Consider the following 72,089-nt stretch of genomic DNA (forward strand, 5'->3'; position numbering starts at 1 on the left):
AATGAGTGTGAGGGAGGCAGGGTGACGCTGATGGAATTAGTGTGATGTGGTGGGGTTGACGTTGATGGAGTGAGTGTGAGGGTGTCATGGTGACGTTGATGGAGTGAGTGTGAGGGTGTCACGCTGACGTTGATGGAGTGAGTGTGAGGGGGTCAGGGTGACCATGATGGAATGAGTGTGAGGTCAGGGTGACAGTGATGGAGTGAGTGTAAGGGTGTCAGGGTGACGGAGATGGATTGAGTGTAATCGGTTGAGGGTGAGTGTGATGGAGTGAATGTGAGGGGGTCAGGGTGACGCTGATGCTTTGAGTGTGAGGGGGTCATTGTGTCAGTGATGGATTGAGTGTGAGGTGGTCATGGTGACAGTGATAAAGTGAGTGTGAGAAGGTCAGGGTGACGGAGATGGAGTTTGTGTGTGGGGGACAGGGTGATGGTGATGGAGAGAGTTTGTGGGGATCAGGGTGAAGGAGATGGAGTGAGTGTGAGTGGATCAGTGTGATGGCGACGCAGTGAGTGCGAAGGGCTCAGGGTGACGGTGATGGATTGAGTCTGAGGGGGTCAGTGTGACGGTGATGGAGTGAGTGTAAGGGGTTCAGGGTGACGGTGATGGAATGAGTGAAAGGGGGTCAGTGTGACGGTGATGGAGTGAATATGAGGGAGTCAGGGTGACGCTGATGGAGTGAGTGTGAGGGGGTCAGTGTTACGCTGATGGAGTGAGTGTGAGGTGGTCAGTGTTAAGGTAATGGAGTGAATATGAGGGGATCAGTGTGACCGTGATGGAGTGAGTGTGAGTTTGTCAGGGTGATGGTGACGGAGTGAGTGTGAGGAGCTCAGTGTGACTGAGATGGAGTGAGTAGGAGGGGGTCAGGGTGAGGATGATGGAGTGAGTGTGAGTGGTTCAGGGTGACGATGATTGAATGAGTGTGACGGGGTCAGTGTGACGGTGATGGAGTGAGTATGAAGGGCTCAGGGCGGCAGTGATGGAGTGAATGTGAGGGAGTCAGGGTGACGGTGATGAAGTGAATGTGAGGGAGTCAGGGTGACGGTGATGGAGTGAATGTGAGGGAGTCAGGATGACGGTGATGGAATGAATGTGAGGTAGTTAGGGTGGCAGTGATGGAGTGAGTGTGAGGGGGTCAGGATGATGGAGATGGAGTGATTGTGAGTGGGTCACTGTGATGGTGATGTAGTGAGTGTGGGGGGTCAGGGTGATGGTGATGGAGTGAATGTGAGGGGGTCAGGATGATGGTGATGTAGTAAGTGTGAGGGGGTCAGGGTGACGGTGATGGAGTGAGTGGGAGGGGATCCGGGTGACAGTGATGTATTGAATGTGAGGGGGTCAGGATGATGGAGATGGAGTGAGTGTGAGGGGTTCACCGTGACCATGATGGTATGAGTGTGAGTGGGTCAGGGTGATAGTGATAGAGTGAGTGTGAAGGTTTCAGGGTGACGCTGATGGAGTTAGTGTAAGGAGATCATTTTGACGTTGATGGAGTGAGTGTTAGGGTGTCACGGTGACGTTGATGGAGTGAGTGTGAGGGGATCAGGGTGGCCATGATGGAGTGAGTGTGAGAAGGTCCGGGTGACAGAGATGGAGAGAGTGTGTGGGGTCAGGATGACGGTGATGGAGAGAGTTTGTGGGGATGAGGGTGATGGTGATGGAGAGAGTTTGTGGGGGTCAGGGTGAACGTAATGGAGTGAGTGTGAGTGGATCAGTGTAATGGCGATGCAGTGAGTGCGAGGGTTTCAGGGTGAAGGTGGTGGAATAAGTGTGAGTGGGTCAGGATGCCTTAAATGGAGTGAGTGTAAGGGGGTCAGGGTGAATGTGAAGGTGTGTGTGTGGGGGTCAGGGAGACGCCGATGGATTGAGTGTGAGGCGGTCAGTGTGACAGTGATGGAGTGAGTATGAGGGCATCACTGTGACCGTGATGGAGTGAGTGTGAGATGGTCAGGGTCACAGTTACGGCGTGAGTGTGAGGCGGTCAGTGTGACTGAGATAGAGTAAGTATGAGGGGGTCAGGGTGAGGATGATGGAGTGAGTGTGAGTAGCTAAGGGTGACGGTGATTGAATGAGTGTGATGGGGTCAGTGTGACGGTGATGGAGTTAGTATGAAGGACTCAGGGTGGCAGTGATGGAGTGAATGTGAGGGAAACAGGGTGATGGTGATGGAGTGAATGTGAGGGAATCAGGGTGACGGTGATGGAGTGAATGTGAGGGAGTTAGAGTGACGGTGATGGAGTGAGTGTGGGGGGTCAGTGTGACGGTGATGGAGTGAGTATGAAGGACTCAGGGTGGCAGTGATGGAGTGAATGTGAGGGAAACAGGGTGACAGTGATGGAGTGAATGTGAGAGAATCAGGGTGACGGTGATGGAATGAGTGTGAGTGTGTTAGGTTGATGGAGATGGAGTGAGTGTGATGGGGTCAGTGTGACAGTGCTGCAGTGAGTGTAAGGGGGTCAGGTGATGGTGATGGAGTGAGTGTGAGGGTGTCAGTGTGACGGTGAAGAAGTGAGTGTGAGAGGATCAGGGTGACCGTGATGAAGTGTGTGTGAGGGGGTCAGGGAGAGGTGATGGATTGTGAGTGAGGGGGTCAGGTTGACGATGTTGGAGTGAGAGTGAGGGGGTCAGGTTGACCATGATGGTATGAGTGTGAGTGGGTCAGGGTGACAGTGATGGAGTGAGTGTGAAGGGTGTAAGGTGACGCTGATGGAGTTAGTGTGAGGGGGTCGGTTTGACGTTGATTGAGTGAGTGTTAGGGTGTCAGGGCGACTTTGATGGAGTGAGGGAGAGGAGGTCGGGGTGACAGTGATGGAGTGAGTGTGAGTGAGTCAGGGTGACGGAGATGGAGTGAGTGTGATCGGTTGAGGGTGAGTGTGATGGAGTGAATGTGAGGGTGTCAGGGTGATGCTGATTCTGTGAGTTTGAGGGGGTCAGTGTTACTCTGATGGAGTGAGTGTGAGGGGGTCATTGTGACAGTGATGAATTGAGTGTGAGGTGGTCATGGTGACAGTGATAGAGTGAGTGTGAGAAGGTCAGGGTGACGGAGATGGAGTGATTGTGAGGGGGTCAGGGTGACGGAGATGGAGTGAATGTGAGAGAGTCAGGGTGACGCTGATGGAGTTACTGTGTGTGGGTTAGTTTGACGTTGATGAAGTGAGTGTTAGTGTGTCACAGTGATGTTGATGGAGTCAGTGTGTGGGGGTCAGGGTGACCATGATTGAGTGAGTGTGAGGAGGTCGGGGTGACAGTGATAGAGTGAGTGTGAGAAGGTCCAGGTGACGGAGATGGAGTGAGTGTGTGGGGGTCAGGGTGACGGTGATAGAGTGAGTGTGAGGGGGTCAGTCTGACGGAGATGGAGTGAGTGGGAGGGGCTCAGTGTGATGATGACAGAGATAGAGAGACGGTTAAAGGGTGACGGTGATGGAGTGAGAGTAAGTGGGTCAGGGCGATGGTGATGGAGTGAGAGTGAGGGGTTCAAGGTGATGGTGATGGACTGCATTGAGGGTGTCAGGGTGAAAGTGGTGGTTTGAGTGTGGTGGTGTCAGGGCGACTGTGATTGAGTGAGTGTTATGGTGTCACGGTGACGTAGTTGTAGTGAGTGCGAGGGGATCAGGGTGAGCATGATGGAGTGAGTGTGAAGTGGTCATGGTGACAGTGATAGAGTGAGTGTGAGAAGGTCAGGGTGACAGTGATGGAGTGAGTGTGAGTGGTTCAGGGTGACGGGGGCGGAGTGAGTGTGAGGGGGACAGCTTGAATGTGATGGGCTGAGTGTGAGGGGGTCAGCTTGAATGCGATGGAGTGAGTGTGAGGGGGTCAGCCTGACGGTGATGCAGTGAGTGTGAGGGGCTCAGTGTGACGGTGATGGAGTGAGTGTGTCGGGTTGAATGTGAGGATGATGGAGTCACTGTGAGGATGTCAAGGTAACAGTGATGGAGTGAGTTGAGGGTGTCAGGGTGACTTTGATGGAGTGAGAGTGAGTGGCTCAGGGTGATGTTGATTGGGTGAGCGTGGGGGGTCAGGTTGACTGTGATGGAGTAAATGTGAGGGAGTCAGGGTGACAGTGATGGAGGGAGTGTGAGGGGGTCATGGTGACAGTGATAGAGTGAGTGTGAGAAGGTCAGGGTGACAGTGATGGAGTGAGTGTGAGTGGTTCAGGGTGACGGGGGCGGAGTGAGTGTGAGGGGGACAGCTTGAATGTGATGGGCTGAGTGTGAGGGGGTCAGCTTGAATGCGATGGAGTGAGTGTGAGGGGGTCAGCCTGACGGTGATGCAGTGAGTGTGAGGGGCTCAGTGTGACGGTGATGGAGTGAGTGTGTCGGGTTGAATGTGAGGATGATGGAGTCACTGTGAGGATGTCAAGGTAACAGTGATGGAGTGAGTTGAGGGTGTCAGGGTGACTTTGATGGAGTGAGAGTGAGTGGCTCAGGGTGATGTTGATTGGGTGAGCGTGAGGGGGTCAGGTTGACTGTGATGGAGTAAATGTGAGGGAGTCAGGGTGACAGTGATGGAGGGAGTGTGAGGGGGTCATGGTGACAGTGATAGAGTGAGTGTGAGAAGGTCAGGGTGACAGTGATGGAGTGAGTGTGAGTGGTTCAGGGTGACGGGGGCGGAGTGAGTGTGAGGGGGACAGCTTGAATGTGATGGGCTGAGTGAGGGGGTCAGCTTGAATGCGATGGAGTGAGTGTGAGGGGGTCAGCCTGACGGTGATGCAGTGAGTGTGAGGGGCTCAGTGTGACGGTGATGGAGTGAGTGTGTCGGGTTGAATGTGAGGATGATGGAGTCACTGTGAGGATGTCAAGGTAACAGTGATGGAGTGAGTTGAGGGTGTCAGGGTGACTTTGATGGAGTGAGAGTGAGTGGCTCAGGGTGATGTTGATTGGGTGAGCATGAGGGGGTCAGGTTGACTGTGATGGAGTAAATGTGAGGGAGTCAGGGTGACAGTGATGGAGGGAGTGTGAGGGGGTCAGTGCGACTGTAATGGAGTGAGTGTGAGGGTGTCAGGGTGACGTAGATGGAGTGAGTGTGAGGGGGTCAGTGCGACGGAGATGTAGTGAGTGTGAGGGTGTCAGGGTGACGTTGACCAGGTGAGTGTGAGGGGATCATTGTGACGGTTATTGAGTGAATGTGAGGGGTTCAGTGTGACGGTGATGGAGTGTGTGTGAGGGCGTTAGTTTGACAGTGATGGAGTGAGTGTGCGGGGATCAGTGAGACGGTGATGGACTGAGTGTGAGAGGATCCAGGTGACGGTGACAGAGTGCATGTGAGGGGATTAGTGTGACGGTGATGGAATGAGTGTGAGGGGCTCAGTGTGAACGCGATGGAGTGAGTGTGAGGGGGACAGCCTGACGTAGATGGAGTGAGAGTGAGGGGATCAGGGTGATGGTGATGGAGTGAGTGTGAGGGTGTCAGGGAAACGGCGATGGAGCGAGACTGAGGGTGTCAGGGTGACGGTGATGGAGTGACTGTGAGGGAATCAGTGCGAAGGTGATAGAGTGAGTGTGAAGGGGTAAGGGCGACGGTGATGGAGTGAGTGTGAGTTTGTCAGGGTGATGGTGACGGAGTGAGTGTGAGGAGCTCAGTGTGACTGAGATGGAGTGAGTAGGAGGGGGTCAGGGTGAGGATGATGGAGTGAGTGTGAGTGGTTCAGGGTGACGGTGATTGAATGAGTGTGACGGGGTCAGTGTGACGGTGATGGAGTGAGTATGAAGGGCTCAGGGCGGCAGTGATGGAGTGAATGTGAGGGAATCAGTGCGAAGGTGATAGAGTGAGTGTGAAGGGGTAAGGGCGACGGTGATGGAGTGAGTGTGAGGGGATCAGTGTGACCACGATGGCGTGAGTGTGAGGGTGTCAGGGTGACGGTGATGGAGTGAGTATGAGGGGGTCAGGGTGTCAGTGATGGATTGTGTGTGAGGGGCTCAGTGTGATGGTGATGTCGATAGAGTGATGGTTAAAGTGTGACGGTGATGGAGTGGGAGCAAGTGGGTCAGGGCGACGGTGATGGAGTGAGATTGAGGGGTTCAAGATGACGGTGATGGAGTGAGTGTGAGGGGGTCTGGGAGATGCTGATGGAGTGAGAGTAAGGTGGTCAGCGTGATGGTGATGGAGTGAGTGTGAAGGGGTCAGGTTGTAGGTGATGGAGTGAATGTGAGGGGTTGAAGATGAGGGTGATGAAGTTAGTGTGAGGATGTCTGGGTGACAGTGATGGAGTGAGTTGAGGGAGTCAGGGTGACTTTGATGGAGTGAGAGTGAGTGGCTCAGGGTGACGTTGATTGGGTGAGCGTGAGGGCGTCAGGTTGACGATGATGGAGTGAATGTGAGGGAGTCAGGGTGACGGTGATGGAGGGAGTGTGAGGGGGTAGGTGCGACGGTGATGGAGTGAGTGGGAGGGTGTCAGGTTGACGGAGGTGTAGTGAGTGTGAGGGGGTCAGTGTGACGGTGACCGGGTGAGTGTGAGGGGATCAGTGTGACGGTTTTTGAGTGAATGTGAGGGGTTCAGTGTGACGGTGATGGAGTGAGTGTGAGGGCGTCAGGGAGACGGTGATGGAGCGAGAGTGAGGGGTTCAGGGTGACGGTGATGGAGTGAGCGTGAAGGGATCAATGTGATGGTGATGGAGTGAATGGAAGAGGGTCATGACGACTGCGATGGAGAGAGTGTGAGGGTGTCAGGATGTCGCTGATGGAGTGAGTTCGAGGCGATCAGGGTGTCGGTGATGGAGTGAGAGTGACGGGGAAGGGTTACAGTGATGGAGTGAGAGAGACCCGTTCAAGGTGATGGGGATAGAGTGAGTGTGAGGGGGTCAGGCTGATGGTGATGGAATGAGATTGAGGGGGTCAGGGTAAAGGTGATGGAGTAAGAATGAGGGGTTCAATGTGACCATGATGGAGTGAGTGTGAGGGGGTCAGCGTGACGGTGATGGAGTGAGTGTGAGGGGGTCAGTGTGACGATGTTGGAGTAAGTGTGACGAGGTCAGGTTGATGGTGATGAAGTGAGTGTGAGGGGGTCATGGTGACTGTGATGTAGTGAGTGTGAGGGGGTCTGGGTGACGGTGAAGGAGTGTGTGTCCGAGAGTCAGTGAGAGGATGATGGAGTGAGAGTGAGGGGGTTAGTTTGACCGTGATGGAGTGAGTGTTAAGGTGTCATGGTGACGTTGATGTAGTGACTGCGAGGGGGTCAGGGTGAGCATTATGGAGTGAATGTGAGGTGGTCATGGTGACAGTGATAGAGTGAGTGTGAGAAGGTCAGGGTGACAGTGATGGAGTGAGTTGAGCGTGTCAGTGTAACTGAGATGGAGTGAGTGTGAGTGGTTCAGGGTGATGGTGATTGAATGAATGTGATGGGGTCAGTTGTGACGGTGATGGAGTGAGTGTAAGGGGGTCAGGGTGACTTTGATGGAGTGAGAGTGAGTGGCTCAGGGTGACGTTGATTGGGTGAGCGTGAGGGGGTCAGGTTGACGGTGATGGAGTGAATGTGAGGGGGTCAGTGTGACGGTGACTGGGTGAGTGTGAGGGGATCAGTGTGACAGTTATTGAGTGAATGTGAGGGGTTCAGTGTGACGGTGATGGACTGTGTGTGAGGGCGTCAGAGAGATGGTGATGGAGCGAGAGTGAGGGGTTCAGGGTGACGGTGATGGAGTGAGTGTGAAGGGATCAATGTGATGGTGATGGAGTGAATGTAAGAGGGTCATGATGACTGCGATGGAGAGAGTGTGAGGGTGTCAGGATGTCGCTTATGGAGTGAGTTCGAGGCGATCAAGGTGTCGGTGATGGAGTGAGAGTGACGGGGAAGGGTTACAGTGATGGAGTGATAGAGAGCCGTTCAAGGTGATGGGGCTGGAGTGAGTGTGGGGGTCAGTGTGACGATGTTGGAATAAGTGTGACGAGGTCAGGGTGACGGTGATGAAGTGAGTGTGAGAGGGTCTGGGTGACGGTGAAGGAGTGTGTATCCGAGAGTCAGTGAGAGGATGATGGAGTGACAGTGAGGGGGTTAGTTTGACCGTGATGGAGTGAGTGTTAGGGTGTCATGGTGACGTTGATGTAGTGACTGCGAGGGGGTCAGGGTGAGCATGATGGAGTGAGTGTGAGGTGGTCATGGTGACAGTGATAGAGTGAGTGTGAGAAGGTCAGGGTGACAGTGATGGAGTGAGTGTGAGGGGCTCAGTGTAACTGAGATGGAGTGAGTGTGAGTGGTTCAGGGTGACGGTAATTGAATGAATGTGATGGGGTCAATTGTGACGGTGATGGAGTGAGTGTAAGGGGGTCAGGGTGACGGTGAAGCAGTGGGAGTGAGGTGTTCAGGGTGACCGTGATGGAGTGTGTGTAAGGGCTTCAGGTAGACGGTGATGGAGTGAGTGTTAGGGTGTCACGGTGACGTACTTGGAGTGAGTGTAAGGGGGTCAGAGTGACCATGATGGTCCAAGTTTGAGTGGGTCATGGTTACAGTGATGGAGTGAGTGTTAGAGGGTCAGGGTGATGCTGATAGAGTGAGTGTGAGGTGGTCATGGTGACAGTGATAGAGTGAGTGTGAGGTGGTCATGGTGACAGTGATAGAGTGAGTGTGAGAAGGTCAGGGTGACGGAGATGGAATGAGTGTGTGGGGGTCAGGGTTACGGTGATGGAGAGAGTTTCTGGGGGTCAGGTTGAAGTTGATGGAGTGAGTGTGAGTGGATCAGTTTGATGGCGACGCAGTGAGTGTGAGGGGTTCAGGGTGACGGTATGGATTGAGTGTGAGGGGGTCAGTGTGACGGTGATGGAGTGAGTGTGAGGGGGTAAGGGTGATTGTGATAGAGTGATTGTGAGGGTGCCAGGGTGACAATGATGGAGTGAGTGTGAGGGGATCGGTGTGACGGAGGTGGAGGGAGAGTGAGGGGATCAGTGTGACGATGATGGCGTGAGAGTGAGTGGGTCAGGATGACGGTGATGGAGTGAATGTGAGGGGATTCAGTGGAACGATGATGGAGTGAGAGTGACGGGGTAAGTGTGATGGTGAAGGAGTGAGTTTGAGGGGGTTCAGTGGGACGATGATGGAATGAGAGTGACGGGGTAAGGGTGATGGTGAAGGAGTGAGAGTGAGGGGGTCAGAGTGTCGGTGATGGAGTGAGAGTGAGGGTTCAAGATGACGATGATGGATGAGGGTGAGGGGGTCAGAGTTGCCATGATAGACTATGTGTGAGTGGGTCAGGTTGGCAGTGATGGATTGAATGTGATGGAGTCAGTGTGATGGTGATGGGGTGAGTGTGAGGGGTTGAAGGAGAGGGTGATGGAGTCAGTGTGAGGAAGTCAGGGTGACAGTGATGGAGTGAGTTGAGGGTGTCAGGGTGACTTTAATGGAGTGAGGGTGAGTGGCACAGGGTGACGGTGATGGGGTGAGTGTGAGGGGGACAGGTTGATGGTGATGGAGTGTGTGTGAGGGCATCAATGAGATGGTGATGTGAGTGTGAGGGTGTCAGGATGACGGTGATGGCGTGAGTGTGTGTGGGTTAGTGTGACGATGAAAGAGTGAGTGTGAGGGGGCAAAGTGACAGAGATGGAGTGAGTGTGAGGGGGTCAGGGTGACTGTGATGGAGTGAGTGTGTGGGGGTCAGGGTGAGGATGATGGAGTGACTGTGATAGGTTCAGGGTGACGGTGGTGGAGTGAGTGTGACAGGGTCACGTTGACGGTGATGGAGTGAGTGTGACAAGGTCACATTGACGGTGATGGAGTGAGTGTGAGGGGTCAGTGTGAAGTTGATGGAGTGAGTGTGAGTGGGTCAAGGCAATGGTGATGGAGTGAGTGTGTGGGGCTCAGTGTGATGGTGTTAGAGATAGAGTGATGGTTAAAGGGTGACGGTGATGGAGTGAGAGCAAGAGGGTCAGGGCAACGGTGATGGAGTGAGAGTGAGGGGTTCAAGATGACGGTGATGGAGTGAGAGTGAGGGGGTCAGGGAGACCGTGATGGAGTGTGAGTGAGGGGGTCAGGGTACCGGTGATAGACTGCATTGAGGGTGTCAGAGTGAAGGTGGTGGTGTGAGTGTGATGGTGTCAGGGCCACTGTGATGGAGTGAGAGTGAGGGGGTCAGGGCAACGGTGATGGAGTGAGTGTGTGGGGTCAGGGAGACGGTGGTGGAGTGAGCGTGAGGGTGTCATGGTAGCAGTGATGAAGTGAATGTGAGGGAGTGAGGAAGACCGTGATGGAGTGAGTGCGAGGGGTTGAAAGTGAGAATGTCAGGGTGACAGTGATGGAGTGAGTTGAGCGTGTCAGGGTGACTGATGGAGAGAGAGTGACTGGCTCAGGGTGACGTTGATTGTGTGAGCGTGAGGGCATCAGGTTAACGGTGATGGAGTGAATGTGAGGGAGTCAGGGTGACGGTGATGGAGGGAGTGTGAGGGTGTCAGGATGTCGCTGTTGGAGTGAGTTCGAGGCGATCAGGGTGTCGGTGATGGAGTGAGAGTGACGGGGAAGGGTTACACTGATGGAGTGATAGAGAGCCGTTCAAGGTGATGGGGATGGAGTGAGTGTGGGGGGTCAGTGTGACGATGTTGGAGTAAGTGTGACGAGGTCAGGGTGACGGTGATGAAGTGAGTGTGAGGGGGTCATGGTGACTGTGATGTAGTGAGTGTGAGAGGGTCTGGGTGACGGTGAAGGAGTGTGTATCCGAGAGTCAGCGAGAGGATGATGGAGTGAGAGTGAGGGGGTTAGTTTGACCGTGATGGAGTGAGTGTTAGTGTGTCATGGTGACGTTGATGTAGTGACTGCGAGGGGGTCAGGGTGAGCATGATGGAGTGAGTGTGAGGTGGTCATGGTGACAGTGATAGAGTGAGTGTGAGAAGGTCAGGGTGACAGTGATGGAGTGAGTGTGAGGGGCTCAGTGTAACTGAGATGGAGTGAGTGTGAGTGGTTCAGGGTGACGGTAATTGAATGAATGTGATGGGGTCAGTTGTGACGGTGATGGAGTGAGTGTAAGGGGGTCAGGGTGACGGTGAAGCAGTGGGAGTGAGGTGTTCAGGGTGACCGTGATGGAGTGTGTGTAAGGGCGTCAGGGAGACGGTGATGGAGTGAGTGTTAGGGTGTCACGGTGACGTACTTGGAGTGAGTGTAAGGGGGTCAGAGTGACCATGATGGTCCAAGTTTGAGTGGGTCATGGTTACAGTGATGGAGTGAGTGTTAGAGGGTCAGGGTGATGCTGATAGAGTGAGTGTGAGGTGGTCATGGTGACAGTGATAGAGTGAGTGTGAGGTGGTCATGGTGACAGTGATAGAGTGAGTGTGAGAAGGTCAGGGTGACGGAGATGGAATGAGTGTGTGGGGGTCAGGGTTACGGTGATGGAGAGAGTTTCTGGGGGTCAGGTTGAAGTTGATGGAGTGAGTGTGAGTGGATCAGTTTGATGGCGACGCAGTGAGTGTGAGGGGTTCAGGGTGACGGTATGGATTGAGTGTGAGGGGGTCAGTGTGACGGTGATGGAGTGAGTGTGAGGGGGTAAGGGTGATTGTGATAGAGTGATTGTGAGGGTGCCAGGGTGACAATGATGGAGTGAGTGTGAGGGGATCGGTGTGACGGAGGTGGAGGGAGAGTGAGGGGATCAGTGTGACGATGATGGCGTGAGAGTGAGTGGGTCAGGATGACGGTGATGGAGTGAATGTGAGGGGATTCAGTGGAACGATGATGGAGTGAGAGTGACGGGGTAAGTGTGATGGTGAAGGAGTGAGTTTGAGGGGGTTCAGTGGGACGATGATGGAATGAGAGTGACGGGGTAAGGGTGATGGTGAAGGAGTGAGAGTGAGGGGGTCAGAGTGTCGGTGATGGAGTGAGAGTGAGGGTTCAAGATGACGGTGATGGAGTGAGAGTGAGGGTTCAAGATGACGATGATGGATGAGGGTGAGGGGGTCAGAGTTGCCATGATAGACTGTGTGTGAGTCGGTCAGGGTGGCAGTGATGGAGTCAGTGTGATGGTGATGGAGTGAGTGTGAGGGGTTGAAGGAGAGGGTGATGGAGTCAGTGTGAGGGAGTCAGGGTGACAGTGATGGAGTGAGTTGAGGGTGTCAGGGTGACTTTAATGGAGTGAGGGTGAGTGGCACAGGGTGACAGTGATGGGGTGAGTGTGAGGGGGACAGGTGGATGGTGATGGAGTGAGTGTGAGGGGATCAATGAGATGGTGATGTGAGTGTGAGGGTGTCAGGATGACGGTGATGGCGTGAGTGTGTGTGGGTTAGTGTGACGATGAAAGAGTGAGTGTGAGGGGGCAAAGTGACAGAGATGGAGTGAGTGTGAGGGGGTCAGGGTGACGGTGATGGAGTGAGTGTGTGGGGGTCAGGGTGAGGATGATGGAGTGACTGTGATAGGTTCAGGGTGACGGTGGTGGAGTGAGTGTGACAGGGTCACGTTGACGGTGATGGAGTGAGTGTGACAAGGTCACATTGACGGTGATGGAGTGAGTGTGAGGGGTCAGTGTGAAGTTGATGGAGTGAGTGTGAGAGGGTCAAGGCAATGGTGATGGAGTGAGTGTGTGGGGCTCAGTGTGATGGTGTTAGAGATAGAGTGATGGTTAAAGGGTGACGGTGATGGAGTGAGAGCAAGAGGGTCAGGGCAACGGTGATGGAGTGAGAGTGAGGGGTTCAAGATGACGGTGATGGAGTGAGAGTGAGGGGGTCAGGGAGACCGTGATGGAGTGTGAGTGAGGGGGTCAGGGTACCGGTGATGGACTGCATTGAGGGTGTCAGAGTGAAGGTGGTGGTGTGAGTGTGATGGTGTCAGGGCCACTGTGATGGAGTGAGAGTGAGGGGGTCAGGGCAACGGTGATGGAGTGAGTGTGTGGGGTCAGGGAGACGGTGGTGGAGTGAGCGTGAGGGTGTCATGGTAGCAGTGATGAAGTGAATGTGAGGGAGTGAGGAAGACCGTGATGGAGTGAGTGCGAGGGGTTGAAAGTGAGAATGTCAGGGTGACAGTGATGGAGTGAGTTGAGCGTGTCAGGGTGACTGATGGAGTGAGAGTGACTGGCTCAGGGTGACGTTGATTGTGTGAGCGTGAGGGCATCAGGTTAACGGTGATGGAGTGAATGTGAGGGAGTCAGGGTGACGGTGATGGAGGGAGTGTGAGGGGGTAGGTGCGACGGTGATGGAGTGAGTGTGAGGGTGTCAGGATGATGGAGATGTAGTGAGTGTGAGGGGGTCAGTGTGACGGTGACTGGGTGAGTGTGAGGGGATCAGTGTGACAGTTATTGAGTGAATGTGAGGGGTTCAGTGTGACGGTGATGGACTGTGTGTGAGGGCGTCAGTGTGATGGTGATGGAGTGAGTGTGAGGGCGTCAGGGAGATGGTGATGGAGCGAGAGTGAGGGGTTCAGGGTGACGGTGATGGAGTGAGTGTGAAGGGATCAATGTGACGGTGATGGAGTGAATGTAAGAGTGTCATGACGACTGCGATGGAGAGAGTGTGAGGGTGTCAGGATGTCGCTGATGGAGTGAGTTCGAGGCGATCAGGGTGTCGGTGATGGAGTGAGAGTGACGGGGAAGGGTTACAGTGATGGAGTGATAGAGAGCCGTTCAAGGTGATGGTGATGGAGTGAGTGTGGGGTGTCAGTGTGACGGTGATGAAGTGAGTGTGAGGGGGTCATGGTGACTGTGATGTAGTGAGTGTGAGAGGGTCTGGGTGACGGTGAAGGAGTGTGTATCCGAGAGTCAGCGAGAGGATGATGGAGTGAGAGTGAGGGGGTTAGTTTGACCGTGATGGAGTGAGTGTTAGGGTGTCATGGTGACGTTCATGTAGTGACTGCGAGGGGTTCAGGGTGAGCATGATGGAGTGAGTGTGAGGTGGTCATGGTGACAGTGATAGAGTGAGTGTGAGAAGGTCAGGGTGACAGTGATGGAGTGAGTGTGAGGGGCTCAGTGTAACTGAGATGGAGTGAGTGTGAGTGGTTCAGGGTGACGGTAATTGAATGAATGTGATGGGGTCAGTTGTGACGGTGATGGAGTGAGTGTAAGGGGGTCAGGGTGACGGTGAAGCAGTGGGAGTGAGGTGTTCAGGTTGACCGTGATGGAGTGTGTGTAAGGGCGTCAGGGAGACGGTGATGGAGTGAGTGTTAGGGTGTCACGGTGACGTACTTGGAGTGAGTGTAAGGGGGTCAGAGTGACCATGATGGTCCAAGTTTGAGTGGGTCATGGTTACAGTGATGGAGTGAGTGTTAGAGGGTCAGGGTGATGCTGATAGAGTGAGTGTGAGGTGGTCATGGTGACAGTGATAGAGTGAGTGTGAGGTGGTCATGGTGACAGTGATAGAGTGAGTGTGAGGTGGTCATGGTGACAGTGATAGAGTGAGTGTGAGAAGGTCAGGGTGACGGAGATGGAATGAGTGTGTGGGGGTCAGGGTTACGGTGATGGAGAGAGTTTCTGGGGGTCAGGTTGAAGTTGATGGAGTGAGTGTGAGTGGATCAGTGTGATGGCGACGCAGTGAGTGTGAGGGGTTCAGGGTGACGGTATGGATTGAGTGTGAGGGGGTCAGTGTGACGGTGATGGAGTGAGTGTGAGGGGGTAAGGGTGATTGTGATAGAGTGATTGTGAGGGTGCCAGGGTGACAATGATGGAGTGAGTGTGAGGGGATCGGTGTGACGGAGGTGGAGGGAGTGTGAGGGGATCAGTGTGACGATGATGGCGTGAGAGTGAGTGGGTCAGGATGACGGTGATGGAGTGAATGTGAGGGGATTCAGTGGAACGATGATGGAGTGAGAGTGACGGGGTAAGTGTGATGGTGAAGGAGTGAGTTTGAGGAGGTTCAGTGGGACGATGATGGAATGAGAGTGACGGGGTAAGGGTGATGGTGAAGGAGTGAGAGTGAGGGGGTCAGAGTGTCGGTGATGGAGTGAGAGTGAGGGTTCAAGATGACGATGATGGATGAGGGTGAGGGGGTCAAAGTTGCCATGATAGACTGTGTGTGAGTTGGTCAGGGTGGCAGTAATGGATTGAATGTGATGGAGTCAGTGTGATGGTGATGGAGTGAGTGTGAGGGGTTGAAGGAGAGGGTGATGGAGTCAGTGTGAGGAAGTCAGGGTGACAGTGATGGAGTGAGTTGAGGGTGTCAGGGTGACTTTAATGGAGTGAGGGTGAGTGGCTAAGGGTGACGGTGATGGAGTGTGTGTGAGGGGGTCAGGGTGACGGTGATGGAGTGTGTGTGAGGGGGTCAGGGTGACGGGGATGGAGTGAGTGTGAGATGGTTAGTTTGACGGTGATGAAGTGATTGTGAAGGGGTCAGCATGAACCTGATGGAGTGAGTGTGTGGGGCTTAGGGTGGAAGTGATGGATTGAGTGTGAGGCTGTCAGGGTGACGGTGATGGAACGAGAGTGAGGGGGCAGTGTGATGGTGATGGAGTGAGTGTGAGGGGATCGGTGTGATGGTGATGGAGTGTGTGTCAGAGGGTCAGGGTGATGGTGATGGAGTGAGTGTGAGGGCGTCTGTGTGAAAGTGATGGAGTGAGTCTGAGGGGGTCAAGGAGACTGCGATGGAGAGAGTGTGAGGGAGTCAGTTTGAACGTGATGGTGTAAGTGCAACGAGGTAAGTGTAACGTTGATGGAGTGAGTGAGTGGGTCAGGTCGACGATGATGGATTAAGAGTGAGGGGGTCAGGGAGACTGCGATGGAGAGAGTATGAGGGTGTCAGGGTGAGGGTGATGGAGTCAGTTTGAGGCGATCAGGGTGTCAGTGATGGAGTGAGAGTGACAGGGCAAGGGTTACGGTGATGGAGTGAGAGAGAGCCGGTCAATATGACAGTGATGGAGTGAGAAAGAGGGGGTCAGTGTGACGGTGATGCAGTGAGAGTGAGGGCGTCAGGGTGAAGGTAATGAGTGAGTTTGAGATAGTCAGGGTGATGGTGATGGAGTGAGTGTGACAGGGTCAGTGTAATGGTGATGGAGTGAGTGTGAGTGGATCAGTGTGACGGTGATTGAATGAGTGTGAGGGGACAGTGTGACGGTGATGGAGTGAGTGTGAGGGGATCAGGTTGACGGTGATGGAGTTAGTGTGAGTGGGTGAAGGCAACGGTGATGGAGTGAGTGTGATACGTTGAGGGTGAGTATGATGGAGTGAGTGTGAGGCGTTCAGTGTGACGGTGATGGAGTGAGTATGAGGGGATCAGTGTGACCGAAATTGTGGGAGTGTGAGGGGTCAGGGTGACGGTGATGGAGTGAATGTGAGGGCGTCAGGGAGACGGTAATGGAGCGAGAGTGAGGGGGTCAGGGCGACGGTGATGGAGTGAGTGTGTGGGGCTCAGTGTGAAGGTGATGGAGATAGAGTGATGGTTATAGGGTGACGGTGATGGAGTGAGAGCAAGTGGGTCAGGGCGACGGTGATGGAGTGAGAGTGAGGGGTTCAAGATGACGGTGATGGAGTGCTATGAGTGGGTCAGGGAGACAATGATGGAGTGTGAGTGAGGGGTTCAAGGTGACGGTGATGGACTGCATTGAGGGTGTCAGTGTGAAGGTGGTGATGTGAGTGTGATGGTGTCAGGGCCACTGTGATGGAGTGAGAGTGAGGGGGTCAGGGCAACAGAGATGGAGTGAGTGTGTGGGGTCAGGGAGACGGTGGTGGAGTGAGTGTGAGGAGGTCTGAGTGATGATGATGGAGTGAGTGTGAGGGGTGTCAGGGTGATGGTGAAAGAGTGAGAGTGATGGGATTATTGTGACGGTGAAGGAGTGAGTGTGAACGGGTCAGGGTGACGGTGAACGAGTGAATGAGAGGGGTTTCAGGGTGACAGTGATGGAGTGAGTGTGAGTGGGTCAGGGTGATGATGATTAAGGGGTGAGTGTGAGGGGGTCAGGGTGACGGTGATGGAGTGAGTGTGAGGGGATCAGTGTGACCGTGATGGAGTGTGTGTGAGGTGGTCAGGATGAGGGTGATAGTGTGAGTGTGAGGGGATCCGGGTGACGGTGATGGAGTGAGTGTTAGGGGGTCAGGTTGATGCTGGTGTAGTGAGTGTGAGGGAATCAGTGTGACGGTGATGGAGTGAGTGTGAGGCGGTCAAGGTGATGTGATAGCGTGAGTGTTAGGGACTCATTGTGAAGGTGAGGAGTGAGCGTGAGTGTGTCAGGCTGGAGGTGATAGTGCGAGTGTGAGGAGATCAGTGTGACGATGATGCAGTGAGTGTGAGGGGGTCAGGGTGACAGTGAGGAGTGAGTGTGAGGGGGTAGAGTGAGGGTGATGGAGTGAGTGTGAGGGGGTCAGTGTGACGGTCATGGAGTGAATGTGAGGGGGTCAGGGTGACGATGATGGAGTGAGAGTGAAGGGATCAGTGTGAGGGTGATGGAGTGAGTGTGAGGGCATTGGTGTGACTGTGATGGTGTGAGTGTGAAGGGGTCAGGTTGACGGTGATGGAGTGAGTGACAGGGGGTTCAGTGTGCATGTGATGGAGTGCGTGTGAGGGGATCAGGGTGACAGTGATGGAGTGAGTGTGAGGAGGTCTGAGAGATGGTGATGGAGTGAGTGTGAAGTGATCAGTGTGACGGTGATGAAGTGAGTGTGAGGGGGTTAGTGTTAAGGTGATGGAGTGAGTGTGAGGGGTTCATTGTGACGGTGAAGGAGTGAGTGTCAGGGTGTCCGGGTGACAGTGAAGGAGTGAATGAGAGGGGTTTAGGTCAATGCACTGCTGTGGTGTGCATACTTTTCCACTCTGGGCAGATTGTGGCTTTTATTGTACAGTACATCAGCGCAGTCTGCACAGTGATTCATGCTAAACAGATATCTCCTCTAGATTTATGGTGTCAGGGCTGGTTCTTTGAGATGGATTGAGAATGTGATATAACCAGTCATTCCAGTCTTTATGACAATTCCTTTATTTTTGTTCTCATTCTTGTTTTGGACCCTCCAAATTCTGAATTTTCTGGCCAGTCCCATTCTTCAGTCTACTTGCATATTTCGGCAAATTGTCCCATCAGTATTTGTTCTGTTATAATGTGAATAACTGTCCTGTCTATTTCCTTTGTCTTGGACTCTGCTCACCTTGGAGCATCGGGATTCAACGCTATAAATCTCAGGAAGGTCATTCCTGAGACTCAACGCTCCAGGGAATATAGCCCCAACCTATTCACACTCTCTGTGTAGGTCAACATCACCCGCTCCCCCACATCAGCAACATATTTGTAAATTTTTACTGCACCCTTTCAAGTTTAACCACATCTTTTCTATTGCAGGAGAACAGAATTCAAGGCAGTATTACAGAATTGGCTGAACCTAGTGTGTCGGCGAAATTGAGTTCTGCAGATGCAAGAGATTAGAGTCCAGAGTGTGGTCTGGAAAAGCACAGCATGTCAGGCAGCATTCGATGAGCAGGAAAGGCAATGTTTCGGGCAAACGTCAGATTCCTGTTGAAGTGTCTTTGCTCAAAACATCGATTTTCCTGCTCTTCGGATGCTGTCTGATCTCGCTTGCTTTTCCAGCACCACATTCTGAACCTAGTGTACATCCCAGATGACCTCCTTCTTCAAGTACCACAACTTTCCCTCCCACATGGTTGACGATGCCCTGCAGCGCATCTTATCCACTTCCCACACCTCTGCCTTCGAATCCTACCCCTCCAAATGCAACAGGAAAATAACATCCCTGTTCCTCACTTTCCACCTCACTAAACCTCCAGATACAATGCATTTTCCTCCCCCGTTTGCGCCATCTACAAATGGACCCCATCAGCCGTGATATATTTCCCTCTCCACCGCTATCGTCATTCACCAAAGACCATTCCCTCCATGATTACCTCATCAGGTCAACACCCCCTACCAAAGCAATCTCCCCTCGCAGCTCCTTCCCCTGCCACCGCAGGAATTGCAAAACTTGTGTCCTCATCTCCGCCCTCATCTCCGCCCAAGTCCCCAAAGGATACTTCCACATCCATCGGAGTTTTACCTGCACTTCCAGACGCACCACCTACAGTATCATTTGCTCCTGATGCTGTCTCCTCCACATTGGGGCACAATTCAGAGAACATCTCCAGGACACCCGCACCAACCAACCCCACTGCCCCATGACCGAACATTTCAGCACACCCTCCCACTCTGCCAAGGTCCTGGGCCTCTTCTACCACCACCCCCAAACAACTGATGCCTGGAGGAAGAAAGCCTTATCTTTCACCTTGGGACCCTGCAACCACACGGGATCAATGTGGATTTCACGAGTTTCCTCATTTTCCTTTCCAACACGTTAAGCTTCCAACTCAGCATAGCCCGCATGACCTGTCCTACCTGCCCATCTTCCTTCCCACCTTTCTGGTCCACACTCCCCTCCGACATATCACCTCCACCCCGAACTTCATCTACCTATCACATTCTCAGCTACTTTCTCCCATTCCCATCCCCTTCCCATTTATCTCTCAGCACCTTTGGGGGACAAGCCTCATTCCTCATGAAGGGCTGACACATGAAATGTGGATTCTTCTCCTCTTCAGATGCTGCCTGAAAGGCTGTGATTTTCCAGCACCACATTCTCGACTCTGACGTCTAGCACCTGAAATCCTCACTTTCTCCCTTGAGTTAGTGCATCCAGAAATTTCCCCACCAGACATTTTATGCAGCTGGTCTGTTATTTTATCCCTGTGTCTTTTTATAAACAGACTGGAACTTATACAGTCTTGCACAGCTCTGTAAATTCTCCCAGCTACAAGGAAATGGTATAAAGAAAGATTGAAAGATTTATAGTCATTCCGTCAGTGACCCTCATCCATTCCATCCAGAATGACTAAATATTCCCTTTTCCTCTGATATGAAATGAGATATAAGGAAGGGTCAACTGAACCTGTTTGTTCAGTGACTGTGATCAATGTCGGTCTCCTTGGATTGTATTTATTCCAGTGGAGGGTTTCCATGTTTACTGATAAATGGGCTCCGTCAACATGTTATTCCACAGTATGCGCGGGAGCATCACAGTCAGCGCTAACAGGCATCAGTGGCTCCAGAGAGACGGGGAAGAGAGATCAGAATCTGATAACTTTAGACTGTAATGTTCCAACAACGGACAGGGCTTTATCTAATTCTGTTTGGTATTTCTGTTTCTGTTGATATTTTGAATCCAATTCAATTCCTGTCTCGCTCCTTGCTTCTGACAGTATTACTCATGGGTCTCGACGTTGACCTATTCAGTTGCAGATGTGAACCATTGTCTCTCTGCCCTTGTTATTTAAATGTTCGGGGCGTGGAGGTCATTGTCATCTATTATGTTTACTAACTCCATTTCCTTCCAGGGATTCCATTCTATCCCTGGCCAATATATTTTATTTTCATTCATTTGTGGGACTTGGGTGTTGCTGGCTGGCCAGCATTGATAGCACCTCTCTATTTGTTCTTGAGAAGGTGAGAGTGAGCTGCCTTCTTGAATCGCTGCAGTCCACTTGCTGTTGGTTGACCCACAATGCCAGTAGGGAGGGAATTCCAGGATTTTGATCCAACGACTGTGAAGGAACAGCAGTATATTTTCAAATCAGGGTGGTGAGTGGCTTGGTACGGGGGCACGGTGGGAGGTGAAACATGCAGGTTGTGTTTGAAACAGACGAATCACAACTTTGATGATCCTCTTGCCCTGACCATTACTAATTTTAGCTATTCACTGCTCCATAATATACTTCACTGTCTTAACCCATCTATTGTTTGAACCTTGAGCTGTGAAATCCAGACTTAATGTTGACAACAATCTGCTGCTGACACTCTCGGGTTGAAACCTGCTGAAACAAATCTGATTCGAAATCATACCTAATTCCCATCCGTCTGACATTCCTGTGCACGCTGATATAGATCGCTGTTGTGTCTAGCAATGCCTGTATTTTAATATTCTTCAGAACTTTTTCGCATCTGGCTATGGAACTTCCCTCAGTCTCTCTGTGTCGATTATCCAAATCCCTGCCAGTTGTTCAGATTTGACCAGTTTTTCTTCAAGTGCATTTTCTCTCAAGCAATGATTTTCACATTCAACCACCCCAAATGCACGCCACCCACACACAAACACACACATACACACACATTATACTGTTCCAATGGAGACAGAAACCTTCCCCTGCTGTGTGTATTTGATACGTGTATCGTTCCCATATGATAGTAAAGGTTAGCAATACTCCTCATGCTGGGTATATAATCGAATTTACTGAGCAATGTACCAGCATGGCCTGCGCAACTCTCCATGTTGGTTTGTCATCTTGTTCCACCTTATGCTGCTTGAAGTGTTCTGTGAAGCCGATTCAGTATTTGATGAAACAACTATTTCAGCTGATCTGAAAATGACTTTATTTAATGTTCTAATTCTTGTAAGTTTGCTCTCTAAGGGTTCAGTCCTACAGTTAGTCCCACTAACCAGTCTTTTTCTATATATTTCCACAACTTTATCTCAGTTAATTAGCTATGTGTTTCCGTCTTTAATGTGAATCTCTCTGTCCCTCTGAATCTTTCCCTGGCCTTGGGTTTTGGCTCCCTAATGTATCAAGTGCTGGCATTGTGAAGCTCAGAGACAATGAAATGGTGTGTGTCAAGCTGCTGTCCACTTCACGGTGTGTCCCATGTGGTGTTCCCTATTCAGGACAGTGTGTGTCGGGCTGTCGTTCACTTCCCAGTGTGATCCATGTGGTGTTCCATGTTCAGGGGGGATGTGTGTCGCGCTGTTGTTCACATCCCGGTGTGTGTCATGTGCTATTCCATGTTGGATCGGGGTTTCAGCAGCTTTGACTCACATCTTTGAATCTTGATCTGCGCCTGTCCACTGAACGTCTGACTTCTGTGTTTGTGCCTTTGAGCTGATCGTGTGATCAGTAACACGAGGAAGCCCCTTGAGTATTATTGCAAAGGACCAGATACCTTACATCTCTGACAATGCTGTCACTTTAAGACAGGTTATTTGTTCTTTTTCTTTAAAGAGAGAACTTAAAGGCCAAACTGCCTACTGCGAAAGTCTGAAGTAAATAACCTAGGATGCGTTTTGGGTTTGTTTATAAATAGTGATAACAATGGCCAGCGCATAGACCAGGCTTTCCATTTTTTCTGAGCTGTTACAATTACCAGGTGTCTGGGGTGGGAGAAGGGTTGGATGCTTCAGCAAATGATCCCTTGCTGCTATTCTCTCTGAAATCTGTCTTGAAGCTGTTTGCCCCAGGATTGGAGAACTACATGCCTGACTGACTGGTCTTGGGTATGTCTTTTTGCCAAGGGATGATCGTACATTGGAACAGTTCCTTAGTGGAAGGTACTATGTCTATTGTTCTGTGAAGCTTCACTTGGAGGTCGCCACTGATGATGTTACCTAGCCAGGTAATGAAACATCTGGATATCAAACCTACAGCTCAGCCAGCAAACCTACACCCTAAAACTCAACCTGAGCTACATAATCTTCACAAACCTTTCTAAGAGTTCTCTGCATGTGGAAGAAGTGAAGTTGGAAATTTTACAAAAGGTGAGCAAGTCAAAGTTTTTAGAATTGGCAGACAAGCTGTAGTTTGGATTGTGTTTGTCTGTGAGAAAAGGAGAGATAATTATAGCTAAGGCTTCGCATTTATATTTTGGTGGAAACACAATCAGAATCTTTGGAAAAGTCTGGAATTCAATTGCAGAAGAGGCAGTTTGAACACAAAAATGAATTGAAACAGTTTAAAATACTATTAAAAGTAGAATTAAAAGAAAAGGAAAGGAAGAAGAAAGACAGAAAAAGAAAGAAGAAAAGCAGAAAGAGAGAGTTTCAACTTCAATCATAAGCAATTAGAGAGGAAAGTCGACTTAGAAGGGTGGAGGTGAAGGCAGACGGTAGGCGGGATGAGGCAGAGAGTGACGATGAGCAACTCTATAGTAGCCAAAGGTCTGATGGGGATCTGTTTAAATACATCCAGGTATTGTCTACATTTGATGAGAAGGATGCAGACACCGTTTTAATTTCATTTGAGAAAGTGGCTAACCAGATGCAGTGGCCACTGACCAAGTGGATTTAGTTGATCCAAACAAAGCGGATCGGTATCAGGAGTGAGGTATTTGCATCCCTATCGGAGGAAGTATCTGATGAGTATGAAGGGGTGAAAAAAGCCATCTGAAGTGCATATGAGCTTGTGCCCGAAGCCGACAGACAGCATTTTTGGAATCTAAAAAAGGCGTCCCTGGTTAAACGTACATTGGGTTTGAAAGAATCAAACAAAGTAATTTTGAAAGGTGGATAAGAATATTAAAAACAAAACAATCTATGACACTCTCAGAGAGATTTTTACCTGGGAGGAGTTCAAAATCTCAGTTTCTGCTTTCGTGAGAACTCGTGTGGAAGAGCAAAGAGTTAAAATGGCAAGCCGAGGAGCTGAAATCGCTAATGATTAGCAGTTGATCCATAAATCAAATTTTGGCTTCTGTGAGGGATGGAGAAGAATGTGTGAGATCTTAATATATATACCTGCGAGAGTAAGGTTTACTGGCCTAGGCCAGGAGTATCAGGTAAAGAAGTTCCAGCATTGAGCGGTACAGAAGCATGTAAATCTTGTAAGCTGAGACATGAGGAGACATGTCGTTGAGAAGGGGGATGAGATTTGCTCCATTATGTAATGTGTGGTTGAAGTGTCCGGTTAAACTATCAAGAGAAATATTTCACAACTGGGCCTTGAGCTTGGTGTTGGCGTTACAACATTCCAGCATTTAACTTGTAAATAACGTGCCCAAGACAAATCTACATACGATCATAACTCCTATACGTTTTTGGAGAAATTTAGGGAAAAAACTTCCGGGCTATTCAGATAGTGGTTATTATTGTTGCCATTCAATTTGGACGTTATACAGGTGACAGGACGAGAAACCGTACTTGCTGTCAAGTTGTCGAGACTTGTATGAAGAAAGACAAAGGCGTTCTGTGGCCGGAGTAAACTGACTGTAATAAAATGAAATTGTTAATATTTGCATACTTAGTGTCAATACAATATATATGTATTATAGTCTACTGAAACAGTAAGAATAAGGAGTTTAAAATGAAGTCACCTTTGCATATTGATTGTTCGTTTTTTCAAAGGGCGAGTTGTGACATCTAGATCCGGAACTTACCAGGCAGGACTGGGTGACATATCCATCACTTTCCAATATCTGGACATCAATGTCACCATTCAGAGACGGAGGATATATATGTTGGATGAGGTGAAAACAATGTTTTCTCCCTCTGCAGGGAGCTGCCGAGTGTATCCTTGCTTTCACAGTAAAGCGGGATTCCCAATGATGTAAGGGTTCTCTCTATAGAGTGCAAGATAAAGTCACAACCACACAAGGGCATAGGGAGGCCAGGAGGGAGAATGTTGACCATGTAATATTACACAGATCTGACCACACATACGTTTTCAATGTTGAGATCGTCACCCCCTTCAGGCAAAGGATTTCAGGTGTTTGTCTTCATATTGGCACGAGTAAGAGTTTCCTGCTGCGTTAGTATTGTAATGTGGAGAAAAATAAATCACAGTGTGAAGTTTGGGCTGAGTGTTGTTTACCTCTCATTTTAATATTGTTTCAAACCTGCAGTGTTTATCTTTAAATGCTTGTTCTTGAAGTTAGTATCAGATTGATTGTAGGAGGTTGAACGGTGATACAATAGAATTTTATAAAATCAGGAGAAGCATGGATAGGGTGCATAGCCAAGGGTTTTTCCACAGTATATGGATGTTCAAACCTAGAGGACATAGCTTTAAAGTGAAATGGGGACGATTTAAATGGGACAAAGGGGTAACCTTTTGCCGGAGAGGGTGATGTGTGTATGGAATGAGATGCCAGGTGTAGAACATAGGACATAGACCAGAGAAGATTACAGTGCAGTACGGGCCCTTCGGCCCTCAATGTTGCGCCGACCGGTCATAGCAATATGAAGCACATCTAACCTCACTATTCAATGTACATCCATATGTTTGTCCAATGGCGACTTAAATGTATTTAAAGTTTGCGAATCTACTACCATTACAGGCAAAGAATTCCATGCCCTCACTACTCTACATCCACTAGAGTGGTAAGTGTGTGTACAACATCAACATTTCAAAGACATTTGGACAAACGTATGAATGGGAAATAGTTTGAGGCATATGGGCCAAATGCAGGCAGATGGGACTAGTTTAGTTTGGAAAAACTCGTCAACGTGGGCAAGTTGGGCCAAAGGGTCTGCTTATGCACAGTATGACTGTATAAATCTAGAAAGCGAGGGAAAACGAAAAACAGATATAATATAAGCAAATTGGGAATAATTATAAAACAAGCATCACGAGCTTTTCTGTGTATATATATATATATATATATATATAAAAATCCCAATATTAGTGTGTGACCTTAGGTAGGAATTAAGTCAGGAAAGCATATTGAGAATATTTGGCGGGTGTGCTTGCGGAATTGGCTAGAGGGAACAGGCAGATATTTTACACTAGTGTCTGACATCGTAAGGTACTGTAAGTATTTCAATGACATAATCGAAATGGTATGTGGATGGAAGTTTATGAACTGCCTCTATCAAAAGAAACAAAGTTTTTAACTAACACATAAGACTAAGGGTAGACAGTTCAGCAGTAATTCATAGTTGGATTTAAAAGATGTGATTACAGAGTGTCTGGTGGCACTGTGTGAAATATTCCATAACTCTCTGGATTACAGGCGTGCTCCAGCGAAACTGGAGACCCTCCAATATGGCGCCTGTCTTCACGAAAAGAGCGAGACTGAAAGCCGGAATCATTTAGCCGAGCAATTATTGCTGGGAATATGCTATGGTATGTTATTACGAAAGAAATTGCAGTGCATTTAGAAAAGATTCACACAAGGGCATCTATATTTTTCCTGCAAACTTTTCCTGGCGATCTCTGAGAATATAAGGGGCGGATTGATAAAGGGAGACTGGTAGACGCGAGGCTTTCCAGAGATTTTCCACAAGGTATCATAATATAAAGGTTCTTACACAAGACAGATGACGGGTAATGCACTAGCATGGAATGGCGATTGGTTAACCGAACAGAAATCGGAAAGTTAGGATTCATCGATCTTTATGATAAAGAAATATCTACTGGAGTACAAATATCAGTCTGACGGTTTCAGTTATTTAAAACTATACCGATAGCCTGACGTTGGGAGCTGAGTGCAATTTACATCTGAATTTGCGCATGACATTGGGAATGAAAATGCAGAATTTTAATTCATGAAGTTGACTCCCAAACTAAAAAGCAGTACAAAGGGATTGGCGTTTTCCTGTCTATGAAACATAACGTCAGCATGCTGATGCAGCAAATAACTAGGTTGGTTCATTAGACGTGTTCCTGTGATAAAAGGGCTGAATGGAGGACTCCCGCGCTCGTGGTTACTTTGCTTAGGCTCACATCAGTGACTCACTGCTCCCGGCAGGCCCCTGGTGCAAGCTCCCGCCCTTCGAGTTGCTGCTGCCGCTGAAAAAACAGAAATATCAGAATCGAAACATATCTGAACTGCTGTCAATGTCATTATATCTTTCCTCAATCAGGAGACAGAAAATAATCTCAAATGATTTTTATGTTTGTTTTCACAGAATAGTGATGCTTTGTAAATGTCTTTCCCGCAGAGTATCGGAGGCAAAGATCTTGATCTTTTTTCAGGCACAGACGGAAGGTTCATAAATGACAACGAATGTAGGATTATTAGTCAGGAATATGCAGTGTGGGGGAAATGCTGACAGTGGTACCAAATGGCACTCATTCAAAACATCCAGGAATATAATGCAAAACAAAAGTATAACATAGATAACAATTTAAAATGCAACAGTGACAGAATACAGTTCCAAAGGACCATGAGGCTGCTCTGCAAATAGATAAAGACCACACGTGGTGGTTTATTCTGAGGGTCACCACATCTTGGGTGATGAGGTGAAATTGAGAGAGCTTCCCCTTCATGGTAACCTCTGTTGGGGGGGTGGATTTGAACCTGCGCTGTTAGTCTCCCTCTGTGTCACAAACCAGCCATCCAGCCAACTGAGTGGGAGATTGTGCAACTGCTACCGAGAGAAACAGTTACACGCAAAGTGTAAGAGAAACTTTCATAACAAGGAAAGTGGTACAATTCTGATAACGGTCAAGATAAAAACGTTCTCTGCCAGAAATTGAATTTTATAACGAGACAATTGTTTAGATAGTGTCTTTGGCTGACTGCAATAAAGTGAGACAAGTGAATTAGCCAGAATTATTAATTTTGTAATTCGATATAATTAACCATAAATAAGTGTGTATTTCTGATTGGTCTATGGAAAATGTGCTTTTAATAACGCAGAATTATAAAGTGGATGAAATATATTGTTTGGAGAATGCGTTCCCATTGTAAATGCCCTTGAACAGGCGCTTGAAGAAAACCGGTGTAACAGTGCCTGAGTGTTGCCTGGTCAGTGACAGGAATCCAGTGGTTGAAAGACTGAAAATTCCACTACCATGGAGATGACAAAATAATCACATCAGTGGCGATCTTATTGAACGCTGGAACAAATTTGAAGGACTGAATGGCTTAATGATGGATTAGAAATGTATGTGATTTAAAAAACGTATATGCCTACTACTTCTCCTTATGCGTTACATATTAGGACACTGACATTTTCCTGGAAAATGGAATTATTTGGAACCTTATCTGGAATATCCCATAATCAGCATTCTCCAGAATATTCTAGCGCTGAAAAGGCGAGAGAGAAACGGCGAAAGAGAGTCAGACGCTGCTGCATACGGTAGTGAGAGTAGTGAAGCATGAGCCTTGTTCGGGGGTATGTGCAATAACAGATGTATAGTGAGTGAGGGAGCAGAGAGAATACTGTGACACTGATTCTGACAGAGCGGTGAAGGATATGGATGCTTGTCCTGTTTTGCTGGGCATTTCGTCAGACCACAGATACTACACTGAGCTGGGTGGTGAGCTCAGACCTTACTCGTTAAATCTGGTTTTGTGGCCCGTTTGGGAAGAGAATAATCCTCTTCTGTACTACATCATCTACTTGCCCCTGTAGACAAACCGTGATGTAATTGCCTCTTATCTGCCATTCTCGGGTGAACTGTGCAGGGCAGCTCCGAACTGAGAAAGCTCAACCGTGTACCCATTGGCATTTTAAAGATAACACCAGTGCCAGCCTTTCTGGAATATCCAGGGGCATCCGGGCGATGTCGAGTACCTCCAACAATGATTGGTGGGAGATTCGGGCTGGCATTGAATGAGAGATACATCATGGGGTGGGATGGGTAGTTAATGAGGGGAATTCGAAAATATGGCACCAGGAAAATAACTCAGCCTCGTGCAGACAATTCCTCTGTCATACCCATTGAAAATGGCACTCAAATTATTGTTAGATTCAGTCTAATGAGTCGAAGACTCTGCTGAGCCCACTCCCCGTTGCAAAGCTACAGAACAAATCCTCATCTAAAACTCGCAGCGATATCCCGTTCACCCAGCATTCCTGGGAATACTGGCAAACGTTACAGGATGCTATTGAAATATCGTCACTTCAGCATTCTGAAACCGATGATCTTCCATGAAATGGTCTCTCAATCTCCCTTGCTCGTTTTCCCAAAGTTCTTTTCTTTTTTGGTATTTAAACTGATTTCCCTCCCATCTCTTTTTGGCACTGATGTTTACAGCCACTGCATCCCTTGTCATGACACACTGGAGATATGGAGATATGAATGGATGGGAGCTGCATCGCATCCTGTCACTTCCAGCATGGGCTGAAAGTTTCCCCACACTGGGCAAGGATCTAACACAGTATGACTGAACAATGTACTGTGGTGGGGTACACAGCTCTCCATGCTATGAGGGTAACTGCGCCTGGTTCACAGATCAATGCACTGGAGTGGTGTAGAAAGCCCGACATGCTGGGAGGGTAACTGCTTCTGGTTTACAGATCAATTCACTGCTTTTAAATGTAGAGCTCCCCATACTGAACAGATACCTTATCCACGTTTATAGAACAAGCCCACTTGTGTCCATGCTGGACAGACCATTTCGTCCAGGTTTCTGAATCAATGCGCTGGTGTGGTCTGTACGACTCCCCATATTGGACTGATAGCCAACGGATGCGTAACGCATAAGGGGAAGGAGTAGGCATGTACGTTTTTAAATCACATACGCTTCTAATTCATCATGAAGCCACTCAGCACTTCAAATGTGTTCTAGCATTCAATAAGATCGCAGCTGACGTGATTCACAGTATTCCATCCTGGATAGATGGCTGGGTTGGACTGCGACTTGTCTGCACAATGCTCCATGCTGAGAAGAAAGCTCATCTGATCTTGTAGCGTCTGGGCTAGATCTGTGAGTGGATTGAGTATCTGATATAATTCCTGATAGGTCTATCACTTCTCCAGCTCGACGCATTCTGCTGCGAATCCCCGGATTTATGCACCTTATTGTCCATTAAGTAATTATCCAATGCAAATATGAATATCTGTTTTTCTTGTCAAGGCCCCTCTCACAATATATTAAGAATGTAGTCGACGCGAACATTTTCTTATTTAAAAGATAATTGTTTGGTGCTGTGTTTCAAATGAAATTAGTTTGGTCAAAATATTCAACATTAAGCAAAACACAATTTATTCAAACACTGTAGACAAAATAAAACAAAAACAAGAGTAACTTGGAAAAACTTAATTTATAGAAAACCCAACAGATAAGTTGGTTATTTAATAACTACACAGCAACTGCTCCAATATTATAACATGCTGGAAACACACACTTGTGAAAACAAATTCAGGAAACATATTGCCTCACATGCAGTTCTCCAATCCAGGAAGAATGAACATTCAAAGAGAATTTTGCGAAAAATCTCAGGGGCAGAGCGTAGCAACCGGGAGACATTTATTACCCTCCAACCCTGATGAGACACCAGTAATAAACAGCGAAAGTTAAAACTAAGAATCCTGGTTGTGTGAGAGATTGACCATCACTCCACAGGACCAGGCTACGGCTGCAAGGACCGCAAGGAGTGGACTGTATTTACACTGGTTATGCCACTGTAGTAGCGTCTCAATAATGCCTAGTCCAACCTAAACCCGTCAATGTTGGTGAGATAAATATCAAAGTTAAGTATCAATAATTAAAGCCAAAGGATGCAGCAGGCCTGGTGATCAGACACAGATGGCCTCGGGAGCTCAGCAATTCCTTCGCCGCTAAACACATTAGAAACATTAAGCTTGTAAAGAGAAAGCATCATCTCTCTCCCTCATACCTGACTTCACAATTAGAGCAGTGCCATTCACCCAATAGTCAGCGATGTCAACATCCCACCCACACCAAGTTATGTCAAGCTTGTTGTTTAACGGGTTAACTGGAGCTGTTTGTTCGATGATTGTGATTGATGTCAGTCTCCATGGATCCTAACTGTATCACTGGAGGTTTCCCCTTCTATTAATAAGGGGCTTCCTCCAACCTGTTATCTCAGAGTATCAGCAGCAGCGTCATCCTCAAGATGATTTGGATGAGCCGCTATCTTAGAATGCAATCTTAGAACAATATGCTAGAATGTTCCAACAATGAATCAGAATTTGAGACCATTTTACTGGAATGTTCCAACAATGGACAGGAGTTTATCCTGGGATATTTACGATCTTTCTTGGGGTTGGGCATGGTTAGAGTTGCGGCTAGAAGCCATACTGAAATTTATTCAAGCTGGGTACTATCCCATCCTCGCTATTATTGGTGTTCCTGGTAAGCCTATCCCTGTCAATTCTACAAATGATGCTGAAGGGTATTGCAATTTCAATTATTTATGTTTAACATATGTCTAAACTGGTATCTTCAGTTTCAGACACAAACTCCACTTCATTTCCATCAACTTCAGACTCCTCAATCATAAACATGTAAGAAGGAAGAACATTGTTCAGATCCTTGAGTCTTCATTTTACCCTGAACTGTTTCTCTTCATTTTCTCTGCCTTCAAACCTGTCCACAGCCAACTCTATAATATCCCCAGTCTCCACCTCTGCCTCAGTGCTGTCGATGAATTTGCCATCATCTGTCCCTCGATTAACTTCAGCTTTTAAGGCTCCAGTTCTCTTCTGACCTCTCCTCCAATTGCAAATATTTTTAACAAATACTTGTTCTTGGCTGCCCAGCCATTTCATCACAGCGACCCCATATCAGAATAATAATGCCAGTGGACGGGTCATTGAGAGGCACAGGTTATGACCTGAAAGGCATTGTTTCAAATCCTATCACAGCCAATGACAGAACTTATATTCGAATTACAAAAATTGGAATGAAATGCAATTTTACTAATGGCTACCATAAACTATCAGGTTCTCTTTCATTATTTATCTTACAACCTTTGGTAAATAATCTAAGTGTGACTTCAGATCCACGACCACATGGTTGGATCCATATAGTCTTGACAAATGGCCTCCTGGTCAAGGGCAGTTAGTGAGAGATATCAAATGCTGCCCTTGTCTGTGATGCTGACATCCCGTGAAACAACATGAAGGGTGAAATAAACCAAAGAACTGTGGATTTCTGAGATCTGAAATAAAATTCTCCAGCATCTGAAGATGTTGGAAAATCTCAACAAGTATGGAAGCCTCTATCACGAGAAAAACAGATAAAGTTTCAAGTTTACTGAACCTACATCAACACCGAAACCAACTGAAAAAATAATCATTTATATCAGGGATGGCTGGATGAGTGAGGGGGAGGTTTGTTGAATGGGTGGAGAAATGTCCAGCAAGAGAGAGAAAGAGAGAAATGAAATGAAAACAAAGGGACTGCTGATGACGAAGTTGAAGGAAAATAAAAAAGGGACCTTCTTCTAACATAACCCCTTTCCCCATATTCCTGAGTAGCACGACAATCTCGATATGCCCCTGTTTAAAGTGAGTTATATTCCCTCTATCACTTTTCTTTGAGTGCGATGGTCAACTCCATTGGCAATACTGATGCTGCCGTTATTTTTGCTGAGATGCAGAGAAACATAATGTTACATTGTCAACTGCTTCTTTGGAGAAAGGAACTTTCACTATGGGACTGCCAGCGATGCAATGGCTTCTTCAGACAGGAATAGAAACATTTTCTACACAGAATGGGTGTACCCTGTGTGCGGATTTGACTTGTGTCTGTCATAAGACAGTAAAAGCCATTTCTGTGGATCCTTTTCTCGGTTGTGTATTATCAGCTGCAGCATCCATTCAGAGAGACCAAGGGTCTTGTGCCCCCACCCTACGCATTGCATTGATAGAGTGTTTGGGTCCATGGGAAACAAATGGAGCTGAGACTACAAAGAAGGGAAGGTCTGTTCAGGGGGAGGGCTGGGCATTGTATTATCCACCCTGGGATTTCCATGAATAATTTTTTCTAAGCTGAACTAATTCCAAGCATAAAACGCGAACCTTTCAAAAATGAGATGGTCACTGAGCTGTGTCCCCTCCATCAGTATAACCTGAGCCTCACACCAGGCAAAGACTGTGCTGACATCCAATATGAAGTGAACTTGATTAATTCTGGAACTTTCCAGGCAGGAGTTGTTACCATATTCATCATCTCCGAAGTTCAGTCCTCTGAAATATTCAATGGCTTTCAGAAGCCATCTGCCAGCTGAGAGGAAGACTTGGAGTCCATCTCCCTGGGGAAGGTACTGAAGCAAGCTTCCAGATATACTAGGGAACCGGGTCTGGTGAAAATGAGGAATTGCATGAAACTAGAATTAATGAAAAGTTTGTTTCTTGAAAATCTAATCGAATTGAAGGCTGGGACGATGCTGCATCTGATGAGTTCCATCCCAGATTATTGAGACTGTGGCAATAGAGCTAGCAAAAGAATCACTGAGTATTCTTCAAAGCTGGTTACACAATAGAAAGAATCCTGCAGACTGGACCGCAGGTATTGTCAACCTAAACATTTAAATCAGGATGGACAGGACAAACAGAAAACTAAATAGCTTGATGTCAGCTGTGGGAACACTTTGGAACCTTTTATAAGCATGTAGTAACTCGACACTTGGAGAACAACTTGGTAGATATGGCCTAGATTCTGTAAAAAGAAATGATCTTAGCCAACCCTGCTGGAGTTTGTGGACTCTGTCCATTGTGTCCCTTGTGACACCAGTTCGTGTCCCCATCCTGATGCCTTTCAAAATGTTGTAATTTGTGCCAAACTTCATCATTTCGTTGGCAGCTCATTACATGCACGCACCACACTCTGTGTGAAAATGGTCCCCTTAAGTCTCTTTTAAATCTTGTCCCTGTCACCTTAGATCTATGTCCTCCAGTTTTGGACTTCCCTTCACTATTCACCCTATCCATGCTCTTCATGATTTTATAATACTCTAGAATGTGCAAATTTGACTCCACTCAACAAGAATGCCCGTGTTTTCAGCAAACCTGGGCCTAAATTCTGAAATTCAATACTGATTCATTTTCCTTCGTCATCACATCACAACTCTAAAATCATTTTAACAACTTGTTTCGCCACATTATGAAACACCTCTGTGGGATTTGAATCTAGATTTCTGGACTCAGATGTAGGCACACTCCCAGCACTTGGCAATATCCCTAAAGCTGCAACATTATTCTCCTGTGTGTTTGCTCATCGGTCAGTTTTTAAATACTGTGAAATACTTCCGTGACAGGCAGGACTTGAATCCAGACGTTCTGGTTCAGAGTGAGAGACACTACCACGCAAGTTCAGGTATTGGAATCTAACCCAGAGCTCTGGTTTAGAGGCGTGGGCGTTATCCACTGTATAAAAATTAACCCATGCCCAGATTTTGGGTCACATTTTAAATGTCAGCTTTCAGCTCGGTGTAGATTCATTACAATTTGTTTCACTTTCCTGATAATTTCATTTTTCAACAGATGAAGGGTACTCTCCTCAAATGTAGGGTATTGAGTTTATGTGCTCTGCCTTCGAGATAAACTATGAAGATATTTAATTGTTTGGCTATGATTTCCACCTCAGGTGACTATAATCTGACATCTGCAATATGAGGGATAGACATTCTGCAAACGCACTTGCACTATAAATGATCTGGAATAGATACTTATCACTAAGCACCAGAGGTGAAGAAAGAGCTTACATTCTGGATCAAAAACCCCAATCACTCATTCCTATCTCTAACGTGTGACTGCCCTCTTCTTAAAAACACAAAAGATTCCAAGGCAGCTGATTACTGTCCAGCCTTTTTTTCCCCAGTACTATCACTCACTGGACTGCAGAGTGGCAGATGGAGTTTAATTTCAATAAATACAATGTATCGCAATTTGGTAAAACAAACAAGGAGTTGACATCTACAATTAAATGTCGGCCCATTGGCAGTGTTGTAGAACAGAGAGATCTGGGGTTCTGGCATATTTCTTTGAAGTTTACATCATGTATCAGCAGGGTGGTGACGAAGGCGTTTGGCTTGCTGGCCTTCATTGCTCAGACCTTTAAGTACAGGAGCTGAAACATTATATTCAGGTTGCGCTGAATATTCGTTAGGTGTCTTCAGAGGTATCGTGTAGCTCTGGTCACGCAGTTCCATCGACGATACTATTAAACTGGCGAGGGTTCAGAAAAAAAAAAATTACCAGGCAGTTGCTGGGAATGGAGTGTTTAAGCAATAAGGACAGGCTCGATGGTCTAGGAAATTTTCCACTGCTGCGGGTAAGGTAAAGACCTTATCAACCTTATAAGATTTATAAAATAATGAGGGGTATAGATAATGTTGGATGGAAGGTGTCGTTTCCTTCAGCTGGTGTATTTCAAGACTGGGGGTAATTTTAAGATGACAGGAGAAAGTTTTGCAGAAGACATAGTGTCATAGAGCTACCCAGTTCTACCCAACTTGTCCCTGCAAAACAGATGTCCTACATTAATGTAGTTCCACTTGCCAGAATTTGCCTGATATCCCCCTAAACACTTCCTATTCATGTGCCCATCCAGATGACTTTTAAATGTTGTAATTGCCCCAGCCTGCACAACCTGCCCTTGTAGCTCGTTACATATAGAGCTCCCTCTGTTTGGAAACGTCTTCCCTTAGATCCCTTCTAAGTCTTTCCCCTCTGAACTTCAACCTATGTCCTCTAGATTTGGAGCATACTACCCAGGGGAAACACATTGGCTACTGACACTATCTATTCCACTTGTGAGTATATAAACCTCTATGCTTACCTCTCAACTACTGATGCTCCAGGGAAAATAACTCCGGCATATTCAGCTTCTCCATAAATCTCAAAACATCCAACCCTGGCAATATCTTTGTAAATCATTTCTGAAGTCTTTCAGGTTTCACACATCATTCCTCAAAAAGCGAGACCGTAATTGCACGTAGTATTCAATAGTGACCTAACCAATATCCTACACAGCCGCAATATGACCTTCCAACTCCTACATTCAATATACTGTTCAGCAACGACAAGCATAACAAATACCTGCGACTTCACTTTCAAAGTACTATGAACCTGCACTCCAACACTCCCCAGGGACTTAACATTCAATGTATAAGCCAAACCTTGACATTCCTTTCCAAAATGCAGCACTACACATTTATCTAAATTAATCTCCGTCTGCAACACCTCAGCGCATTGGTCCATCGGATCAATATCCCGTTATAATCTGAAGTAATCATTTTCTCTGCCCTCTGCACCCTCGATTTTGGTGTCCAATATGAACTTACTAACCATACCTACTGTGATCACATCCAAATAATTTATATAAATGATGAACAGCAGTGGAACAGCCACCAATCTTTGTGGCACACCACTGGTCACGCGCCTCCAGTCTGAAAAGAAAACCCTCCACCACAATCCTCTGTCTTCTACCTTTGAGCTAGTTCTGTATCAAAATGGCTAGTTCTCCTTGTATTCCATGAGATCTCACATTGCTAACCAGTCTTTCATGGGGAACCTTGTCAAATGCCTCCTGAAGTCAATATAGATCACGTCCACTGCTCCACCCTCATCCAAGCGTTTTGTTCCTTCTTCAAGAAAAAAGTAAGCCAGATCGTGAGACATGATCTACCATGCACAAAGCCATGTTGACTTTCCTTCTTCAGTCCTTGCCTTTCCAAATACATGTAAATCCTGTCGTTCAGATTCTCTTCAACAACTTGCCCACCACCAATGTCAGGCTCACTGATCTATTGTTCCCTGGCTTTTCCTTGCTAGTTTGTTTAATAATGGCACCACGTTAGTCAGCCTCATGAATTCCAGCACCTCACTTGTGGTTATTGATGATAAGAAAATCTCATCAAGATTTTCATCAATTACTTCTCGAGCTTCCAACCGAGTACTTGTGTGTACCTGATCAGGACTTACGGAGTACCTTGTGATTTCACATCGTTTTGTTCATGTATGGCATGAAAGTCCTCAGAAGTGATAGATGTGGGTAAATTGGTAATGTTTAAAAGGCATTTTATTAAGTACAAGAATAAGAGAAAGTTTGGAAAAATATGGTCCAAGAGCAGGAACGTGGGACTAGTTTCGTTTGAGATTATCGTTAGAGTTGAGTGTATGGGCTGATATGTCTGTTTTCAACCCCCTGTATAACACTATGTTTCCATGTGTGTTTGTATGCCCAAGTATGTATCCGCATATTTCTGTCCGCGCTTGTCTAAATGTGAATTTATCTGTGTGTTTTCTGCATTAGTGTTGTATGTATGTTTGTATCTCTGTCTCTGCATCTGTGTGCAATGGGAACTGTTTTGTTTTGGAGTGAATAATTGAATGGTGCTCAAAGCCTCCATTCATCCCCCTCTCTCTCCCTCTGTCTCTCCCGCTTTTGCTGAAAGTGATACAATGTCATGCTCTGCTGGTGTGGTTTAGGACTTTTCAATACTTTCTTACATGTAAGACTTCTTGTAAGGATAAGTCACTAAACACTGCATTTTACAGGATGTGTGTGTGTGTGTCAAATTGTGTGTGCCTCTCTGTGTGTCTGTTTATTTCTATGCCTGTGTGTGTGCAGCTATGTGTATGTATGTGCGTCTCTGTGTGTATGCATGTCTTTGTGTGGCTCTGTGTGTCTGTGTGTGCTAGTGTGTGTCCTTGATCTGTGTGTGTACGTGCCTGTGTGTCTGTGTACATCTGTGAGTGCGCATGCGTGTGAATGTGTGTGGGTAATGTGGGTGTTTGTGTATGGGCGGTTGTAGGTATTTGTCTGTGTGTGAGTGTGTGTGTGCGTGTCTGTGTGTTGATTTAAATGGGTGTGCTTTCTGTGTGCCGTATGTCATTGATTGTATTCCTCTGCCTGTGTGCCCGTGCGTGTATATCTGTCTGTATGTGTATCTGTGTGCCTGAATGTGTGTGTGCGTGGATGTGTGTCTTTTGCTTGTGTCTGCGTCTGTGTTAGTGTGCGTCTGTTTGAGAGTATATATCTTTGTGTGTCTGTGTTAGCGTATGCGTGCATGTGTGGGGAGAGTGGGTGTGTATGTGAATGGTTGGGTGTGTCTGTCTGTCTGTCTGTGTGCCTGTGTGCTTTTGTGTGTGCCTGTGTGTGAGCCTATGTATGCATGTGTGGGGAGAGTGGAAGCCTGTGCGTGTGGAGAGGGAGTGTGGATGTCTTCGTGGATGGGAAGTATGGCTGTCTGTAAGTTTGAAGGTGTGTCAGTTTGTCTGCCTATCTGTCTGTCTGTGTCTTTGTCTGTCTGTGTACGTGTTCCTCTGTCTGTGTGTGCATGCGTGTGTCTGTGTTGAAAGAGTGTGGTGCTGAAAAAGCGAAACCGTTCAGTCAGCATCCACGGAGCAGGAGAGTCGAAATATCGAGCATAATCCCTTCCTTTGGAATGAGGCTTGTGGGCCAAGAGGGCTGAAGGCTAAATGGGAGGGGATGGTGCTGGGGGGAAGGCAGCTGGGAAGGTGGTTGTTCAATGAAGGTGGCGTGAGGTTGATAGGTCGGAGCGGAGGGTGGAGTGGATCGGCGGGAAGGAAGAGTAACATGTTGTCCAGTTCAAGAAGTAGGTGCCGAGTTGTATGGTTAGATCCGGAATAAGGTGGGGGAGGGGGAATGACGAAAAATTTGAAATCTGTGGCTGTGTGTGAATGTGTGTGTATGTGTGCCTGTGTGTGTGAGTGCACACGCGCGCTCGTGTACGTGTGTGTCGGTCAGCATGTGTACATCTCTGTGTGTCTGTATGTGCGCCTGTGTGTCTCTCCGCATTTGGGTATGTGTGTGTGTCTGGGTATGGGATGGCTGTGAGTATGTGTGTGTGTGTGTGTGTCTGTGTTGAATGAGTGTCGTGCTGAAAAAGAACAGCATTTCAGGCAGCATCCAAGGGACACGGACTGTATTTACAGACGGGGTGGATTGGCTTTTGACATATCAGCGAGTTGAGGGAAGCAAGAGGTTGGCAGTAAAGTGGAGTTGAGCCCTAGAGCAGATCAGCCATGCTTTTATTGAATGACAGTGCAGGCTTGAGGGGCAGAATATCCTACTCCTGTTCCCATTTCATATGTTCTCATGTTATGCTTTTGGAAGGTAACTAGTTATTTTCCTCGAAGTCGATTTGTACAGTGTTGCATTCAAGGAGAGCAGAGGATGTTTTGAGTTAACAATGGGTGGGTTATGGAAGCTGTATTTCCAGAGAATCTGCGTCTGTAACATGACCCACATCTCGAGCAGAAGTTATAGAGAGGGAAACCGTGTAAAGACGGGTTGGTGTTGGGGATTCACTTCCTGACCCAGCCTGGATTTTCCAAGTACATTTCCGACTCTGCCCGTGTGTAGCAGGTCCAAAAGGATGAATGGAGCATCAGAACAGAGGGATGAGGGACATGAACGTGCGCATGTGTCAGTGGGCGTAGATTCGTCTCTGTGTACCTGTTTATACATCTGTGTGTCTCTGAATCTGGGTGTTTGTATGTGTTTGTGTGGTTGTGTCTGTGTGGGTGTGGGATTTCTGTGAGTATGCGTGTGTGTGTGTGTGCAGCTTTATGTGTATCTGTTTCTGCGAACATGTGCGGATCTGTGTATGTAACTGCGTTTGACTGTGTGTGTCTGCGTCTGTGTGTGTCTGCGTCTGTGTGTGCCTCTTTCTGCGAGTGGGTGTGTACGTGTCAGTGTGGGCGAGTGTGTGTGTTGTGTGTGTGTATGCATGTATGTGTCTGTGTATATGTCTGTTTGCGTGTGTGTGTGTGTCTATTTGGATGCTGCTGTGAAATGCTACCCTCCCTCTGTCACTCCCAAACTGAATCCCTGTACAGTTGTGTGGGGAGGCCAGTAGAGACTGAAACCAACAGAAAACTCAGCAGGTCTGACACCATTTGTGGACAGAAATGAAAGGTCACTTCCTCAGATCTCGTGTCAGGGGAATACTACATCACTTTAAGCACCATAGAGACTGCAGACTCGACTCACACTGATACACACAGATATACACACACTAATACAGAGACATAGAGACACTCACTAATACACAGAAACGCTTGCAGATATGGATTGTCTGTCAGTATTTTTCATGCTCCACTTTGACCTTGTCAATATTTCACTTAGTCTGTCTGGTGTGCGTCAGTAATTACGTCTGTGCTCAGACTTGCACTTGCTCACAATAGTGAGTGAGTCAGTGGAGTGTGACTGTAGGACAATTTCAATGTTTGCAGACACCAAACCCGGAAGAATTATAAAGTGTGTGGAGGATAGTCTGTAAATCCAGCAGGACAGTGAAACGTTGGTGTAGTATTCAGATTTATGTCAGATCTGGATCAATGCAGAGCAGTGTGAGGTGATGCACCTAGATAAGAATAACACTGAAAGTCAATATAGTACATTCTGTCCCAGTATAAAGCGGGATCAGAGGGCACTGGGTATATATGAGCACAAATTATTGAAGATGTTAGAACAAGTGGGGAGAGCAGTAACTATCACAGATTAATTTCAGTATCTGAGCTGTTTACAGGGGGAGTCTCCATGCTTCCTTCCTGGGAGGTGGTGGTGACGATGTGTTGTTAGCCCACTCTCCTGCCCGCCGAGACTGTGGGGATTCCATTTGTACCAGCTCGACACAACAGGGAGATGGCGTCAGGGCCACGGCTTCTACGTTATGCCAAGGGATTCAAAGTTTGGGAGAAGATTTGTAGCTCGGGTACTCGTTGTTGTGGTTCTGTTCGCCGAGCTGAGAATTTGTCTTGCAAACGTTTCGTCCCCTGTCTAGGTGACATCCTCAGTGCTTGGGAGCCTCCTGTGAAGCGCTTCTGTGCTGTTTCCTCCTGCATTTATTGTCGCCACTATAAATGCCGGAGGAAAAAGCACAGAAGCGCTTCACAGGAGGCTCCCAAGCACTGAGGATGTCACCTAGACAGGAGACAAAATGTTTGCAAGACTTATGCGAAGGGAAACAGAACTGCCAGTGAGGTTAAAGTGAGAATTGCCCTTCACTGAACATTGCTCCTTACTCGTTTTGTGGGACGTGGATGTTTCAGAATCTCCACATGAAGCATCCCGGAACTCTCAGGCTCGTACCAGGGTCTTCCCAACAGGGCGGGGGAGGGGGTGGGGTGGGGAAGGAACGGATATCGGGCACTCAACCACCCGGCTTGGACGTTTCTGTCCTATTCTAGGCTGTTTCAGCTGAGTGTGAGAATGGATGGGAGGGAGGGTGGGAGTGGGTGCCCCTGCTGTTAGTGCTGGTGGAGGTGGGGGGGCATGGTGACTTGTCCGGAGGGAGCCAGTCCACCCTGTTGTATCTATGCAGTGTTATTGATGTGGGGTAAAATGGAGGGAGAGAGAGGAAGAATCCATGAGAGTGGTGCAGCATGAGTTGTGTTCGAGGGTCGGTCCTGTTACAGTGAATGTGAGGGAGCAGAGAGACTACGGTAATACGTATCTTGACAGAACGGGGAAGGGTATTCATGCTTGTACTGTATGCTGGACATTTCTTCAGACCGCAGATAATGCACTGAGTTTTGTGATGAGCTCAGAACTTGCTCGGTGGGTCTGGCAGTGTGGCACACTCTGGGAAGAGAATGGTCATCCTCTGTACTAGCCCATCGACCAGGGCTTCCGTGTCTCTGTTGACAAACCGTGCTGTAATTGCCCGTTATCTGCCATACTCAGGGTAAACTGTGTACGGCAGCATCAAAAGGAGACAGCTCAAACGTGTGCCCATTGGCCTTTTGAAGATAACGCCAGTGCCAGGGATCAGGGAACATCTAGGGTCATGCGGGTGTTCGTGAGTACCTCCAACCATGACGGAAAATGGAGCTGGCATGTGATGGGGTAGGTAGTTAATGAGGTGAGTTCGATGAGATATCACCAGGAAGCAAGCTCAGTCTCATACAGACAATCTGTCTGTCATACTCAGTGAAAATGTCACTGTGACAAATTACTGTTAGATGCAGCCCGATGTGTCAAAGATTCTGCTGACCCTACTCACAGTTACGAAGCTGCCAAAAAAATGCTCATCCAATACTCTCCATCATCTGAACTCAGACCAATATCCCATTCACTCATCACTCCTGGAAACACTGGCTCATGTTGCAGGATGCCTTTGAAATGTATTCATTTCAGCATTTTGGATCCTGGGAACACATCCTTCCATGAGATTGTATCTCATTTTCACTCTCGATGTCTATTCCCCAAACACCTCCCCTTTATTGATATTTAAACTGATTCCCAGCCATCTCTCCATGGCAGTGATTTTCACAGCCACAACACCCCTGTGTCATGGGAAAATTGAGATATGGAGCTGTAAATGAATGGAAACTGTTGATCCTGTCATTTCCAGCTTGGGCTGCAAGTTTCCCGACACTGGGCAGTGAAATAATGCACTGGGACGATGGACACATTCCAGACCCTGGTCACATATCTCATCTGTGCTTACTGAAGATTGCACTACTGTGGTCTGCATACCTTTCCACTCTGGGTAAATTGTGTTTATATGGGACAGTACAACAGCCTGGACTGCACATCGCTCCCTGCTAAATGATTGTGCCACAGACTGGTTTTCATTTCAGCTGTGCGAGTCGGAGGGCGATCATGGAACCCTTTTCAAGTGACTTTGCATCTGTTGTCATGCAGCAGCACAATTGGAAGTGCAAGAAAATGGGGCCCGCCGCCAGCTGGTAGTGTGGCCGAGCGGTCTAAGGCGCTGGATTTTGTCTCCAGTCTCGACAGAGGCGTGGGTTCGAATCCCACCGCTGACATTTCTGCTGATCAACTCCAACGACGCAGCTTCCTGCAATGGTGTTGCGACCCGCGCTGCATTTCTGTTTTTAACAGAACCAAAATGGGTGTGCTTCCCGGGCAATTAACTGTGGTGTGGGAAAGTGCCGATTTTTCCAAAGTGTCTGTGCTGTCATGATCGTGTTCGCCTCCCGCGCGGAAAAATCGCAAGCAGCTCTACTGTTGCTCTATGTTCCAGACAAGTTGACTTTTTACTGGAACCGAATGTAGACTGTTATTTCATCGCTGTTGTGAAACAAAGCCCTACGGTGACTCGACTCGTCGTTGTTTGGTTTTCTGGCCAATGAGAAAATCGTTCCAATGAATTTCGAGGTCATAAGTTAATGAATTTCTCCCACTTCCTTCATTTCCGTCCTGGAGACATTGGAAGGGAAAGGTCATCTAATCGAGACTGTGATTGGTGAAATTCACTTTTTATGACCCATTCTTATTATGTTCTTTCTTTCTCTCTTTTCAGCATTGTCTGGGAAGTGGTGGTGCACTCAGGCTCCAGTATGTTTGAAAAAGTAGTTTGGAATTGCCCTGTTGTTGGTTGTGAGATTACGTTATGGCTCATGCCCTCGGACTGCCTCACATTTAGCATTCATGCACGCTGTGTCTGAAAATGCATTTGGTTTGCCAGTTTTGTTTGTGTTCCGTGTTAAATGCTTTCTGTTTTGCGATTCTCTCAATACATTACGAATTAACAGGGTTTGTGAGGTAACCTCCAGCTCCAAAAATCCTCAACTGAGAATCTGGGAAAATTTCCCAGAGTATGATCAGTCGGAGCAAACGTAAGGAAGTCGTTCGTTTCTGCAGTGTTTCACAATGCTACCTTTCCGGTGAGCAGTCGAACAGACTAAATGATTGTGCCACAGACTGGTTTTCATTTGGTTTTCTTTAAATCACTGACGAGCAGGAAAATGTAAACGGGGAGGGCGAGCGGGGAAGGGAGGCAGTTGCAGCTCTGCTGAAATTCCTTTTTTGTGATTCACTCAGCGACCAGAGACGTGAAGGTGACTCAGGCGTGAGATCTCTTCACATCGTCAACAAAAACCAATCAAGGACAGTTAGCACCTCTTCCGGAGTGGGGGTGGGGTGAGGTAATTACCTTTTGACTTCTGTTACTATGTTCAGAAACTGCCTTTTAGATTGAGGTGAAGAGAAACTGCATTTCTAAAAAGCACCATGGAATTTAGCAAAATTTATTGAGTCGCTTATCTTCGATTCCCACAAAGGTTTCCAACTCAGTTGGTATCCATGTGGCTCATATCCAGGTGTGAACATCTCTGCAGCGAATTGCACGGTTAAGGCAAAAAGGCAAGAAACGTGGCATCTCGAACTGGCTCCGAGGTCAGAGCATCCTTACAATGTGATCTGTCGTTCTCGGATTGTAGTGCTACCTCCGGGTTTAGGGAGGAGAACATTCTTTGGGACTCGTATTCTGCAAAACAGGCACAGTGACTGAAACTATGCTGCGCGGTATGATGTGGAACACGGCCGGCTCAGCTTTGTGCATTTTCCCTGTAGACCGGTGCGCTTCATGTTCCGTGTAAACGTGAAAGTTGTCCTGTTTTGAGCAATGGGTGAAATCATTTAGCAATGCAAGAATCGAAATTGCAGTAATGTCAAATAGTTCATGGCAATTTGACCAAATCATATATTCTCACGCTCTCACAGACACATTCGTAGCTGAAAAGGGTCTGAGAAGATAGACTCAGCTTACCATTGATTTTTGTCTGGATTGACGGGCTATCATTATCTGCTGCGAAATTGATATTATGGACGGGCATATCCCAGCAGCTGTGCGAGTCGGAGGGCGATCATGGAACCCTTTTCACGTGACTTTTCATCTGTTGTTATGCAGGAGCACAATTGGAATTGCAAGAAAATGGGACGCGCCGCCGGCTGGTCGTGTGGCCGAGCAGTCCAAGGGTCTGGACCTCTGCTGCATTTCTGCCCTGAGTCAGGGTGATGATGGAGGGTTGTGTCTGTGTGATTCTCTCTCTATCTGTTTAATAGCATGAGACCGGGTGGCGGTGGATGGTTGCGTGTGTGTGTGTTTCTGTGTATATCTGTTGAATTGCAGGAGACAGGGTGTTGTTGGAGGGTTGTGTTTGTATGGTTGTGCATTTACCGTTCAGTGATAGAAGAAATGGTGTTAATGGAGGGTTGTATGTGTGTTTCTGTGTATATCTGATCAATGGCCTTTGACAGGGTGATGGTGGAGTGATCTTTGTGTTTTTTGCAGACTATATCTGTTTACTTGCAGAAGCCAGTGTGGTGGTGGAGGGTGGTGTGTGTGCTTCTATGTATATCTGTTAAACGGCAGGTCACAGGGTGGTCTTGGATGGTTGTGTGTGTTTTTACGTATATTTGCTTCATTACAGGAGACAGGGTTTTCGTGGAGTATAGTGGGTGTGTGTGTTTCTGTGTATAAATGTTTAATGGCAGGAGAAAGGGTGGTGGTTGCGGAGGGGTCCGAGTGTGTTTCTGTGTATATATTATGAAGGCCAGGATACAGGGTAGACATCGAAGATTGCTGAATATATATCCCCTTCAGGGCAGGAGTGGAGGCAGAGTGATGGTGAAGGGTGTGTGCAGGAGACTTGTTGGTCGTGGAATGTTGTGTGTGAGACAGCTTGGTAGTGGAGGGTAATATGTGTGTGTTTCTGTGTATATCTTTTTAATGACTGTCGACATGGTCCTTGGTGGAGGAATGTTTGTGTGTTTTTTTGTATATCTGTTTACTAGCAGGAGACAGGGTGGTGCTGGAGATATTAGATTACTTACTGTGTGGAAACAGGCCTTTCCGCCCAACAAGTCCACACCGACCGCCGATGCTCAACCCCTCACACTACGGCCAATTCACCTAACCTGAGGACACCAATGTGCGCAGGAAACCCACGCAGACACAGGGAGAATGTGCAAACTCCACACAGAGAGTCGCCTGAGGCGAGAATTGAACCTGGGTCTCTAGCTGTGAGGCCGCAGTGCTACCCGCTGTGCCACCGTGCCGCCCACACACATGTATCTATGTTTCTGTATATATCTGTTCAATGTCAGCAGACAGTATGGTCGTCGAGCGTTGTGTGTGTATGTGTGTTTCTGCATATATCTGTTTAATGGCGGGTGACAGGGTGGCGGTAGAGGGTTGTGTGTGTGTTTCTGTCTATATGTGTTGAATTGCAAGAGACAGGGTGTTGGTGGAGGGTTGTGTGTGTGTAATGTTGTGTACTTCTTTATTAATGGCAGGAGACAGGGTGGTAGTGGTAAGCTGTGTGTGTGTTTCTGTGTATATCTGATCAACAGCAGGAGACAATATGGTGGTGGAGGGTGGTGAGTCTGAATTTCGATGTATATCTGTTCAATGGCAGGACACAGGGTAGCCTTGGAGAGTTGTGTTTGTGTTCCGACGTATGTTTGCTTAATGACAGGAGACAGGTTTATCGTGGAATGTTTTGTGTGTGTGTTATTGTGTATAAATGTCTAATGTCAGGAGACAGGTGAAGGTTATCAGTGTGTGTTTCTGAGTATATTTGTTTAATGACAGCAGACAGGGATTTGATGGAGGGTTACATGTGTGTGTTTCTGTGTCCATCTGATCAATGGCAGAAAACAACTTGGTGGTGTAGTGTTGTGTGTGTGAATCTTTCTGCATATATCTGTTTAATGACGGGAGACAGGGTGGTGGAGGAGGGTTGTGTGTGTGTTTCTTTCTAAATCTGTTGAATTGCAGGAGACAGGGTGTTGCTGGAGGATTATGTGTGTTTGTTTCTGTATATATCTATTGAATTGCAGAAGACAGGGTGCTGGTGGAGGGTTTTGTGTGTAATGTTGTGTACTTCTGATTTAATGGCAGGAGACAAGGTGGTAGTGGTAAGCTTTGTGTGTGTTTCTGTGTATATCTGATCAACGGCAGGAGACAGTGTGGTGGTGGAGGGTGGTGTGTCTGAATTCCTATGTACATCTGTTCAATGGCAGGACACATGGAGGGTTGTGTGTGTTTCTACGTGTTTTTGCTTAACGACAGGAGATAGGGTGATTGTGGAATGTTTTGTGTGTGTTACTGTGTATAAATGTCTAATGGCAGGAGACAAGACGGTTGTGTAGGGTAGTGTCTCTGTGTGTATGAGCATATCTGCTTCCTCGCAGGAGACAAGGTGATGGTGAATTTTATCAGTGTGTGTTTCTGAGTGTAACTATTTACTGACAGCAGACAGGGTTTGGGTGGAGGGTTGCATGTATATGTTTCTGTGTATATCTGTTTAATGGCAAGTGGTAGGAGGTGGTGGAGGATTGTGTGCGTGTTTCTGTAAATACCTGCTTAATAATAGGAGACAGACAGGTGGTGGTGGAGGGTTGTATGTGTGTGCGTTTCTGTGTATATCTGATTAATGACAGGAAACAGCGTTGTGGTGGAGGATTTTGTGTATATGTGTGCTTGTGTGTGTGTTTCTCTGCATATCTGCTTTAGGGCAGGAGACAGCGAGGTGGTGGAGGCTCGTGTGTGTGATTCTGTTTATATTTTTTACTGTCAGGAGTCAGGGTGGTGATGGAGTGGAGTGTGCGTGTTTTTGGGTACATCTTCTTAAAAGCAGGAAACAAGGTGGTGGTGGAGGGTAATGTGCATGTGTTTCTGTGTATATCTGTTTAATGACAGAAAACAAGGTGTTGGTAGAGAGTAATGTGTGTGTGTTTCTGCATGTATCAGTTGAATGACAGATGACATGGCTCTTGGTGGAGGGTAATGTGCATGTTTCTAAGCATACCTGTTTAATTGCAGCAGACAGAGTGGTAGTGGAAGGATGTGTGGGTGTTTCTGTGTGTATTTGTGTAATGGCAGGAGACAGCATGGTGGTGGAGGGTTGTGTTTGTGTGTTCCTGTATTTATGTGATTAATGCCTGAATGCAGTGTGTTGGTGAAGGGTTGTGTGTGTGCGTTTTTGTGTATATCTGTTTAATGGATGGAGACAGGGTGGTGGTGGAAGGATGTTTGTGTTTGTTTCAGCATATATCTGTTTAATTGCAGGCCACAGGGTGGTCTTGGAATGGTTGTGTCTGTTTCTGTGAATGTCTGTTCAATGACAGGAGACATTGCGCGGATGGAGGTTTGCGTGTGCATGTTCCTGTGTATGTCTGTATAATGGCAGGAGACAGGTGGTGGTGGAGGAATGCACATGTTTTTCTATGTATACCTGTTTAATGGCATGAGACAGGGTGGCGGTGGTGGTGGGGTAGTGTTTTTCGAAGGTTGGGGTTGATGAGGGTTGATCTCTTCCCCATCCCTGCAACTATCTTAGTCACGGTGGCATCCTGCACAATTGGGAATATTACCCGAATATACCTGCCCCAGAAGGGGGGTAGAAGTCACATAAAATTATGTTGTCTGCAGATGAGGGTCTTATGTTTTTGGCAAATCCCTCAATTTCGGCAGCTCACGTGATGTAAAGCATTAATTCGCTTGTCGCTTTTTCTGGCTATAAGATTAATTTTACAAAGTTTGTGGCCATGCCTATGGGAGGTCTTAGGGAAATACCTGATATTGATCGCAAATCCTGGTTTCCTTTTAAATGGTCACGTGAGTGGGGGGTTTCTCTATTTCGGTATATTGATTACATCCGTCTTTGGTAATTTATTTAACATGAACTATGTCCATTTGTTTGACAAAATTATACAAGACCTTCAAAGAAGGGAGGCATTTCCAATATCCTGGCTAGGTCGGATAGCTGTTATTAAAATGAATGACCTTCCTTATTTGCTATACCCCGTGTGAATGCTTCATTTGATGTTTCCCAGACAGACATTTAGGAGACGGAATGGATGGTTTAGCTGTTTTATTTGGCACCATAAGCGACTCTTTATCAAGCTAACAAAATTGCAACTACCCCACAAATTGTGGGGAGTAGATCCCCAAGATTAAAAGCTATCAATTAAGCTTTTTATTATCATATGCTAGTGTCTGGGCGGCTGAGGACCCGGCATCAATACGGTTTGATATTGAACCCTCTCAGCCAAAGTGAACCCTTATTAGTCTGTTGTTCTTACACAAAATGGCAACATTTATGAAGTATTGTCATAATCCAATAATTATCAATAAAGTTAAAGCATGAATTACAATGAGTCAGTTCGAGGACAATACAGCCAAAACCCTGTTTCTTACCCCTATGATTGGTATACGTTTTGTCAACCGGGGATAATGGATTTCACGTTTAAACTGTGGGGAGCCAGTGGTGTGACTTGCTTGAGTGATTTAGAATTAGTAGAATTCCTACAGTGTGGATACAAGCCCATGGGCTCAGCATGTCCACGTCGACCCTTTGAACAGTAGCCCACCCAGACCCATTCCTTTGCCATCCTCTATTTACCATGACTAATGCTCCAACCTACACATCCCTGAACACTATGGGTAATTTATCAATAACCAATTCATCTAACGTGCAAACCTTTGGACCCTGGTGCTATGAGGCCGCAGTGCTATCTACTGAACCACCACGTTTTATGTGAGGGGGAAAGAATGACATCACTTGATCAAATAACTCGTAAGTATGGAATACCTATTCGAGTATTTTGTTCCAGATCAGGATTGATTTGCAAAAACACACTCATTTTTAACAGACTCTTACAGAATCAATAGAGAGAAGAGGGTGCCTATTTGCTTCGGATATACTCTCTGTCAGTACCCTTTCTCATTAGTTGGAGAGTGTCCCATCAGACGAGACTGTGCAGCTTTGTGATGTCTGCTAGAGTTGGTGGTTCAGAATACTTCAGAGACATGGGAGGATATTTGTGAAAATGCTCGAAGGATTTTGATCTGTAATCGGACCCATTGCATGCAGGTGAAAATTCTTCATAGGGTCTATCTGACACTAGATTGTCTCTCAAAATTTAAAGTGGGATTATCTTAAGCATGTCCTAAATGCAGAATGACTACAGGCACACCTACTTATTGCTTGTGGTCCTGTTGCAGGCTTCATCTATGCTGGAGCACTGTGTCAGGTGTGATAGAGTGGGTCTTGGGGACTTAATTGTAGATGGACCTGGTTTCTCCTTTCCTGGGCCTGCCCAGGGTACTTTACACAGATGCACATGGGGAAGAAATTATATCCTTACTTTCCATGCAAGGAAAAATATTCTGCTGTGTTGGATGTCTGAACGCCCCCCACCACTCCCCGCCCCCGGGTCAGTTGGCGGTCATAAGCTCTTCATGGAGAATATCCCTTTGGACTTTCTTACCAGTATGGTGCACTAAAAAACAGAGATTTATATAAGACATGGCAGCCCTTTTTGGATTACCGCGATACAGGCTTATCTGCCACTCTAAGAAGGGCTTTTATATAGCCATGACGATATTGTCTAATGAATCTAATATCCAGACACACATCAGTTAATGCTCTTGATGAACGAGGGCTTTCGTTTTGTTATGCTGAGCTGTATTATTTATTCATTATTTATTATTTAGTTTTGTTTTTCTTCTGTCTGTATAGTGTTTTAACTTGTTGTGTATGTACGTGCAATTGGATGTAATTCTTTTTCAGTTATTTGAGTTGTGTTGTTATTGGTTTATTATAATATTAAAAATCTCTATCACTAAAAATACTTTTTAAAATTAAAATGCTAACATTGATCGAATAGAGTCCCAAAGGAAGCTCATTATAGAGACCACTCATGGTGGTTTATCTTGAGGGTCACCCCACCTCGGGTGATGGGGTGAGGTTGAGAGAGTGTCCCCTTCATGGGAACCTCTGTCAGTGTGAGGAACTGAACCTGCGCTGTTGGCCTCCCTCTGCATCACACGCCAGCCGTCTGTTCAACTGATTGGGAGATGTGTAAATGGTACAGACAGAAACAGTCACAGACCAAGGGTACGAGAAGCATTCAAAACAAGGCAAGTGGTACAATTCAGGTAAGAGTCAAGATAACGGCTGAGGGTAAGAACGTTCTCTGCTCGAAATTGTATTTTATAACAAGACGTGTTTAGAAGCTGACTTTGATTTAAAATCATTAAGATGAGACAAGTGAAATAACCAGAATTCTGAAGTGTGATTGGAATCTATAACCATAAAGTAAGTGCAGATTTTTGTTTGGTCTGTGTAAAGCATGCTGACCGTTGCATGTAAGTATAAAGATAATGGACTATATTGTTAGAAGTGTCCGTCCCCATGGGAAATGCACTCAAACAGGCGCTTGAAAAATAAACGGGGTAAAATTGCCTGAGTGCTGTCTGGTCAGTGACAGGAACCCAAGGGGTTGAATGACTGAAAGTTCCTGTAACTTGGAGCTGAGAAAACTATCAGATCAGCAGAGAACTTATCAAATGCTAGAGAACATTTGAAGGGCTGAATGGCCTCAGCATGGTTTGAATTTAGCGCTATTTGAAAAACGTACATCTGTACTCCTTCCTCTTATGTGTTACACACTGGGACACTAAAATTTTCCTGAAACTGGGAATTGTTTGGAACATTATCTGGAACATTCCATAATCGGCATTCTCAAGAATATTCTACCACTGTGTGGGAGGTATTGCAAAGGCGATAGATAGAGAGAAAGAGAAAGAGAGAGAGAGAGAGAGGTGTTGCATGCAGTCGTGAGAGTGGGGGGCCATGAGCTTTGTTCGGGGCTCGATGCTATAACAGATATACAGTGAGTGTGAGGGAGCAGAGAGAATACGGTGACCCTTATCCTGACAGAGCAGGGAAGGTTATTGATGCTTGTCCTGTATTGCTGGACATTTCTACAGACCTCAGATACTGCACTGAGCTGGGAGGTGACCTCAGACCATGCTCGGTGGATCTGTTGGTGTGGCTCCCTCTGGCAAGGTTATGGTCCATCTCTGCACTAGCCCATCAACTACGCCCACCATACTCCATCTATAAACCATGGTGTAATTGCCCCTTATCTGCCAATCTGCCATTTCCCTGCCTTTTCTCTGTATCCATCTCATCCTTTCCTATCTGTGTATTTGTCCAAATGCCCATTCAATGCTGTTAGTGTCTCCAATCTAACCACTTCCACTGATAGCTCAGTCGTATGCATACCACACTCTGTGTAAAAAAAGTTGACCCTCAGGTTTCGTTTTATTTTGTTCCACTCCAAACATTAACGGATGTGCTCTAGTCTTCGATTCCTCAACCTTGCAAAAAAAATTGAAGTATTCACCCCATGCATGCCTCTCATGATGTTACCGAACACAGTGTTACCGAACAATGCAACAATCTCGGTTTATATATGAATGAACCAGTGCGGTCTGCACAGCTCCCCACGCTGGACATTTAGCCCATGATTATTGATCAAGCATTGGTGTGGGCTGCATAGAGCTCCACTCTGGATATTGCTGGATTGCATTCAGCTGTACGCTAGTTCGATCAACACAGTGCTCCATCCAGAACGTATAATGGATGGGCTGGTTATGTGAGTTGGATTGCGAATGTGAGAGAACTAACCATCTGGCAATTCCTTTATTTTTTGTTTTCATTCTTGTGATTGGACCGTTCAAATCCTAACTCATCCGGTTAGACCCATCCTTCTGGATAAGTCATGGTGACTGCTGTTACAGCATCTGAGTCTGCAACATGACCAACAAATGGAGAAGAGGCTGCAGAGAAGGGAGTCTCCGTAAAGTGGAATGAGGGATTCACAATCAGATCAGCCGTGGACTTAGTGAATGGTGGAGCAGGACTGAATGGACCACTAATGCAACTTATTCATATATTTCCGTTTGTTCGAAGCAAACTCTCCTTCTCTCCCAGTATCCCATACTGGTGGGGAGTGAGTCACCTCCTGCTGTTCCTGCGTAACAGGATCCTCGGGCCTCACCAGCCTCCAGATTTCCCTGTGTCCCAGTTGCGAGCAGTTGAGTGACTGCCTCCTGTTCCTGTGTCCCAGTCTCGAATAGTTGAATGACTGCCTCTTGTTCCTGTGAGCCAGTCTCGAGCAGTTGAGTAACGGCCTCATGTTCCTGTTTCCCAGTCTCGAGGAGTTGAATGACGGCCTCCTGTTCCTGTTTCCCAGTCTTGAGGAGTTGAATGACTGCCTCCTGTTCCTGTGTCCCAGTCTTCAGCAGCTGAGTGACTGCCTCCTAATCGAAGTTTTGTGGAAATAGATGTTCTCCACCTGCTCCAGAGTAACAGGCTCCAATAATTCTGTGCTCAACTGCTGCTCCTGTGGAATGGAATTGAGGGACTGAATGGCCTCTTCACATTCTTTACAGCTTTTCTTGACTACAAGCCTGTCTCCTGTTTGTGTAAAACACCATCAAAATCTGAATGATTTAAGTTTGTACTTGACTGTCAGTAATTGAGCAAACAAGCGACTGAGAGAATTCAGAAGCTGAATCGCCTCCTCCTGTTCCTGTGTCATACACTCAAGAGTCAATAGACTCAGAGATGTACAGCACGGAGAAAGATCCATCGGCCTGGTCAACTATACCGACCAAATATCCTACATTAATCTCGACCTCCTTGCCAGCAGTTGACCCATCTCCCTCGAAACACTTCCCATGTGTTTGTAACTGTACCTGCCTCCACTACCTCTTTTGGCTGTTCAATCCATACACACAGCAGTCTCTGTGTGAAAAAGTTTCCTAAAGTCCCTTTTTAAATCTTGCTCCTCTCATCTTAAACCTTTGTCTTCTATACTTGGACTCGCCTATCCTGGGAAAAGGCTATGACTGATTGCCTTATCTATGCCGCTCATGATTTTATAAACGTATTTAAGGCCCCCTCTCAGGCACAACACTTGATAATAGTCCCAGCCTATTCAAACTCTCCCTGGAACCCTAACCCTCCAACACCTGCAACATTCTTTTAAATGTCTTCTGCACCCTTTCAAGTTTGACAACATCTTTCCCACAGCAGGGAGACCAGAATTAAAGGCAATATCACAAAAGTGGCCAAACCAATGTCATGTACAGATGCAACATGTTGTGCAAATGCTTAGACTCAAAGTACGTACCAACAAAGGGAAGAACACCAAGTGCCTTCTTCACTGCGCTGTTTACCTGTGACGGCACTTTCAAGGAATGGAAAACCTGCACCACAAGGTAACAGAGTAGCTCAGTGGCGAGCATTGCTATCTCAAAGCAAGCGATCTGGGTTTAATATCTGCAGCTGAAGCAGACAAGTCACAACTGTGGGAGATCCCTTTGACTATGAACTGATTCTTCACACCATTCCCTGACCATTTCTAACTTGAAATACTCACCACCCCAGAATATATCTCACTGGTTTATTCCATCTGCTGTTTGAACCTTGAGCTATGAAATACCGTCTTAATAAAGTTCATAATCTGCTGCTGACGCTCCCGGCTTCAAACCTGTAGAAGCAAATCTGATTCGACCTCACACCAAACTCCCATCCATCTGTCATTCATGTGCACACCGATGTATATTGCTGTTGTGTTTGGCAATGACTTTATTTTAACATTCTCAAACACGTTATCTCATCTGTGCATGAAACTTCCCTCGTTCTCTCTGTTGATTAACAAAAAGCCTGCCAGTTGTTCGTATTTAAAATTGTTCTCTCCATGTGCGTTCCTTCTCAAACAATGAGTTTCGCATTCAACCACGCCAATCTCACGCACACACACGCTCTCTCTCTCTCAGTCTCTCATGAATACACACACACACACACATGCAGAGAGAGCAAACCTTCCCACTGTAGGCAGTAATCTGATGCGAGTATAGTTTGCATATGATAGTAAAGTTTGCAATATGCTGGGCAGATAGTGAAGTTAACTGAGCAACACAGTCTGCACAGCTCTCCATGCTGGGCTGTCGTCTTATCCCAGTTTATGTTGTTTGTGGTGTTCTGTGAAGCAGATTTAGAATTTCATATAACAAACCATTTCACCTAATCTGACAATGCCTTTATTAAATGTTCTCATTCTTGTAATTTTACTCACGAAGATCACACTTCTCCAGTTAGTCCACTGCCCTGAGTTTTTCCACATATGTCCACAACATCTTTTCAGTTAATTAGCTGTCTGTTTCGGTCTTTAATGTGAATCTCTCTGTCCCATTGTATCTTTCGCTGGCCTTGGGTTTTGGCTCCCTAGTGTATCGAGTGCTGGTATTGTGTAGCTCAGAAATAATGAAGTGGGGTGTGTCAAGCTTTCGTTCACTTCCTGGTATGTCCCATGTGTTGGTCCATGAACAGGCCTGTTTCAGAGGTTATGCGAAACATCCTTGTGACTTGGACTGTACCTTTGGCTGTCCCTCTCAGGTGACCTTGCGGTCAGTAACACGCGGAAGCCCACTGAGTAAAGGACCAGGCATCTAAATTGCTGTCACTTCTTGAATAAAATGTTATATTCTCCTTTTTTTAGTACAAGGTCTTAAGGACCAAACTACCGACTGAAAAAGGCTCAAGTAAATAAGTTTTGGGGCTTTTAGGGTTTTTAATAAATAGTGGTAACAATGGCCAGCTCGCACAGACCAGGCTTTCTAGTTTTTTTTTATATTGTAGCCATAAAATTCACCAGGTGCTTGGGGTCCCAGAAGGGTTGTAAGTATTAGTAACTTATCCCTAGCTGCTATTCTCTCTGGAACCTCACTTGATGCTGTTTCCTCCTGGATTGGAGAACTGTATGCAAGAATGCATTTCTGAATGTTCCGTTTTGTCAAGGGGTGTGTTTAGGTGATTTTATTATATTGGAAGAATTCATTTGTAGAAGGTACTGCATCCATTATTCGGTTAAGATTTCCAGTAGTTAAGTTATTCTAAATTCCTCTTCATTTTTTTTGGATTTTCATTAGAGTGTTTAAATATATTGTGTTTTGCTTAATGGTGAGTGGTTTGACTAGTAGCATCATATCGGGAACACCCAACTCCCATCTCCCTTTAAAATAAGAAAATGTTGGCATCCAAGCTACCTTCTTAAAATTGTTTGAGGCAGTCTGGTTCGTCTATCGCAAACTGGTGACTCTTGTGCGGTTATAAATCGATAATACCAAATTGGGTATATAATTTGCAAACAGGACATTCGACCCAACAAGTCCACACCGACCAGCCGCGGAGAAACCTACACAGACCCATTCCTCTATCCTATTACTACATATTTACCCCGACAAAGGCAACTAACCCACACATCCCTGAAAACTATGAACAATTTATCATGGCCAATCCACCTGACATGCACATCTTTGGATTATGGGAGGAAACCAAAGCATCCAGAATAAGCTCATGTAAACACTGGCGACTATGCACCAGGAGGCTATTGGGTTCAAAGGTCGTGTATGGTAGTTGTCAGTGTATTTTTTCCGGATGTTGAATTCGGTTGGTTTAAACAATATTTTGTGTATAAAGATTCAGTCACTAAGAGTTCTCTGTGTGTGGAAAAGTGAAGTTTGGGGTTTTACAGAAGGTAATGAAGTCAAAGCTGTAGCAATAGACGACAAGCTGGAGTTGAGGTTGCGTTTTTCTGCGAGAAAATGAGAGATAATTACAACTATAGCTCGTCAATTACATTTGGTGGAACCGCCATCAGACTCTTTGGAAATGGCTGGAATTCAATTTCAAATGAGGCACTTTGAACATGAGAAGGAATTGAAAAAGTTTGAATTATGATGAAAAGTAGAAATAAAAGAAAGGGAAATGAAAAAGAAAGAGAGAAAAGGACAGAAGAAAAGCCGAGAGATTCAACTGGAAAAGTTAGCAATTAGAGAGGAAAGTTGACATAGAAGGCGGAGATGAAGGTAGACGATCGGCGGGATGACGAGGATAGTGAGGTTGAGCAACCCGAATGTAACCAATGGCCGAATGGGGTTCTATTTAAATTCATCCCGGCACTATCCAAATTTGATGAGAATGATGGGGAAGCCTTTTGAATTTCATTTGAGAAAGTGGCTAAACAAATGCAGTGACCAGTGACCATGTGGATTTAGTTGATCCAAACAAAGCTGATTGGTATTTGCATCCCTATCGGAGGAGGTATCTGGCCATTATGGGATGGTGAAGAAAGCCATCTGAAGTTTATATGAGCTTGTGCCAGAAGCTGACAGGCAGAATTTCAGGAATCTGAAAAACGGTCGCTGGTTAAACGCACATTGTGTTTGAAAGGATCAAACAAAGTGATTTTGAAAGGTGGTAAGGGCAAACCTAGAGCAAAAACAGAGCAAACCTATGACACTCTTAGAAAGATTCTCATTTTGGAGAAGTTCAACAATTCACTTCCTGCAGTCTTGAGAAATCGTACGGAAGAGCAGAGAGTTAAAACGGCAAGATTAGAAGCTGAAATGGTTGATGATGATGGTTGAGTTCAGAAATCAAAGTTTGGTTTCTGTGAGAGATTGAGGAGAATGCGTGAGATTCTCTTAAAACATATACCTGTGAAAGTAAGGTTTACTTGGATAGGCCAGGAGTAGCAGGAAAAGAGGTTAGAGCATTAAGAGGTACAGAAGTATGTAATTCTTTTATGCTGAGACATGATGAGCTATGTCATTCAGAGGGAGTATTGGAGAGATGAGAAATGTTCCATTATGGAACGTGTGGTTGGAGTGTCCAGTGGAAATATCAATAGATTTATTCCACAATGGGGAAGGAGGCCGTGAGCTTGGAGTTGGCGTTACAACATTTCAGCACTTAAATTTTGAATAACATACATGAGACAAATCTTTATCACTAATCTTGAGCCCTTAAAGTTTTTGGAGAAGTTTAGGGAGAAAAATACCTGTCTGTTTCGATTGTGCTTATTATTGCTGCCATTCAGTTTGCAACTATACAGGTGACAGGGCGAGAAAACCTAAGCTTTGACACGTTCTGGAGACTTGGATGAAGAAAGACAAAGGCATTCTGTGGCAGGAGTAAAATGACTGAAATCGAAACTAGTTGTGTACATTTGTATGTTCACAGTTAATGTAAAGTATATGCATTTTAGTCTATTAATAGACATCTCCCAGTATCTCAACATCAATGTCACCATTCGGTGATGGAGGATATATTTGGTGGATGAGGTAAATGCATTGCTTCTTCCACAGCAGGAGCTGCCGGGTTTATCCAGTATAGTGGGATTCCCGATGGTATACATGGCATCTGCGGAGTACCCACGTCAATTGGGAGAGGAAGAGGAACTGAAGGAGCTCTCTCTGTCTATTAATGGTACAGTGAGCCCATGCACAGTGCATCATATTAGTGAACACCCACTGTCCTGGCAGCAGTCACGGTCTCTTATTCATAAGCACTCAGCCATTCTCATCGTCATCGGGTCTCCACGTAGAAAGAAATGAATATATCTTCGATAAAGGCCGTCCCCTTGATGCACGTTTCTAAACACCATCCCCACCACCAATCAACCACATCAAAATATTCCATGTGTACAGAGAGCAATAGGGTCACTTGCAGCATCTGGAAGCATACGATCAGGGATGGAGCAAAACCTCCCCTGTCTGAACGGATCTGAGTGAACCCCCCAGTACAAAATATCATGAAGTCCTGTAATCCCTCTCCATTTCAGTAACATATTGCTTTCCATTATTCCTGTAAATGAAATTACAGGTTATATCATGTTAAATTCCACCTACCAAACTATTATCTATTATCTTTACCCCTCTGAATCTATTTGCAGACTTTCCACCCTCTCTTGATAATTTAATCTCTTTCTTACCACAGCGACATAACCAAACTCAGCACCTGTATATGTGTTCAATTTCTCTTCATAAGACAAACACTTCAAATATGGAATCAATCTAATGAATCTCTTCTGAATTGCCTCCAATGGAAATACCTCATTCTGCAGGTCACCCAAACTGTACTCCAGTTGCAGCCTCACTAATGCCTTGTATAGCTACACCAACACTCCCTACTTTTCTACTCTATCCTTTTATAAATAACCACTGAAATTATGCTTGTAATTCTCATTACTACCGGTACCCGCAGGCAGGTTTTCTGTGATATGCAAGCAGACACCCAGATCCCTCTGCACCTAAGCACTTTGAACTTTCTCTCCATTTAGATAATATTTGTCTTTCAAGTTGTCTGGCCAACTTGAATAGCTCCATATTTATTCACTTTAATTTTCCTTGCCAAATGTTGGCCCGTTCACCCAACCTATCCACATAATTTTAAAATCTCTTGCATCATCATTCCAAAGTAATTTCCCACCAATGTTAGTGTCATCTGAAAATGTGGCATCGTATTTTCTATCCCATCATTCGAGTACAGTAATAACATCGATCGCAAATGGTTGATGCATAAGTACTGAAATCAATGGCACCCCACAAATTGCATTTGCCAAAAGAATATGACACATTTATTCCATTTGACTACATCTTGTTGGTTAACCAATCCTCCATCCAAGCGAACTAATTACTCCTAAACCCATGTTGTTTGATCTTACCACTTACTCTTTGGAGAAGTGACATATCCGATGCCTTCAGGAAGACTAGATATGTTCTATCTTCAGGATTCCCACGATGCACCTTGTTTGTGACATCTTCAAATAACTCAAACAAACAATTGAAACACGATTTAGCCTTCATAAAACCACGGTGAACCTGACGAATTTTCGTTTAAGTTTGCAAATGTCCTGAACAATGGATTCTAATAATTTGCCTTAAATTACACCTCTTGATTGTTGCACTTTAGTCCCTAATGAATACCATTATTACAAGTTCTTCCCTTTCGAAAACCTTTACGTTTTCTTTGAATTCCTGTTTAACAGGCATAAGGCTTTAAGAGACCTGCTCTAATTGCTGCTTAAGAGCCATGTGTGGCTGAATGGAGTCATCATCCTGCTGACGTACAATATCGATGGGCTGACATCTTTCTGGTGTTCCCATGTTGTCATCTCCAAGGGCAGAATAACCTCCTGTTGATGCTTTAGAGGATTGGGAGATGATGGAATCTTACAGTTGCTGTCTAACTTTGAGGGGCTGATGGGTCTTCTCATTCTCCTCCACAACAGGTGAAAATACTGAAAAGTCTCCTCATGTATGCCGGTGATGGGACCGAGGGAGTGATTGATCTTCTCTTCTTCCCACACAACAATCACGTGTCTAAATTACTTCTTCCTTTCTTATGAAAGAAGTCTCAGATAGTTTTTTATCCTTATGCAATTCCCTTGCAATAGGCTTAGTAGGTCTGAATGTCTCCTATTATCCCACTGTAACAATCTCCAGTCAATGTGTGACCTCTACGATTCCACTTCACAGTAAGAGTGGGAGAGATAGACCAGGTGACTATAGACGAGCGTATATTGGATCACTGTTAAGGAAACTACTGGAGAAAAGAGGGAAGGAGAAAATTGAACTACCATCAGAGTCGCAAGGTTATTTCAGGGATAATCATCATGACTTTATCAGAAGGAAGTCACATCCAATGGGATTGATTGCATTAGTTTGAGGTGGTCGATTGTTTTGCTTTGTAGGAAGGCCTTTGAAATATCCGCCTGGGAAACTGAAAAATAAAGTAAAATCTCACAATATGAAGGACAACTTGACAAGTTACAACGAAAATTGTCTTTGTGGCAGGACGCAGAGTGTGGTGAGAGAAGGCTGTTTGTGTGACTGGAGACCATTATCCCCTGGTGTACCACAGGGATCAGTGCTCTGTCACTTATTAGTTGTGTTATCCATTAAAAAAAAGTGAATGTGGAGGGGGCTAGTTGGCGAGTGGGAGAGGGATAATAAGTAAATGTATGTTTGACATAAAGATTGGCTGGATGGTTCGCAGTGAGGAGGAAGGCCTTAAGTTACAGGAAGATGCAGATGGAATGGCCAGATGGGCAGATCAATGGCAGATAGAATGTAACCCTGATAAATATGAGGTGATGCACTTTGGGAGATGGAACCAGGCGGGGGGAACTCAATGAATGGCAGCACACTGGTAACCTCAGAGTGTGCTTCTCCACACATCCCTGAATGTGGCTGGGCAGGGTAATGGGCTAGGTAAGAATTAGACCTTGGGTGTTATGTTTCCTAATCCTGCGTAGGCTCAAAGTGCTATACTGGACTTTGTTTAGACCATAATGGAGTACTGTATGTATTTCTGGGAGCCACATTAAAGGAAGGATGTGATTGTACTGGAGGGGTTGCAGAGGTGATTCACCAGGATGTTCCCTAGGATGGTGCATATCAGCTATGGAGAGAGGCTGGCTAAACTCGTGTTGTTTACTTTGGAGCAGAGAAGGCTGGGGGGATGTGATTCAGAAGGATAAGATTATGAGCGACACGGACAGGGTGGATAGGCAGCAGATGTCCCTTTCAGTCGGAGGGTCAATAAGAAGCTTTTAAAGTGAAATGTTTGAGGTTCAGAGAGGATTTAAACATTTTATTCACCGAAAGGGTGTTGTGTTCTAGATGACATCCGAAGAGGGAAATCATCACAGATAACCTCACAATCATTAAAAAGTACTTGGACGAGCACTTGGAAGTGGCATAACGTTCCAGGTTATGGGCCTGCTGTAGGAAAGTGGGACTACTATAGATCGTGCTGTACTTCTGTAGGCACAGAATCGATGCTCCTGTGAGTGTATGGTGTGGAAGGTCAATTATCAAGGCAGGAATTGATGAGATTCTTAAGAGTATATTCACAAGGGTTATAAGAGTGAACTGTAATAACTTGTTAAATCATGTCAATGTGAGAAATATGAGAAAACAAGTGCAGTTTCCTTCCAGTTTGAGACAAGAGAATGGAGAATGGGGAACAGGGAAATTGCAGAACTATGAAGCCACTGCTTCAGTTCTGTCTTCACAGAAATCTCAAACAATACTAGGAAAACCAAGTCTGGTGTCGGAAAATGGTAGAGAACGTGCAAAATAGAACATAGTAAGTAAATGGTTTAGGAGAAATTACTGGGGCTGAAAGTAATGGTCATAGACAACACTAACATAATTTTTGAAATGGGAATTATGTTTGAGAAACAGACTGGGAGACAAAGGAAAGAGAAGCAATGGATGTGAAACATTTCGATTTTCAGAAAAAAATTGGTAAAGCTGCAAGTCCAATTTGCAAAATCAAATCTTAGTGGATTGGGACTAATGTATGGGCATGTTTCTAGAATAGGACAGCTGGCAGTGAAGAGTGAATAGAAATAAACAGACTCATCAAGCAACAGCCTGACATTGTCTGTAAGGTATGATTCTGTAAGGTATAAGTCATTCCACATCTAGCCAAGAAACGTTGGGAACAATTAAACAATTCACTGGAGGAAGAGATTCCACAAATAACCCCTTCCTACATGATGGAAGAGCCCAGCACTTTAGTGTATAAGATAAGGCTGATTTATTCGCAACAATCTTCAGTCAGACGTACTGAGTGGATGATCTATTTCAGACTATATCCCAGACTCCCCATCACCTTCCCCGGGTATCTCCTGTCTCATCAGCAGGACGGATACAGCAGAAGTGGCGGCACATTGGGATACAGTTGAAAGGGAATTGCTCTTGGAGTCCTCAACAGTGACTCCATATCCCATGAAGTCTAATGGCATTTGTTTACACATGGGAAAGGAAACGTCCTGCTGATTACCATGTACCAGCCTCTTTCAACTGATGAATCAGTACTCCTCCACGTTGATCAACACTTGGAGGAAGCACTGAGGGTAGCACGGATGCAAGATGTACTCTGGGTAGCGGTTTTCAATGTCCACCTCCAAAAGCATCTCAGCTACAGCAATACTGATCGAGCTGGCCGGGCCCTGAAGAATATAACTGCAAGACTGGCAAGTGGTGAAGGAACCAACAAGAGGAAAATACATACTGACCACAGACTTACTAATCTGCCAGTTGCAGAAGTAGCTGTCCATGACAGTGTCGGTAAGAGTGGCCACCGCATAGTAATTGTGGAGACAAAGTCACACCTGCACATTGAGAATAGCCTCCACCATTGTGGGTGGTACTATCACGGTGCTTAATAGGACAGACTTCGAACAAATCTTGCAGCTCAAGTCTGGGTGTCCATAAGGTGCTGTGGTTCATCTATAGGAGCAGAATTGTACACCACACAACCTCATGTCCTGGTATATCCCGCTCACAACAATTACCATCAATCCAGAGGATCATCATTGGTTCAATGGAGTGTGCATGATGGCTGGAGCAGCACCAGGCATACCTGACAATGAGGTGTCAGCCTGGTGATGCCACCAAACAGCAAAAGCAATAAGTGATTGACAGAGCTAAGTCATCTCACAAGCAAACTATCAGATCTAACCTCTGCAGTCCTTCCACACCTAGTCTAGAAACTTTGGAGACAATTAAAAAACTCACTGGAGGAAGAGATTCCACAAATAATCCCTTCCTCCATGATGGAAGAGCCCAACACTTCAGTGTATAAAATAAGGCTGGTCAATTCGCAACAATCTTCAGTCAGATGTGCTGAGTGGATGATCCATTTCAGCCTCATCCAGTGGTCCTCAGCAATTCAGTTACCAGTCATCAACCAATTTGATTCAGTCCATGCGATATCCAGAAAATGTTGGAGATCCTGGATATTCCATAGGGTCCATAATCTGACAACATTCCGGCAATAGTACAGAAAACTTGTGCTCCATAACTTACCACTCCCCTAGCCAAACTGTTTCGACACAGTTACAACAATGGCTTTCCCCGATTATGTGGAAAATTACCCCAAGTATCTCCTGTATATAAAAAGCAGAACAAATCCAAATCGGCCAAATACCACTCCATTAGTCTACTCTCGATCATTAGTAAAGTGGTGGAAGGTCTCAGTGCTTTTAAGCAGCACTTGCGCAGCAATACTCTGGTCATGACGCCCAGTTTGGGCTCTACTAGGGGCACTCAGCTCCTGACCTCATTACCGTGGTTCAAACATGGACAAAAGAGCTGAATTCCAGAGGTGGAGTGAGAGCGATAGCCCTTTAAATCAAGGCTACCTTCGACCAGGTGTGGTATCAGGGGCTTTAGGAACACTGGAATCAACGGGTATCAGAGGGAAAGTCCCTGCTGGTTAGATTCATACCTGTTTCGTAGGAAGATGGTCATGGTTGATGAAGGTCAGTCAACTCAGCTCCAATTCTGTAGGAGTCCCTCGAGCAGTGGCCGTAAACTTCTTCAGGGCTGCTTCATCAATGACCTTCCCTCCACTTGAAGGTCAGAAGTGGGGATGTTCGCCAATGATTGTACAATGTTCTGCAACATTTGTGGCTCCACAGATGCTGAAGCAGTCCATGTTCAAATGTGACAAGATCTGGACAGTATCAAGGCTGGCAAGTGGCAAGTAATATTCCGGCCACACAAATGCCAGACCGTGACCATCACCAACAAAATACAAGCTAATCTGCCCCTTGGCATTCAATGGTGTTACTATCAGTGAATCCCCCAGTATCAGACTCCTGGTGGGTAATCATTGCTCAGACACTCACTGGTCTCACCACATAAACACAGTAACTATAAGAACAGGTCCGAAGCTAGGAATACTACGGCGAGTAACTCACATCCTGACTTCCAAACCTCTGTCCATCATCTGCAATGCATAAGTCAGAAGTGTAATAGGAAACTCCCAATTTGCCTGGATGAGTGCAGTTCCAACAACACTCAAGAAGCTTTATACCATCCAGAACAAAGCAACCAGTCTGAATGTACCTTCATCCACAATGCTCCACCATTAACGCTCAGCAGCAGCAGCAGTGTTTTACTATCTACATGCTGCAATGAAATGATTCACCAAAGATCCTCAGAGACCACCTTCCCAACTCAGGACCACGTCTATCTAGAAGGACAAGGGCTGCAGATGTATGGAAATACCATCATCTTTACGTTCCCCTCCAAGCCAGTCATCAGCCTGACTTGGAAATATATCACCGCTCCTTCACAGTCGCTGGGTCAGAATCCTGGATTTCCCTCCCTAATGGCATTGGAGGTCAACCACAACAGGTGGACTGCAGCGTTCAACAAGGCAGCTCACCACCACCTTCTCAAGGGCAACTAGGGAAAGGCAATAAATGCGGGCCCTGCCAGTGACACGGAGATTCACGAAATAAATAAGTATAACTTAACAGAGGAAGGTTGCTGAGGTGTCGCAGGGATCAGTGCTTGGGGCCCAGCTGTACACAATGCCCTTTAAACATTTGGTTGCGGGAATCAGATTCAATATATCCCAACCTGCTGACAGCACGAACGGATGTGGGATTGTGAGTGGGTGAGGAGGATGTAAAAAAGCACCGTGAAGACTAAGACAAGTGGAGTGAATGGGTAAATACGTGACAGCTGGAGAACAATGTGGATAGAGGTGACGGTGTGTCCTTTGGTGGAACCGATAAATTGGCAGCCTACCATTTGAAAGGGATTGGTTGAAACATGTTGATTTATAAAGGGACGTATGCTCCTTTTTGTTGTTTCCTTCTTCATAAACCTCTGAGGTCCCTGCAGCGCAGTGAGTTCTGTAACCAGAAGTCAATACTAGGAATGACATTGCCACGCTGACCAGTGTACATAGAACCAGCAAGTGGGGAGCTATAACATTGAAAAGGATCTGGATCTCCTTGTACACCAGTCACTGAAAGCAATATTGCATTAAAGAAAGCAGTTAAGAAAATAAATGGTGTGCTGACCTTCATTTCAGTGGGATTTGAGTCAGGAGAAAGGGTGTCTTACTGTAGCTGTACAGGGACTTGGTGAGACATCATCTCAAACATTGTGCAGTATTGTGGGCAGTTTTGATCTCTGTACCTAACAAAGGACAAACCTGACATTGACAGAGAGCAGTGAAGGATGACCAGACTGATCTCTGGTATGACGGGCTTGTTTTGGGAGCAGAGTTTGGGAGGCTGGGCCAGTATTCCATGGGGTTGAGGAAAATGAGTGGAGATCGCAGTGAAATATACAAAGCTCTGACAGGGTGAGACAGATTGGAAACAGGGATGATAATTCCCCTGGCTGGGACGTCTAAAACAAGGGGCCACAGTATTAGGTACAGACAGGCCATTCTTCATTGAGATGAGAATAAATGCCTGAACTCACTAACTGGGGAATATGGGGAATTCTCTCGCACCTGGAAAACAAGACACTGATTATAAATAAGGATTTAGAGACAGTAAAGGGATGGTGGGAGAGCAGGAGTACGGTGTGCAAATGAAGGGCCAACCATCATTATGTTGAATTGGTTAGCAAACTCGATGGACCAAACGCACAGCCTATTTTATAGCTTCCCAAGGTTACTCACATTAACGGATATGTATATCGTGTGGGGTAAGTGCATTGAGGAGATTTTGTTCCATGAACTGGAATGGGGAGGCTCAATGTGTTGTTTGACCAACTCCTTTCCCGATATTTCTGTGCAGTCTGTGGGAAAGCTCTGTAAATGCTGTCACAAGCTCTCAGATGTTAGGAAGGGGGTCTCTGCAGGGTCGACAGGACTGTGTTCCCATTCCCTTTTCCGACACTGGTGCTGAGGCTGGATGTTCTGTCCGGTTTCATCCTTTCAGACCTCGGAGTCGTTTGATACAAATGAGTGCCCTTGCTTGGCCGTTTCAGAGACCATTGAATTGTTTATCACATGTCAGGGTCTTTTTAATCAGTTTTAGGCCAGCCCAGGAAATCATGGGAGATTCACTTCCTAAAAGCACATTGGAGAAGGAAATTCTGTTTACTATCGATATTGGCTTAAAGGTCACTATTACTGACACCAGATTTTAGATCTCTATATTTTATTAATTGTTTTTAAGTTCAACCAGCTGCCAGAGCATTAGCCTGGTCTTGATTAGTAATCCAGTGACATTTCCACAGCAGCACCAACTCCACATGGGAACCTGTCGGAAACCACACTGAGCAGGTTATTTCTGTGCTGCTTGACGGCTCTGTCAAAAAGAACTCCTAATAATTTTACTGTCGTGATGGGACGGGGGGGGGGGGGGGGGGGGGTAGTAATTGGTCAGATTGCAATTAATCCACTCTAAGGGAATGGGACATAGCTGAGTAATTTTCCACATTGCCAGAGACATGTTCGAGTTGTATTTGGAATGAAACAGCTTCCCCAGGGACATGGCTTGTTGTGCAGCACAGGTCTTCAATCCTATTGCAGGAATTGGGTCAGGGCCCATTGCCTTTGTAGTATCTATTGTGTTCAGCTGTTTCTTCATGATATGTACAGCAAATCGAATTGGTTGAAGATTGGCATCTATGATCTTGTGGGCATCATGATGAGGGTGAGGTATATCATCGACTCAACAGTTCTGGCAGAGGATTGTGCAGAGAAAACATCCTTCTCTTTTACACTGATGTGCAGGTCTCTTCCATTATTTAGGATGGGGGTTTTTGTGCAGCCCTTTCCTCCGTCATTTGTTTAATCGTCCATCACCATTTATGACTGAATGTGACAGAACTGCAGGGCTTCGTTCAGATCTGTTGGTCAAGTCCAGTAGCTTTACTGAGTTAGCATCAGGTTAAGGTTCCTGTGATTCTGACTCTGTTATGCTCACCCACACTCGTCACTGAGCCATAGATGATGTTGATGGTAATGGCAGACTGAGGTGTTACCCTGGCAATAAGTTACAGGTTGTGGTTTAATGCATGTCTGCTTCTCCTGCTGCTGTGGTCGACAGCACTACATGAATACGGAGTTTCAAGCTGTAATATCTGCAATACAATACAATACAAACCACGTTGACCCTGACGAATTTTCGTTTAAGTTTGCAAATGTCCTGAACAATGGATTCTAATAATTTGCCTTAAATTACAATACTTGATTGTTGCACTTTAGTCCCTAATGAATACCATTATTACAAGTTCTTCCCTTTCGAAAACCTTTACGTTCTCTTTGAATTCCTGTTTAACAGGCACAAGGCTTTAAGAGACCTGCTCTAATTGCTGTTTAAGTGCCATGTGTGGCTGAATGGAGTCATTATCCTGCTGATGTACAATATCGATGGGCTGACATCTTTCTGGTGTTCCCATGTTGTCATCTCCAAGGGCAGAATAACCTCCTGTTGATGCTTTAGAGGATTGGGAGATGATGGAATCTTACAGTTGCTGTCTAACTTTGAGGGGCTGATGTGTCTTCTCATACTCCTCCACAACAGGTGAAAATACTGAAAAGTCTCCTCATGTATGCCGGTGATGGGACCGAGGGAGTGATTGATCTTCTCTTCTTCCCATACAACAATCACGTGTCTAAATTACTTCTTCCTTTCTTATGAAAGAAGTCTCAGATAGTTTTTTATCCTTATGCAATTCCCTTGCAATACGCTCAGTGGATCTGAATATCTCCTATTATCCCACTGTAACAATCTCCAGTCAATGTGTGACCTCTACGATTCCACTTCACAGTAAGAGTGGGAGAGATAGACCAGGTGACTATAGACGAGCGTATATTGGATCACTGTTAAGGAAACTACTGGAGAAAAGAGGGAAGGAGAAAATTGAACTACCATCAGAGTCGCAAGGTTATTTCAGGGATAATCATCATGACTTTATCAGAAGGAAGTCACATCCAATGGGATTGATTGCATTAGTTTGAGGTGGTCGATTGTTTTGCTTTGTAGGAAGGCCTTTGAAATATCCGCCTGGGAAACTGAAAAATAAAGTAAAATCTCACAATATGAAGGACGACTTGACAAGTTACAACGTGACCCATTCACCGATAAGCCCTGCACTCAGTGACCTAACCTGGTTTCTGATTTAGCAATACTTCCATTTTCATACTCTCATTCTCCTGAACTGTTTTGTTGTTGTGCTACCAGGATACACGAACACCAACTAGCCACCAAAAGACATGACCCACTATCACTAGTTTCCATACAGACAGACAGCACACACTTCATAGGACGAAGCCACGCACAAAAGTTCTTAGACGAATGACATTCTAACCAGAAGTACATCAATAAACACATCAATTTAGATCCTATCTACCTTCCCATGAACAAAAATCTTGAAATGACATCACGCACCTTAAGAAACCAAGACCTATAAATAGAAAGACGAGACATGCCAACAGTGCATCCCCAGAGACTCTCACTGATGATGTTACCTGGTCATCGTAACGAAACATCTGAAAACAAACCTTCAAGCTCAGCGAGCTAACTTGCATACTTATAAATGGCTATTTTTCTCTTAATAGTCGAATTTGGGACTTCTCTGTCACTCATGTTTTAACAGAGTACGAGGTGAGGTGTGCTTTTCTGGGTGTGTGGTTTAATTTACAGGGGAGTTCGATATCGCCATCATAACTATTTGAGGGCTTGTTGTACAGGATTTGGGCAGATTTGAACAGATTTGGGGTGCAAAAGGTCCCAGCAGATTCCATCACTTGCAGTTAGTGACCTAGATCTTCAAATAAAACAGGTGACAAAATTCATTTAATTTTGTTTCCTTGTGGTTGGTTAATTTAAAAGAAATGGCTTTTAACATTACTGAAGAGGTTCTGAGGTTTGAAGATGATTCACAAATTTGCCGACAAAGCTTAGAAATACAAAGGAAGGGCATACTTTCAGAATTATCATGTAGATTGTAATTGGGTTTCACCAGGGACAAAAGGAAAGCTGTCACCATAATGGAGTTGGTCAAGCACTTTGGTGTATCAGAGAAGCAGACAACTGTAGTCGAGTTAGAAAAGACTTAAATTGAAAGTGGAGCAATTGGAGTTAGAGGATAAAAAGAGAGACAGAAAGGGAGAGAGAAGATACAGAAAGAGAAAGAGAGTAAAAAGGAAGAGAAGGAGAATTTGAAATTCAGATGTTGGAATTAGATAAGAAAGTTAAATAAGCAGAATGAAAATGAAGGGAGAACATAGGGATGCATACAACTGTGTTAATACATTGCAATATTTCGGTGAGAAAAATGCCAAAACCCTTTTTTATTTCATTTGCAAAATTAGCTCGGTAGATGTGTCACCCTTCAGCATCTGACACTCCTGCCTCTCCCTGACTTATCCCTGTATTCCATGAGATCTAACCTTGCTAATCAGTCTCCCATGGGGAACCTTGTCGAACGCCTTACTGAAGTCCATATGGATCACATCTACTGCGCTGCCCTCATCAATCTTCTTTGTTACTTCTTAAAAAAACTCACTTAAACTTGTGAGACATGTTTTCCCACGCACAAAGACATGTTGAGTATCCCGAATCAGTCAATGCCTTTCCAAATTCATGTACATCCTGTCCCTCAGTATTCCCTCCAACAACTTGCCCATCGCCGAGGTCAGGCTCACCGGTCTATAGTTCCCTGGCTTGTCTTTACTGCCCTTCTTAAACAGTGGCACCACGTTTGCAAAACTCCAGTCTTCCGGCATCTCACCTGTGACTATCGATGATACAAATATCTCGGCAAGAGGCCCAGCAATCACTTCTCTAGCTTCCCACAGAGTTCTTAGGTATACCTGACCAGGTCATGGGGATTTATCCACCTTTAACCATTTGAAGACATCCAGCACTTCCTCCTCTGTATATCTGGACATTTTGCAAGATGTCACCATCGATTTCCCTACAGTCTATGTCTTCCACATCCTTTTCCATAGTAAATACTGATGCAAAATATTCATTTACTGTCTTCCCCGTTTTCTGTGGCTCCACAAAAACGTCGCCTTGCTGATCTTTGGGGGGCCGTATTCTCTCCCAAGTTACCCTTTGCCCTTAATATATTTGTAAAAACACTTTGGATTCTCCTTAATTCTACTTGCCAAAGCTATGTCATGTCCGCGTTTTGCCCTCCTGATTTCCCACTTACGTATACTCCAACTTCCCTTATACTCTTCTAATGATCCACTCGATCTATGTTGTCTATACCTAACATATGCTTCCTTCTCTTTCTGAACCAAACCGTTAATTTCTTTAGTCAGGCATTATTCCCTATAACTACCAGGCTTCCCTTTCAACCCTGACAGGCAGTTAAAGCCTGGACTCTAATTGTGGGGTTCAGGGGGAGGATTATAGACAGAATAACAGATAGTCCGGAGTGAGTTAACGCCTGGAATCGAATCAAGGGGTGCAGGGTGGGTTATATACAGAATAACAGTTCGCCGGGAGTGAGTTACAGCCTGGAATCTAATCGAGGTGTTCAGCGTGGGTTATATACACGCACACATTCTCTCTCTCTCACAAGCACGCATTCTCTCTCACGCACCAGGCATTCTCTCTCACACGCATTTTCTCTCACGCACACCTGATTTTTCTCTCTCTCACGCAACACGAATGCTCTCTGTCTCAGGCACGCATTGTCTCTCTCTCTCTTGCACACACATTCTCTCTCTCACACACATGCATTCTCTATCCCTCTTGCACATACTCATTCTCTCTGTCTCTCACATATGCATTCTCTCTCTCTCTAACACACATTTTATTACACACACATTCTCTCTCTTACACAGACACTCGTTCTGTCTGTCACACACACGCATGCATTCTCTCTCTCAGACATGCACACATTCTCCCTCTCACACGCATTCTCTTCACTCTTGCACCCACACATTCTCTCTCTCTCACACACGCATTCTCTCTCTTACACAGACACTCATACTCTCTCTCACACGCATGCATTCTCTCGCTCACGCATGCACACATTCTCTCTCACACACACACACATGCATTCTCTCTCCCACACATGCATTCTCTCTCTCGCACACACACATTGTCTCTCTTTCACACGCATGCATTCTCTCTCTTTCGCATGCATTCTCTCTCTCTCTCTCACACGCAAGCATTCTCTCTCTCTCTCGTACGCACGCATTGTCTCTCTCACGCACGCATGCATTCTCTCTCTATCTCACACATGCATTCTCTCTCTCTCATGCACGCATTCTCTTTCCCTCTCTCTCATGCACGCATTCTCCTCTCTCTCGCATGCATGCATTCTCGCTCTCTCTCTCACACATAAGCATTCTCTCACTCTCTCACACACAAGCATTCTCTCTCTTGTACGCACGCATTCTCTCTCTCTCGCATGCACGCATTATCTCCATCTCTCCCGCATGCACGCATTCTCTCTCTCTCTCGCATGCACGTATTCTCTCTCTCTCTCTTGCACGCACGCATTCTATCTCTCTAGCAAGCACACATTCTCTTTCGCTCTCTCTCACACATGCATTCTCTCTCTCTCGCACGCACACATTCCGTTTCTCTCTCTCGCACGCACTCTCTCTGTCACACACGCACGCATTCTCTCACTCGAGCACGCATTCACTCTTTTTTGCACCCACACACACTCTATTTCTCTTACACAAACACACTCACTCACGCAGTCTTTTGTGCACCCACACGCACTCTCGCACACATGGACTCTTTCTCTTACACACACACCACACACACTCACTCTTTCTTGCACTCACACGCACACATGCACTCTCTTTCTCTTACACACACATTCACTCGTTCTTGCACCCACACCCTCATGCACTCACTTCCTCTTACACACACACTCACTCTTTCTTGCATGCGCACACACTCTCGCATACATGCACTCTCTTCCTCCTATACACACACAATCACTCTTTCTTGCACACATGCACACTCTCACACACATGCACTCTCCTCCTCTTACACACACATTCGCTCTTTCTTGCACGCACGCACACTCTCACACACATGCACTCTCTTCCTCATACACAAGCACACTCAATCTTTTTTGCACCCATGCACAGTCTCACACACATGTACTCTCTTTCTCTTACACACACACTCACTCTTTCTCGCACCCACGCAAAATCTCGCACACATGCACTCTCATTCTCTTATGCACTCGCACTCACTCTTTCTTACACCCACCCACACACTCGCACATGCACTCTCTTTCTCTTACACACACACGCACTCACTCTTTCTTGCACCCACACACACTCTCGCACACATGGTCCAGATCTAGAGGGCATAGTTTTAGTGTGAGAGGGGAGTGATATAAAATAGACCTAAGGGGCAAATTGTTCACTCAGAGGGTGGTAGATGAATAGAATGAACTTTCAGAGGAAGTGGTGGAGGCTGGTACAATTGCAACATTTAAAATGCAGCTAGAAAGGCTATGTGAATGTGAAGGTTTGGGGGGAGATGGGCCAAGTGCTGGCAAAAGAGACTAGCGCAGGTTAGGATATGTGGTTGGCATGGACGGGTTGGACCAAAGGGTCTGTTTCCATGCTGTACATCTCTATGACCGTATGACTCTCCCTGTGGCTCAAATCCTCTAACCCTGGCAACCTCCTTG

The 72,089-nt window shown here is 46.1% G+C and overlaps 1 non-coding gene across 1 annotated transcript; it reads left to right on the forward strand.

Annotated features, from left to right (window-relative positions):
* Positions 1-41,915: 41,915 nt before the first annotated feature.
* trnaq-uug (transfer RNA glutamine (anticodon UUG)) lies at positions 41,916-41,997 on the forward strand. The gene has a single exon. It is a non-coding gene; the product is annotated as a tRNA-Gln (tRNA).
* The last annotated feature ends 30,092 nt before the right edge of the window (positions 41,998-72,089 follow it).

The sequence above is a fragment of the Chiloscyllium punctatum genome, chromosome 46 (assembly GCF_047496795.1).
Source record: "Chiloscyllium punctatum isolate Juve2018m chromosome 46, sChiPun1.3, whole genome shotgun sequence".
In the NCBI taxonomy this organism is placed as follows: Eukaryota; Metazoa; Chordata; class Chondrichthyes; order Orectolobiformes; family Hemiscylliidae; genus Chiloscyllium; species Chiloscyllium punctatum.